At 37.0% G+C, this 60,948-nt stretch overlaps 2 protein-coding genes across 2 annotated transcripts in view; both read right to left on the bottom strand.

Moving 5' to 3' along the window:
- Nucleotides 1-3,938: 3,938 nt before the first annotated feature.
- On the bottom strand, nt 3,939-21,184 carry LOC134482878 (vomeronasal type-2 receptor 116-like). Its single transcript, NM_001432999.1, has 6 exons — nt 20,836-21,184; nt 18,645-18,936; nt 17,507-18,319; nt 15,531-15,758; nt 8,393-8,516; nt 3,939-6,576 (listed from the first exon to the last, which is right to left on the bottom strand). The coding sequence occupies exons 1-6, from the start codon at nt 21,057-21,059 to the stop codon at nt 5,657-5,659; spliced, it is 2,601 nt and encodes an 866-aa protein (NP_001419928.1). The 5' UTR covers nt 21,060-21,184; the 3' UTR covers nt 3,939-5,656.
- A 35,166-nt stretch (nt 21,185-56,350) lies between these two features.
- Nucleotides 56,351-60,948, bottom strand: part of LOC147996757 (vomeronasal type-2 receptor 116-like) — a 13,548-nt gene continuing 8,950 nt past the window's right edge. Inside the window, exons 5-6 of the mRNA XM_087609992.1 lie at nt 58,997-59,120; nt 56,351-57,324 (exon numbers count right to left, since the gene is read on the bottom strand). Coding sequence (XP_087466118.1) covers nt 56,405-57,324; nt 58,997-59,120 — 1,044 coding nt within the window. The 3' untranslated portion in view covers nt 56,351-56,404. The remainder of the gene's footprint in view (nt 57,325-58,996; nt 59,121-60,948) is intronic.

The raw sequence follows: 60,948 nt of genomic DNA, 5'->3' as shown, positions 1-60,948 counted from the left end.
TCATTAAAAGGGAACAAATGGTTTATTATAGGCGTTAGGACAGAAGATTAAATACTGAATGGGTATATCTTTCAGCCCCTCAGTAGGCTGTATCTCTAGCACTCACAGAAATAATACATGATCTTTTCCAGTTATTGCAGCTAGAGCAGATTAATGATTCAATCACAATTCCAGGAAAGAACTTAGAGATGTAGAATTTCAGTACTGACCATCAACCTCAGAACGCATTTGGAGAAATAAGAAATACTTTGATTACTTTAGCTAGTGACTCTTTAAGGTCAGGGAACAAAAAAATTGACAGCACTGCCTGAGGTGACTCTAACTGAGGCAGACTGGTGATGATTGATTTCTTATACTCATTATTTCCCACAGCTTCCTAATATAATTTAAGAAGAATTTCTGATTAGTATATATGTATTTAGTAAACTGAAAGTGAATGTGATTGAACTTTATAGAGAAGTATAGTTCTGTGATTCTTTTAAGATTCCTATAAGGTTCACTGTTTGGGTGCACATAAGCTACCAACCCCTGTTGTTGACTTAGGGAAAAGCTGGTAGAAGCTGAGAAGTTCGTCAACCCTGTCTCAGTGAGCAGTCTCAATTAAACTGGACTCCAGAGACCTCTCAGACACTGGATCACCAACAAGGCAGATTACACTAGCAGAGATCAGGCCGTTAACACTTATACAGCAGAGCACTCCATTTATGGGTTTAGTTAGAGAAGATACACCTAACCCTCAAGAGACTGGAGGCCCCAGGAAGTTTAGAGGTCTGGTGGTGTCAGTGTGGTACAGACATCCTTTTGGAGACTGGGGAGTTCAGGGAGGAGGTATGGGATGTAGAACAGCCAGAGGAGGTGGACTGGGAGGGGAATAAAATCAGAAGTGTAAAAATAAATAAACAAAAGATTTAAAAAGCTTAAAATTATAAGAATACATTTAAATGGAACTAATAGTTTTAAAACCTATATGAAAAATACTCTATAACACATAAAGACTATAATTTCTGACCACAGGGAAAAAGGTTATTTATAGATAAGTATTATAATAATTTCTATGGATTGAGAAAAGATCTTTACCAAACGTACATTCCATAGAGGACTAATATCCGATATATACAAAATACTCAAGATATTACACTCCAGAGAATCAAACAACCCTATTGAAACTGCGGTACAGAGCTAAAGAAAAAATTCTCATCTGAGTAATATATAATGGCAGAGAAGTACCTAACAAATGTTCAACATCCTTAGTCATCAGGAAAATGCAAATCAAAACAACACTGAGATTCCACCTCACAACAGTCACAATGGCTAAGACCAAAAACTCAGGTGACAATAGATCCTGGTGAAGATGTGGAAAAAGAGGAACACTCTTCCATTGTTTGTGGGATTAAAAGCTGGTACAATAAATCTGAAAACCAGTCTGGAGGTTCCTCAGAAAATAGACATAGTACTACATGAGGACCCACCTATTCCACTCCTGGACGTATACCCAAAGATGCCCCAACATATAACAAGCATACATATTCCACTATGTTCATAGCAGCCTTATATATATAATAGCCCAAAGCTGAACAGAGCCTAGATGTACTTCAACAGCAGATGGATACAGAAAATGTGGCACATTTCAACAATGGAATTCTGCTCAACTATTCCAAACAATGATTTCATGGAATTCACAGGCAAATGAATGGAACTAGAAAATATCAATGTGAGGTGAGGTAACCCTATCACCAGAAAAACACACATTAGATGGACTCACTGATAAGTGGATATGAGCCCAAAAGCTCAAAAAACCCAAAGTACAATCCACAGACCACATGAAGCTCAAAAAGGATGAAAAAAATTCAGATGCTTCAATCCTTCTTAGAAGGAGGAACAACAATGTTCGTAGGAGGATAGAAGGAAAACGAAGACAAAGTTTGGAACAGAGACTGAAGGATAGCCATCCAGAGACTTCCCCATTTGGGGATTGAGCCCATGCACATACAGCCACCAAACCCAAATATTATTGCTTATATCAAGAAGTGCATGCTGACAAGAATCTGACATAGTTGTTTCCTGAGAGGCTCTGCCAGGGCATGACAAATACAGAGGCAGTTGCTCTCAGTCAACCACTGAACTAAAAATAGGGTCCCTGTGAAAAGTACCCTTATTCTTGGTTGAGAGATTTTGAATCCCGGGAAACCCTAATAGGGATGGCAGGCACATTCCTAGCCTCTATTCAAGACATCACTAGCTACAGCTCTCCACAAACCCCTGTAGAGAGGTTTGAGAGACACCAGTCACATAGAGCAATGCCCCAAGCCTCTCTTCCAAAGGTGACGACAGGTTACCTAGGCTCAAGACAGATCAGTCATAGAGGACAACACCCTAAACCCCTCCTCCACAGGTGAAGACATGACCATAGGTCAAGTTGGCTCAAGACAGTTCAGTCAAAGAAAGAGGACCACAGCTCTGAATATGTAGATGAGTTCTTCCTAAGCTCTCAGGCCAAACCAATAGGTAGTACCTGCTGTCAGATACTGACCCATCAAAAAACAAAAAAAAACAAAAACAAAAAACAAAAAAAACAAAAGTAAAAAACAAAACAAACAAACAAAAAAGCATTTAGGAATCCTGTTCAAAATTAAAAGGGTACAAGGATTATTCCATCTTCTGAGAGATTCTTTCATAAGAGCTGTAATACCCCTGCTTGGGGAAGAGATCTGCTCTCCTGAAATCATCACTGCCAGAAGCTCCCCTCCACCCCTCCCCAGCTCTGCCCATTGTGAGCAACCAAAATGAAGCTTCATGGCAGAAACAGAACCAGCAGTGGAGGAAGCAAAAGCTGGTCCCTCTACCTGCCTGAGTTCTCTCCTTCTTGCTGGAACTCACGCACCTAGCTGAACCACCCCAGCACCAGAGCCCCACAGGTCCTCAGTGGAATAATTACAGAAATGATTGAAGGAGCTGAAGGGGTTTTCAACCCCATAAGAAGAACAATATCAGCCAACCAGAACTCCCAGAGACTAAACAACTATCCAAAGAGTACACATGGACAGACCCATGGATCCAGCTGCATATGGAGTCAAGGATGGCCTTGATGGACACCAATGGCAGGAGAAGCCCCTGGTCCTACCAAGACTGGATACTCCAGTGTAGGGGAATGTCAGTGCAGGCAGGCAGGAATGTGTAGGTGAGTAGGGGAACACCCTAATAGAAGAAGCAGGAAAAGGGATGGAATCGGGAGTTTATAGATGGGAAACTGGGAAAGAGGATAATATTTGAAATGTAAATAAAATATTTCCAATAAAAATAATATCAGAAAAAATAGATTTCTTCTTTTTTTAGTATATGTGCTGCCGAAGTGAGCACAGATTTCTTCCTTTTTTAAACCTCAGATTGGTGTTTGCAAGAAAGAGAAACTTGCTGAAAAACTTTTCTTGTTTGTCTTGTTTGTATCTTGTTAATCAATAACAAGTTCTTTCTTTACCTTACCTGTATTATGTAATATTACCTACTGTCAAGGTATTGGGAACATAGTGTTTTTTCATGAGGGACGTAGGGCAGCCCCGGGACACAGCTCCTGAGGTGGGGAAGCATGGTCTGTGGCAGAGGACACAGGTGCAGCTGGCTCGGAGTCCCTGGGCCTACAAGGAGGTTGGAACCCTCAGGTTCTCATACTCTCACTGAATGCCTTAGAATTACTGAGAACAGAGTGGGAGTCCACAAGCTGGATCTAGCCCAGGGCCAAGGGGTAAAAGAGGGATAGCACTCTGGTTGGTCCTATGGGGGAGAGGTTTTGGCTTCAAGGCAGCACTGTGGAGGGCTGTAGGCTGGGTGGAAGGGAAGACTGGCAGTGCAGGAGGACTTCTAAGCGAGATTAGCCAGTGGCTTTGTAGACCAAGGCCTTCTGTGTGCCTCCCCAGGTTGGATCACAATGAAAAGAAAGAGTCCATTGTTTTAAGTCATTTATTGTCATGGCTGAAAGCAGATGAGTAAAACCATACCCCTCTTTTCAAGGTTGGCCTGCAGGGAGGAGTTTCAGGGAAGGAAAGTTCATTGGCTAAGTCTCCAAGTCTTTGACTATGTCACATAATGGAAATGTGTTCTGAGTCCCTGTGACCTGTAATCACTTCCTTTAATCTGTGGAGGGTGTTGGGCTTAAGTGACTGATGGCCAAAATTCTATGGAGGGCTGTGGCTAGTGACTTGCCTGGTTTACTGGGAATCAGGCTAAATGGCTACCATCTTTTTTAGGGTCACTGGGCTTTCAAACCTCTGATCAACTGGGAACCAGGCTGCCTTTCATGTATATACATATATAAAGTTCATGTGAGAATTTGTTGGAACTTTGTTCCATCCATCAAATCTATATGTATGTATATGCAATGCTTCCCTGAATATGTTGGAGCTTGTTCTTCCACCAATAGTGTTATATATGTCTGTACATTATGTGTAAAATTCCTGGGGCCTGTTTTTTGGAACTTTATTCCACCTACCCACCAGTACATGTGAATATGTGTATATCTGAATATTTATTTACATGCATATATGTACATATGTGAAATACATGGAGCCTGCTGGCTGACATTGCTCCAGCCATTTAACATGTGGATATGTATGTGTTTGTCTGTGTCTGTCTATATGTACACATTTGTATGTTTCAAGTGGCTGGACCTTGCCTTTGCTTCAAGTAGTCTGTGTGGGTTTGCATGCATGCACTTGCTTGTGCATGTGAGTGTACGTGTGTGTGTGTGTGTGTGTGTGAATATTTGATTTCCCTGTTTTTTATCTTCTCTAACTGCTCATTGCCAGAATCAACCTCAATTGATTTCTGAAGCAACCTCCATTAGCTGCTGTCAGTGCTGACAACTAATGGTTGCCTGCTTCAGTTTACTCTCTGATATCAGAACTGATCTTTGTCACAAAACCCTATAAATTCCACAGATGGAGATTATTTCAACAAGTAGTGCTGTCCTTGAAAATTTCACAACTGTGTCTTTTATGATACACTTAAAATTGAGGGTTCTTATTTAAAATGACTTAACATAAACCCAGTCATCTCTACCTATGTCCCATATTTTCCTGTAAGTTCCTGTAATTATGAACATTGAAGAGCAGATTGCCAGTGTTAAGTCTTTGTAATATTCTATATTTTTAAAATTTTATGGAATTTGTATTTGTGTGTGTGTTTGTGTGTGTGTGTGTGTGTGTCTCATTATGTGCATAAATAAGTTCAGGCAAATTTGGAGACAATAAGAAACCATCTGATCCTTTTTAACATTTGTTACATGTGGTTGTTAATGGTAGTTGGTGGGATTGAGTATTCATAAGTTCCTATACAAGAGCAGGGCTTTATTTATATTGTTGTGACTTCAACCCCTTTCCTGATATTCTATCAACCTGTTGAAAAAATAATTCTTTCTCTTCTCTGTTCCTAGAAGAACTCTAATTCTGAAAATGTTTAAAATTCTATTATCTCTTTCTCTAAAAGAGTAGGATTGATGTAGAAAATGTTGGAAGATTATAGGAGATAAGGTAGTCCTCAGTAGACATGATCTTGCTACGCAATATCATCAAAGGGAACAGTGACAGTCATTCTAAAAATAGATATGGCAATGTAATCGAATATTTGGTGATTATGAACCAACAATGCCTGTGTCAGTCAGACTTTATAAAATGTGAGTATGAGAAGATGACTTCTCCCTGATCATTTGAAGAGAATTTCTGTCTGGTCTAAACAGTATTGTGTAGCATTTTGGAGCAAAAATGCATCCCAACATTCCTGCACTAGAAGCCAAGGTGGAAAAGATCTCAACAGCCACCATAACCTTGCCTTTGGTGCCATGGTAAACAGGTAGGAAAGTGACCCAGACACTGCAGAACACCAGCATGCTGAATGTCATGGACTTGGCTTCATTGAAGGTGACAGGCAGGTTTCTGGAAAGGAAAGCCAGGGTGAAGCTCACAAAGGCCAGGCAGGCCAGATATCCCAGGACACAGTAAAAAGCAGTGACTGAACCCTTGTTGCAAGCAATGATGATGTGACCATGCTCAGACTGTGCATCAATATCAACAGAAGGAGGAGAAGCTCCTAGCCAGATGGCACATACAATAATTTGAATGAGAGTACAAATGGGAATGATGTAGTTAGATGCCCTTGAAACAAGAAAGTACTTCATCATTCTATGAGGGGCTGTGACTCTGAAAGCCAGAATGACAGTGGTTGTTTTGGCCAACACAGTGGAAATAGCCACAGTGAACACAACTCCAAATGTGATTTGCTGAAGGATGCAGGTAGCTGAGTTTGGATGGCCAATGAAGAACAAGGGGCAGAGGAAACAAAAGATGAGTGCGATGAGCAAGATGTAGGTGAGAGTGCAGTTATTGGCCTTAACTATGGGAGTTCTGTGATGTTTCACAAAGACTCCAAGAACCACAACTGTGAGTGCAGCGAGGCATAAGGCCATTAAGGAAAGAGCCATCCCCAAGGGTTCATCATAAGAGAGAAAGATACGAGCTTTGTGAATGCAGTGATTCTGCTCTTGGTTAGCATATTGGTCCTCTGGACACTGGACACACAATTCCACATCTGATGGAGAAATGAAGCTATTAGTGCAGCTTCAACAATTCTACTGTCAGGATATTTCATTTAAGTACATAGAAGTGTTTCAATATGTGAATCTGGTTGCTGACAATAAATTGAAGATCAGTTAAGGGCAATAACATAATTGATTTCAGTAACAAATGTTTATTGTTATTATCGAGAAAGTAAGCTAGAAATTTTTTTGTCTATTTTGCTATATTGTTGTGATCATTTATCATGGGTGTGTATATTTTTAAATGTACTTATATGTAAAAATAAGAAATGTTGTCATGAACCTGAGTAATTGGAATTTTGAGGTTCAACTATGAGGTTGAGAATAAAAACTGACATTTACATGATATCAATTTTTGTACCAGCAAAAATAAATAAATCATATCTACTTTTGTCTCATTTTGACTGTAGTAATACAATATTTATGAGACTTTATCATAAAAGGTTGTAACCCTATCACTGAATGTAAGATGCTCTCTAAGACCCACCTGGGTATGTTTAGAAAATCTGATTGCAATTTGACTGAATGATTATATAATTGCAATAAGGGATAATATTTTTTTCAAGATTTGAAGTCTTTTATATGGAATAATGCTTTAGTTGTCAGCCAGTATTTAATTTGTTTCAGGGTATAGGAATTTTGCTTGGCTGTGAAGAGAATGTGTTAATCTTAGAGAGTATTTTTGTTTTGTTCCCAGCACCAATGTCAGGAGTATTCAAGAATCCTTCTTGAATTACTTATGCGTATGTTATGTGTAGTACTGCATGAATATCAGAAAAGAAATGGTTGGTTACCTCTTATTATATGGGTTTGGGGAATAAACTAACATCTTGATAATTAGTGGGAAAGGATTTAATTGCTAAACCATCTTACTGTTCATAAAATACTTTAAGGACTTCTATTCAATTATATAAGTTGACACACTAAAAAGGGGGAAAATGCATGGCTGTCAATTGAATTTAGTAAATCCTGACTAAATAGTTATTTGACTAATATGGGCTATGCATGTTCCAATACCATATGAAAAATTGTGGCTAAATCCTTTCAGGACTAAATCATTTTAATGTATTCTATTGTGGAAAATATTAACTAGGTGCTATTTATACTAATATGGAATAGAGAACTCCTAATATTTATACATAGTGTGTAAACAGTGATTCTCACTTTTCTACATTCGAATAACATTGAACATTTTTTAAAAGTTTCTACTATAATAAAGACATAAGTTTCTGTCAATTTTTTTAAAATAAATGGATTTGTTTCTTCAAAAATGTCTTTATTATACAAATCTCATATCTTATTCTTAACAGTTTCAAAGAAATTTACAAATTATTGTTTACGTTTTCATTAGTCTTACAAAGGAGTTTGATTTAATTCCCACTACTCACATGCCTTATTCTGTATTCCATGTCCTTCTGTACTTGATAGTTTTTCATACACTTATGTAAGTGTACATACATCAGGACAATATAATATAAATGTTTTAAAGATTCTTGAAATACATATATTTTTAGAGAGAATTATTCACAAGAAATGATCTTCTCTAGAACACACTAACACTAAATTTTTCTTATTAAAACTGTTTATTTGAGAATATCTCATCTACTATAAATTTTTGATGTTTCAAAGATATATGGCAAGTTCTACTTTTGTCTTAAAAAATATTTTCAGTTATTGTATTCATATAATGACTAACTTGGGAAAGTGATACATATTTTTACCATTCTATTTTAGAACACTTCAGCATTTCCTACATTGGTGCAGGTTAATAATCCATTTGAAGATCTTATCCCTGCAGGAAATACTCACTTGTCTCATTAGAAATTTCATTTTCTGGGCAGGGACTGCAGTCAAAACAACAGGCTGGCATTCCATTCTTCCAGACTTTCCTAAATCCAGGACCACAATCGGCACTGCACACAGAGGTTGGCATCTAAAGGAAAAAGAGATATAACCTGCTAACAAGTGTTTTAATTACCCCTTCTGTAATTGTGTTAAATAGGCATGTGATATTAATGAGTTTGTTTTAAACAAACCAACAAAGTTACCAGATTTTACATAGTACAGTATATGACAGTCATCAATATATGGAAAAAGTTGTGGGAAAGTTGAATTGTTTCTCATCAACATGAAATTCAGGAAGAAGAGGTAGTAGTGTCTTGTATGCAACCAGTGCAAATACTGCAGGCTGGTTATTCTATTTAATTCTCGTCTCCTTAACACAAAGTACATTATAAAAACACAAATAATCCTAATAGAGATATTATCTCCATCAGAATAGTCTCTCATCATATATGTGAATCATATTTTAAATTGGTAATTGATGTAGGAGTTCCCAGCTTAGTGAGAGCAATGTTCCTTGTAGGCAGTGGTACATTACACATCATGAAGAACAAGCCAGTAAGCAGAGTTCCTTGAGTGACTTTGTTTAAGTTGCATTATTCAGACCTTGTCTTCCCTTGATTGTAACTCATGAGCCAAATCTAACTTTTCTTCCTCACTTTCTTTATAGTTAGTGTTCAATTACATCACCTTAGTATTCAATTATGTGTAAAGGCGTACAAATCCAGGGAAATACGATCTCAAATATCAGATAACCAAAATAATGTCAACAACATTAGGAAAACAATCTTAGGAAACTAAGTGGAAACAGACAAAAACACCTGCATATGATCACCACTATTGCATTTTGGTGAGGAGATGCTGAGTTTCTGTATAGTGACCTGGAAGGTGGAGTGTTTCCTGAAGAGAAAACTCTTTATAAAGTGGTAAATATGGTGAAAATTTACATGGCTTAAAGTTAATTATTTCTTAAATTAAGAAAATGTTGTTATTACAATGACTCTGGTGATGGGTGTCTATATGCGGCATTTTAATTTTGCTGATTCTGCATGATGAATTTGCATCCTTTGTTTCATGTGCCATTTGATGTTGTGATCACAGAAATATACTCACAGGATCCTGTGATGGTTTCCAGGAATATGATTAAGCACAACTCTCCTTTTAATATTTTTTTTGTTGAAACAGGGTCTAAATATGTCATATTGATAGATTTCAACTTCTTATATAGATAAGGACAGAGTACTTTCCTTCTTTTTATACATTTAATTTTAATTATTTTATTTCATACCTAGATTTTAAGACTATTTTGAGACTGAGTTGAAAAAACACATTTTCTCATCTGGATTCTGCTAATTAAATTTAAGGCAGAATATCCATTTCTTCTCTGATTTCTGTAGATTCAATAGAAAAGGCAGACTAGCCATGAGTGGAAAGAGATTATCCTGACACTTAATTCAAAGAATATAGATTGAATACATGTACCACTAGAAAAACTTAACCACGTTTCTAGTTTTAATGGAAATTCTTTGATCCTCCTCTCCATACAGTATAATGTCATTAGTAAGTTTACTATAGAAAACTACTATGACAACATTTGTTCTCTTAGTTTGTCATGTTTTCGTTCTCCTTTTTAAAATTCTGAATGAACCCTATATTTTATTAAAAGTCTTTTCTGCATGCTTTTGGATAGTAATAGAGTTCTATCCTTGTATTTAGGTTTGTGATGCTTCACACTTAACTGATATGCATATGTTGAACAATGGAATAAAGTCATTTTTTTGCAGCTGTAGGTTTTTGTATTATGAATGCTACTTATGTTTCCAAAAAACCTGCTTGTACTACAGTGTCTTCAAGTAGCTTCTTGGAATCTGTCCTCAGTTGGATTTCATTTGTAAATTAAGACAACAAGAGCCAATAGCTGGGAAGGACCGAAAGAGTCTAGTTTTAGCCTTCCTAGGGCTTGGAACCAAGAGGAGGAAGAGAGAGGTCTACATGCTGGATACTTGGAGTGCCAACAGAGGAAAGACAGACTCCCATGTGGAAAAAAATACAAGGAGAGTGCCCCAGACTCTGTGCCAAGAAAACATGCCCCAGAATTATAACTAATTGGAGTTACACGCAGCTTAAAGGAACATAGAATTAATAAGCAATAAGTAGGAATTAACAGCAAGGAGTTTGGGCAGTGACCCAGCATTTGTGCTCTTTAATTCATAAGAAGATATAAAGTCTATAAGTGTGTTTCATTGGCTAACATAAATCATTGAGGCAGGTAGCAAACCAGATGCAGGATTAATTAATACATATTACAACACACAAGACCTGATCCTTCAGTTGTGATGTTGAAGTCTGCTGAAGATCTTAATCAAGATTCTTGAATGTCCACAAAAGATAAAAGCAGGAAGATGATAGTCTTAAAACCCATACCCAATGTGACACACCTAATCCAAAAAGACCACTATTCCAAAGAGTGTCAATACATGGGTGAAGCATATACAAACCCTCACATTCTGTGAGTGCATAAATAACAGAAATTGGACTTTTAACCACAATTTTTTTAAAAAAAATATTTGTGCGGTGCTATCATGGAGAAGCAAAATGAGACACCTGGAAATTTAATATGATCTTGGTACATGATTTGAAATTTCGAATGAATCAATAAAAATTATGTTAAAAATAAATTAGACTCATTACTTATGATTTTTGAGTACAGGTGACCACAAACATTCAAATATCACTAAAATATTCTGTATATTATATTTTAATTGTTATTTCAATATTGAATATTTTTCTAAAGTGTATTTCTGTCACTCGAGTGGTGTTTATACATTATTTTGATCGCTTGTGTTCATCTTAGTATTAAATATGATAGAGTTTTTATAATGACTTTCATAGTGCTCATTGTTGAGTTATGATTTTTGTAATTGTGTTCGTCCTGAAAGTTTTTTTGTCTCCTTTTATTATAAGGAGTAAATTCACTGCATATAGTAACTGAGTTGGCAGTTATGTCTCTAAATGTCTTAAATATATATTTTTAAGTTCTCCTCCTTTAAAACTATCCACGGTATGCTACATCGAACAAAACCTAAGAAGCTAAGTAACAAGAATGGCACAACGTGGGACACATATATCTCCCTGAGAAGGGGAAATAGTGTAGACATAGTATGTGAGTGGGTTTAGGGACTGAATGGGAGTGTGATGGGATGAGAAAAGAAGGGGAGGGCAAATAAACAGGTTGTTTGGAGAGAGCACTAAAATGGGGGTGGCAACTCTGAGTCATGCTAGAATATTAGAGCAATAGAAACTCCCAGAAATTTATGAGGATAACTATGGCTAACTCTCCTATAAAAATGGGATATGGAGTCTGTAATGGCCATCTCCAAAAACCAAGAAGATTTTCAGTGTTGGGATTGAGACTATATCCTAACCACAGATCCATTAAACTATACTTTACCCTGCCTAAAGACGTGCAGTAATAAAGACAGCAGAGGATGAGGAGATAACTAACCAATGACTGGCACAGCTTGAAAATGTTGCCAAGAGAGAAAGCTCACCCCTGATGCTGGTAAAAAAAAATTCTGAAATATTTACAGGCAAGAATCTAGCATAATTGTCATATGAGAGCATTCAACCAGCCATTGATGAAACCAATTCAGAAATCAACGCCCCCAAAATAGGCAAAGTGTGGGGAATCTTGGATAAGAGGACAAAGAACTGTAAGAGCAAGAGGGATCAAGGATACAAGAAATCCTACATATCAACTGACCTGGAACCCAAAGTCACAAGAGTCTGAACCACATACCACAAAAATTCACAGGACTAAACTACATACTCTAAACATGTGTAAACTTGTGAAGCTTGGTCATTATATGGGGACACCTAAAAGCAGTAGCAGGTCCTGTGTCTGATTTTGTTTTCTGCCCTTGTGATTTTTTTCTTTTACATTTTGTCTTTTATAGGATTTTTTAATTTACATTTTTAATGTTATCCCCTTTCCCAGTTTCCCCTCCAGAAACCTGCTATTCCATCCATTCTTTTCCTGCTTCTGTGGGAGTGCTCCTTTACTGACACTACCCTCTCTCAACTTCTAGCCCTGACATTACCCTACACTGGTGCCTTGACCCTTGACTGTACCAAGGGTCTCTTCTCCCACCAAAGCCCAACAAGTCCATCCTCTTCTATTCATGCAGATGGAGCCATAGGTCCATCGGTGTGTATTCTTGGGATGGTAGCTTAGTCCCTGGTAACTCTGGGATGTTTGTTTGGTTGTTATTATTGTTCTTCTTATAGGGTTCCAAACCCTTTCAGCTACTTCATTCCTTTCTTTGACTAGTTCACTGGGGACCTCATTCTCAGTTCAATGGTTGCCTGTGAGCTTCCACCTTATATTCACCTTATATTTCAGGCTGTGGTACAGCCTCTCAGGAGACATTTGTATCAGGCTCCTGTCAGCATGCACTTCTTGGCATCCGCAATATTGTCTGTGTTTGGTGTTTGTATATGTGATGGATTCCCCCAGGTGGGGCAGTTTCTGGATGTCCTTTGGTATGCACTCATTGATAAGCAAATATAAGCCCAAAAGTTCAAGCTAGCAATACCCAAGATACAATTTAAAAACCAAATGAACTCAAGGAGAAGGAAGACCAAAGTGTTGATGCTTCAAACCTTCTGAGAAGGGGAAACAAAAATATCCAGAGGAAACAATATGAAGACAAAGGGTTGAACCCTTGTGAATCTTACCACCTTCTCTGCTGCCTCCCCTGGTCCCATTAGGAGAACCTGAAACTGTGCCTAGTTGTTGTGCAATATGATATGCCATACTAAATTGATGTATGATCGTGGGCTCCCCTTTTCTGAAGAAGGAAGGAATATTGGATGGGAAAGAGGGGAAGAATAGGAGAAGGACTAGGAGTAGGAGTAGAGTAGGCAGTGTAAATTGGTGTCCAGATATAAAGATAATATATCAATGAATTCATTAACTACTTTCATTTAAAAATGAGTTTTGCTGGTGGAACCTGCTGTCATGCATGGAAGGACTTCCTTTGGAGTTCTCTCTTGCAGCTTTCATATCCTCCCTTTGTTACAAAAAAAAAGTTAAATATGCCAAAAATATTTCATTTTTAACATTGATCATTTGCTATTTAAATGCTGATACTAGACAGGTATCCAACTCCATATTGGTTTGAAAATGTAGGTCTACAATATAATGAATTTACTATTGATACCTATAGTGTTTCCTTCCTTGTATTGTTTCCTTAGGTTTTACATTTGATCTTTTAATCATGCTCCCTTAGTCACTGTGATTTTCATTTTTTCCTTGTTTTATTCTGTGTCATCTTTTGAGGTTTTAATTCTTATGTCTTCTCCTCATGTATTTCATGCTATGTTGAACGTGGAGTATTCATTTTGTGTGTCCTTTCACTAAGGTATTTATTTGTTTTATTTTCTTTTTCCATTTCTTATTTTAGTTTGAAATTTGCTCATTATTTTATAACTCTCTGGATGTTCTTTGTCATATACTCATAGAGTGTTTAATAAAGTTTTTATTTTCATTGTATTCTCTAAGAGTTAGGTACTTCAGTCTTTGATTTTTTTTTTTTTTTTTTTTTTTTTTTTTTTGGAGCTGGGGACCAAACCCAAACCCAGGGCCTTGCGCTTGCTAGGCAAGTGCTCTACCACTGAGCTAAATCCCCAACCCCATTCTTTGATTTTTTTAAACATTCTTATAATCATTTTTGATTATTTGTTTAGTATAACCTTGATTATATTCTAAATTAGGTCTGTGACTCTAAGGTTTGAATCATATTTCTCTGATGTTTTTCTGTTTTTATTTACTAGTTTCCACAATGAAATTATGATATATATGAATAAAACACTAGTTGGATTTAAAAAAAAAATCTATAGTTTTTCATTGAATGCGTTAGTAAGAGTCAAGTAGGGTCTGGTGGAAAACACAAGAGATTTGAATGCTCTCTTTTTTATGTATATCTAGCTCTGTAACTATACTTTATCCTTCTATGTTCTTTTTCCTAAGAATGATATTCTTAATTGCACTGGGAAAAACATCAACAATAAATTCCATACAATACAAGCAAACACTTCATTTCAAGCATGAAGACTTTTAACCAACTTTGAGGCATTTTCAATAATACACATTAAAATCAACACAACAGAATTCATCCCTATACTATATTTAGTATGTATATGACAAATTTAAGTTTAAAATTCCTCAAAAGCAAACTTTATTATTACCAATTCCTCCCCATATTGAGAAGGAAACTATGCATGTCCTTGTTTGTTTGAATGATTTATGCCAGAATTAATGAGGCTGAAAATTTTACTTTAGTCACCTTTATCTTTCACAAGGTATGAATAAGGGCTATCAACATACCTTAGCTCTCTAAAACAACTGTTAGTAGCGTAGAGTATCCAAACTTGATTTCTAACCCCCTCTGAGTAGTACTGAGCTCTTGCAAATGCTCTGAGATTCGAATACTCTTCAGTCATCCATATATACCAAACATGCAGGTGTAGCACAGATATACATTCATTAAAACAACACCCATATTCATATTTTAAATAAACCAGGAAAAATAAGATACAGTTCATAAAATAAAATTGTCATAACATGTTTATGTACGGTTAGCTAGAGGTATTGGGAATTTAGGAATAGTTAGTAAACAGACTTTAAAATTACATAATAAAAATTGGTGACTTGATTATGTCGAATTTACAATAAGCCAGAGATTTAAACATATTTTGAAGAGTTTCATTATACGACTAGAAGTCACTCTGTAGTAGTAAAAGTAGCACTAATAGAATAGTGCTCACTTTACTGGAAATAATGTCAAATTGTTTTGTAAAACTATTTTATGTTAATGGTAAAGACAGGAAGCATGTTCTGATATGATGCAACTACATGATATGCATGTTAGAAACTCTCAGTGAATTATTAAAAACTCATCTGAAAAAATAAAAAGGAACATAGTTTAGGAGGGTAGAAATTGGTCTCTTGCATGACAATCATTACATTTTACCAGACTCAAGGAAGGTAGGATGCACATTCTTAACAGTGTAATTTAAATCAGTACAGTTAGATATAACCTACCTGTATACGTCCTGTGGACCACTCTATCAGATTTTCAGATAAATGAAGCTGTTGACCTTTTGGAAAATATGGACTAAATATTCCTATTTTCACTTTAAATCCAAGTCCCTGTGGAAAATTCCAATTGTAGAAAATGTCGTACTCTTCCTTCAGTTTGTTTCTTTGATTCATATTCACAGTGTCTCCAACAGGATTTGTGAATTGAGTCTTGCTCAGAAAGGAATAAACCTGAAAGACAGGCACCATACTGTAAAATATACTATATTCCTTAATGTATAAAATGCATTCTTGTTTCATCTTAAAGGCAACTTTATTCAGAGTATGCAGGTGAAAAACCTCAGTGAAAACTAAGGGATAAACAAATGTATAATGTTCCTGTAATTTCAATTCTCTAAAAGGAATTTAGCAAAGAAGCACAAACTTCATCCAGACACCAAACATGTATTTGTAGTATAAAACATGCGAACATATGAAAAATAGACAGCCTGGATTTCTTATAGAGTTATATACAAGGAAGAAGCTCACACTTATTACACAAACATACACACATATGCACAAACACACATATGAAAATACAGATAGCCACAGAGCCAGAATTTGCGTCAAGAAAGTCAAACCAACACAGAAACACAAAACGTAATTATACAGGTACACACATAAAAATGCATGCAAAAACATGCACAAAAATATACATAGGTAGACAAAAACAAATACTAACACCTTCACTGAATGACGTTGGCACACAGACAAGTTGATGCTCTCATAAAAAGATATACAGGCTAGGCAAAAGAGAAATGATTAAATGAAAGAAGTATACAGAAAACACACAGGAAAATGTGTTTTTGCCCTGATAAATATATGTAAGAATAAACACTTAGAAAAATCAACCATACAGAAAGTAAGTGAAACATAGCCAAATTTTATGTTCACTGACCCTGACAAAAAATATAGGTAGATATACAAAAGGTACACACACACACACACACACACACACACAAACACACACACGTGAATCTTCTATTACAATGTTTCTCTATCTACTTCTATCTCCATCTCTCTCTATCTCTACATCACCTATATGTTTACATAAACATAGATATAGATATGAACACAGATATACAGAAACAAAGAATATACAGTATAATACATCTACACACATAAACACACATAAATGTAGTAAACTGAATTCTAGCACTGTTTCCTATGTACTCTCAGAGTATCAATAAAAGAACATACACAAAACCACACAAACCAAACAGTCAAATGTAGACACATGCATTGATAAATATAAACAGGAATATAAATATAGACAAAGTCAACCATATAGAAAGTAATTGAAACACAGACAAATGTATGTTAACTGTCATAGACTGACATAGAGGAAGATAAAGAAATACATATATGAGTCACCTAATGCTAACTCTCTCTGGATCAGGTTTATGTGTATAAACACAAATATACAGAATCAGAAAAATACAAATATACCGTGAGCAATATGCACCCACGTACAGGAGCACACAGGCATGTAGTAAACTGAATTTAAGCAGTGTTTTCCCTGTAAATAGTCTCAGAGCACCAAGTGATGTCCCTAAACTACAATGGGAACAACAAAAGTTGCAATCTCTAGCTAAAAAATCCCCTATAGTGATTAGAATATATTTGAAAATTAATGAATAAGGTTCAACATTGAGTGGATTCATAAGGAAGGATTGAATATGTTTTCAGTATTAAAATATGTGATTAAATTCAGGTGATCTGAAACAAAATTACAGTTATACATTCACAAATTATAACTTCTACTACATTCCCATTACAATAGAGTTTCAGACTAATAATAGAATTAAATGAACAGTAGGAAAAGGGTTCATAAATCATTCTATTTTATAACATATATTCTAGTACATTTGGTTTAGGCATCTAAGAGAGTCTTAAAGACATTGGTAACATGAAACATCATATAATGGAAGAAGTATTACCATCTTGCAATTATAATTTTGTTCTTCATAATTGGGAAGGAGAACATTATCAACATTTTGAAGAGTCATCTCATGGAGTGCATGGGCAAAAGCATACACAGCATTGTATATTTCATAACTCCCTTCAATAATGGCCATGTCAAAAGTATGTGTCATTAGCCATTCCAATGAGTGATTAAAGGAGCAGTTCTTCAGTGACTTACAGTTATATTCTAAGATTTTACAATTAACATACATCCATTCCAGCTTTACCAAATATTCATCTGAGTATTTGAAAGGGTTCAATGTCTGAACAAAATATTTAAAACCAGAAATCTCACTGTGGCGGTGTCCAAAACCAAAAGTTCCATATCCATTATCAAATGTGAAGTCTTTCTTAAAAGGAGTGACATCCCACTGTGAGGTGGTGACCCATAGTCTCTGTATACCTAGAGAGTCCCACATTCTAAAGCTCACAGCTAACGTATTCCCTGTATCACCATAAATGATAACAACATTTGCGGATGATGTCATAACTTGGCTGTAATACACTTCAGCTCTTGACATGTATAAATTCATATTGACTGGAATAATGTTGACAAAGGCAAAGCAGACTGTATTTTTTTCCATCTCTCTTCTCAAATAAGAGAGAAAATGTATGCCTTGATCATTGTCTGAGATGGCCAACCCTATCCAGTTCCAACTGAAATGAATTATGAAGGAGACGAGAGCAAGGGCTAGAGATGTATCATCAGAGGCCATCTGATATAGATGAGGAAAATTTTCATGATCACACAGAGCAGGATGAAAGTGTCCATAAGTAAGCTGACGGAACTAGAAGACAGGAAAGTATCATGAGGTAGAATGAAATCCTGAAAAAGTATAAACACATTTTTGTAGAGTTCTAGAAATCTGAGCTATCTATCACTTCCCTCATCTCAATTTCATATGAGGACATGCAGAAGCCCCTACAGAGCCTCTGAAAAGTACCCTTGAAGTACACAGATTGGCTCAGGCCAAATAAGGCACCAAGAAATATCTGATTTCATGAATTTCCACCATGCCCCTAATACGGACACATGTACACATTCACACAAACACAGGCACACATGCACGCATGCAAGCACACATGCATGCATGCATGAAAACACACACTTACCTGCTGAAATATGAAATTGTTTAGGATTATATGAAGTGTCACAGTTGTTACCAAACTAAGTCCGGTAAGTACCACTCCACACTTGATGTCTTTTGTACAGATAAAATTAGGGAGAATTTCATGATTTTTTAAAGAAAAATTAAATAATCTTTTGTGGTGGGATTCCAAATAACAACTATATTCTGAGAATGTAAATGCTAAAGACATATTTGGCAAAAGATCAGGGTTGTTGTTGATTTCATTCATGGAAAAAGCCAAGGTGAGAGGATACTTTTGGTTTTCAGTAGGTGTTCTGCAAAAGGTTACAGTGTTTATAAGGACAGGAATTTACAGATTTCATTTGCAGTCAACAGAAGGACAATCCTGTACTGGATTTTATTGCTCTTACCCTGAAAAATTGAAGTGACCAGTGTAGTGTGTTTGACATAACTATAGAAGCTGGAAGCTCATAAAGCCTTGAAATGTTTATGGGAGGTGATCTTCCATAAGTGAGATGTACAACTCTCATGTTCTCACAGAGACATTTTTTGCTTCTCTTGTTTTAGAATATTTGCTAATAAGATAAATAAGTCACACTTCACTTTGACCAACTGGAAAAAATGGTCACATATTCTTCTGAAATTAGTGAGAAATATGAAAAATACATGGTATATCTGAGCTATTGAGTATATGGTCTTTTTTATGAAATTTCCTATATTGGCAAAGGCAGTAACAGAATGACAATTGAGTTTACAGCAGTCTGTTGAGGCCATACTTGGCTCACGTAGCTAAAATTCATTTTCTTTAGGAGGAAATACATTTATTATATCCCCACATAATCATCCTTATCTAAAATGCTCGTTTTTTTAAAATGCAGTTGCAATGGAGTTATACTGTTTTGTTTATGTTTTTAAAAAGCATAATAATTTGTGTCAGAATTATTTAAAACATCTGACTAATCAACATTACATATATTCCTTCTTTAGTACTTTTCACTAACAGCTAAATATATGTATTCCAGTTAGAAACTGTACATCTGTGGTGTTTTTATATATTAAAAACAAGCCCTTTAAAATGTTGATTATAAATACATAGAAAAATATCTTTAAAAATTTTAGTAACATACTACAGAAGTTTGAGACTAGTACTTGTAAAAATCAAACACTAACTCCTACATATTAAACACTAAGAAACACACAGTAATTGAGTCATCACAGTGACTTTGTGGTCTGAAGTACTTTGTCTGAAAAAAACTATCAGAAGTCCACAAAATCAAAATGGAAATAGTGCCCACACTGCTAAAATATGCAACTATACTTTGTAAAATTACTAAAAAAAGACATAGGTGCTAAATATTAAAAATTTCTGATTTAATAACAGAGAGGTAGGATTAATAATGAGGTAAAAATAATAAAGCAAATATGAGCTAAAACGCAACTTCTATATCCTTATTTTATAGCATTGCCAACTATAGTATGTCAAATTGTCACCTAGGTAAGTGATAAGGGAAGTAACTAGTCACTACTACTAGTAATATATCACTTTTCAAAGAATGAAAACATGTTCTTTATAATCAGTACATTTCCTCTTTTGTATAGAGAGAACTAGACTTTGTAAGACATAAAACCCAGTGAAGTTATACAGATCAAAACATGAAGGTCTCAGAAAACAGGTTTCTTACATCAATTCTTGATGCAGCTTTAGTTCATAAATGGGGACCAAATGGAGAAAATTTAAGAAAGTAACTAAAAGCTATATGAAAGCTCTTCACAGGAATGGGTGTTTTCAACATTATGGCCTCTAGCATATGCACTAGAAATTATACTCTGAAAAGAGGACTCTATGGCCATTTTTCTAAACGAATGTAGGATAAACTTATAAAAAATTGATAGTGTTTCTTTTTAAAGAAACCATTGACATCTGTGCTATGGAAACTGTTTAGAGGAGGATACATAGGGTAAATAATCGTTGGAGTTTTTTTATTGCCCAGTTTCCATCCCTGTATGTGGGAAGGCTGATGGAAAAAAATATATCCCAGGTTAATTTAAAGTGGTAATAGAGCATTACATTTCTAAAAGAATTTGTAGTTCTTTCTTGTTTGCAAGTTGATAACATAGTACAAAATATTTTTGGCATTGCTTTTCTCCTGACCCTCAGCAGTCTAAGGAAATATTAATGATGTCATTTATATGGAAAATACAAAAGTACTTACTGTATATTCGAAATATGACTGAAATACTCTTTTTCCATAGGCTGTTGCACTGCTAGAATAAAGAACATACAACCTGTTCCCAGGTTTCTATCCTGATATTCATTCTTCTTCATACTCCAAAAGCACCTGGGATAAATAAAACTAGGCACAAAAAGTGGAATGTTCAGGAGAAAGAAGAGTAAAATGAAGGTGAGCATATTTTTTCCTGCTCTGAGCCTGGACATTATTGGTAGTTAATTGCTGCACAGATCAGCAAACAGGTAGCAATTATCCCCATCTTCTACACTGGCCAAGAAGATGCTATACCTGTATTCAGGTTTCCTTTTCTACAGGTGTTTCCTCATCCCTGAAGAATTTTGACAATCTCTCGTGAGGAGCTTCATTTGATATCCACAGTGCATGTGATACACTTCTTTGATATATATATATAGATGACGATGGTGTAACTTGAGGGCTGACATCACATGTTTGTGGAAATTAAGGTCCCTGGAAAGAATCCACTTTAAGGGAATTTGGTCCCACTTCTACCAAAAAAATTCTGTTTATGTGAACACTTTAAATAATTTTAATGGATTTGGTTAATTAATCTACTGTTTGACAGGTATTAAGTGTTAAGAAAGAACTCACAAATTCTGATGTCATGGTTATAAACTGGCCATTGCGTCACATATCCTCAGGGAAGGATAAGCATGTTTAAAGCATTCAATATCCACTGAGAATTAAGTATGGGCAATCCTACAGCAGTGATAGGTACAGAATATCTAAACAAATCTGTGCTATGTAAGCACATTTATGTCTTCAGAATAAAAAATGACAAACAAATCCAAAAGTGTCTTGAATCCTGCTGTACCTAAAAATATACAAAGTCCATCATAGAACCACAATTTAATTATATATTAAATGTTGCTTTTTTAAAAATGTTTTCTTGAATATTTGATGTATTTCTTTTTCAAATATTATCCCCTTCCCCCCTGCTGCCATGCTTCCTCTCCCTGCTTCCTCTCCCTGCTTCTATGGGGATGCTACCACTCCTACCCACCCACTCAAACCTTCACATCATAGCATTATCCCAAATGGGGAAATGAGCAGTCAGAAGACCAAGGACTTTTTCCCTCTTGATGCTGAAAAATGGCATCCTCTGCCACATATGTGGCTGTAGTCATGGGTTCCTCCATGTGTACTCATTGGTTGGTGGTGTAGTTCCTGGGAGCTCTGGTGGGGTTTGGTTGGTTGATATTTTTGTTTCATGATGCAAAACCCTTCAGCTCCTTCAGTTTTTTCTCTATCTCCTACTTTGGAGGTCCCCTGTTTAGTCCAGTGATTAACTGTAAACATCCTCAATCTGTATCAGTAGGGCTCTGGCAAAGGTTCTCAGGAGACACCAATATCTAGCTCCTATCAGTAAGTAATTCTTGGTATCAGAAATAGAGACTGGGTTTGGTGGCTGCATGTGGTAGGATCCCCAGATGGGGCAGTTTCTACACTTGATCTTAACCAAAAGGCCGAGAAGCGATGATGGGGCAGTTTCTAGATGACCTTTTCTTCAGTCCCTATTCCATTCTTTGTCTCTGTATTTCCTCCCGTGAGTATTTTTTCTCCTTTCTAAGAAGGAATGAAGCATCCCATTTTGGTCTTTATTCTTCTGGTGATTTCATATGATCTGTGATTTTTTTCTTATGTTTTCCAAACTTTTGAGCTAATATCCACTTATAACTGACTGCATACCATCTGTGATGTTTTGTGACTATGTTACTTCACTCAGGATGATATTTCCTAGTTCCATTAATTTGCCTATGAATGTCATGAAGTCATTGTTTTTAATAGCCAAGTAGTACTCCATTGTGGAAATGTACCATATTTTTTGTATACATTTGTCTATTGAAGGACATTTAGGTTCTTTCCAGATTCTAGTTATATAAATAAGGCTGAGATGAACACAGTTCTGCAAGTGTCATTGTTATATATTGGAGCATCTAAGGGTGTATGCACAGGAGTGGTATAGCTGGGTCCTCATATAGTACTGTGTCCAGTTTTCTTAGGAGCCACCAGACTGGTTTCCAGAGTGGTTATACCAGCTTGCAATCCAACCAACTATTGAGGACTCTTGCTCTTTCTCTACATATTCGCCAGCATCTACTGTCACTTGAGTTTTTGATCTTAGCCATTCTGACTGGTGTGTGAGGTGGTATCTCAGAGTTGATTTGATTTGCATTTCCCTGATAAATAAGGATCTTGAACATTTCTTTAAGTGCTTCTAAGACATTTGGTATGCGTCAGTTGAGAATTCTTTTTTTAACTCTGTGCCCCATGTAATAAGATTATTTAAATCTGTGGAGTCTAACCTCTTCAGTTATTGAATAGGTTCGATATTAGCTCTCTATCCGATGTAGGATTGGTAAAGAACTTTTTCCAATCTGTGAGTTGCTGTTTTATCCTATTGACAGCCTTTTCCTACAGAAGCTTTGAATTTTTATGAGGTCTCATTTGCCAACACTTGATCATACACCATGAGACATTGGTGTTGCATTCAGTAAATTTTCCCCTGTGTCTATATGTTTGAGAGTCTTCTCCATTTTCTCTTCTATCAGTGTGTCTGGTTTTAGTTGGAGGTCTTTTGATCCACCTGCACTTGACTGTTGAACAAGGTATTGAGAATGGTTCAATTTCCAATCTTCTCCACAATTTCCTCCAGTTGAACCAGCACCAAGTGTTGACAATGTTGTCTCTTTTCCATTGGATAGTTTTAGCATCTTTTTCATAAATCAAAGGACTATATGTTTGTGGGTTCACTTTTGCATCTTCAGTTCTATTCCATTCATCTACCTGCCTGTCTCTGTTCCAATACCATGCAGTTTCTATTATGACTGCTCTGTAATGCACCTTGAGGTCAGAGATGGTGATTCCCCCATTTTTAGTACTGAGAATTGTTTTTGTTATTCTGGTTTTTCTTTTCAAAAGGAATCTGCAAATTGCTCTTTCTAGTTCTGTGAAGAATTGAGTTGGAATTTTGATGGGGATTGCATTAAATCTGTAGATTGCTTTTGGCAAGATGACCATTTTCAAAATATAGTCCTGTCAATCATTGAATGTTGGAGATCTTTCCACCTTGTGAGCTTTACTTTGATTTCTTTCTTCAGAGATTTGAAGTTCTTGACATACAGATCTTTCACTTTCCTGTTTAGAGTCAGACCAATGTATTTTATATTACTTGTGGTTATTGTGGAGGTTGTCATTTCCTTAATTTCTTTCTCAGCTGTTTATCATTTGAGTAGAGGAAGGCTACTGATTTGTTTGAGTTAATTTTATATTCTTCTACTCTGCTGAAGTTGTTTATCAGCTGTAGAAACTCTCTAGTGGAATTTTTGGTGTCACTTATGTACACTATCATATTATTTGCAAATAGCGATATTTTGGCTTTTTCCTTTCCAATTTGTATCCCTTTGACCTCTTTTTGTGTCTAATTGCTCTGGCTAAGACTTCTAGTACTATATTGACTAGGTAGGGAAAGAGTGGGCAGCATTATCTAGTCCCTAATTTTTGTGGGATTGCTTCAAGTTCCTCTCCATTTAGTTGTATGTTGGCTACTAATGTGCTGTATATTGCTTTTTACTATGTTTAGGTATAGGTCTTGAATTCCTGATCTTTCCAAGACTTTTATCATGAAACTTTTGAATTTTGTCAAATGATTTCTCAACATCTAATGAAATGATCATGTGGTTGTTTTCTTTGAGTTTGTTTATATAGTGGATTATTTTTGGTTGATACATATTTCCATATATTGAAACATCCTTGCATCACTGTGTTGAACATTGTGAAGGATCATACTGACTTTTTCTTGAATTTGGTTTATGAGAATTTTATTGAGTATTTTTGCACCAATGTTCATGAGGTAAATTGGTCTGAAGTTCTCTTTCTACATAAGGTCTTTGTGTTTTTTACTTATAAACATATTTGTAGCTTCAAAGAAAGAGTTGGGTAGTGTTCCTTCTGTTTTATTTTATGGAATAGTTTTAAGGTATTATGTCTTCTTTGAAGGTCTGTTAGAATCCTGCACTAAACCCATCTGGTGTTAATTTTGTTGTTGTTGTTGTTGTTGTTGTTGTTTGGGGACGTTTTAATGGTTGCTTCTATTTCTTTAGGAGATATGTGACTGTTTATTTGGTTTATCTAACCGTGATTTCACTTGGGTGCCTGGTACCTGTCTAGAAAATAGGCCTTTTCCTTCATATTTTCCAGTTTTGCTGTGTATAGGCTTTTGTAGTAAAATCTGGAGATCTCTTGAACTTCCTCAGTTTTTAACTTATGTCTCCCTTTTAATTTCTGATTTTGTTGTTTTCGATACTCTCTCTGTGCCCTCCAATTAGTCTGGCTAAGAGTTTATCTATCTTGTTGATTTTTGCAAAGAACCAGCTCTTGATTTGTTAGTTCTTTGGATAGTTCTTCTTCTTCTTTATCTTCTCTTCCTCCTCCTCCTCTTCTCCTTTCTCCTTCTCCTTCTCCTTCTCCTTCCTTCTCCTTCTCCTTCTCCTTCTCCTTCCCCTTCTTCTTCTCCTCCTTCTTCTTCTTCTCCTTCTCCTTCTCCTTCCCCCTCTCCTTCTCCTTCTCCTTCCTTCTCCTTCTTCTTCTTCTTCTTCTTCTTCTTCTTCTTCTTCTTCTTCTTCTTCTTCTTCTTCTTCTTCTTCTTCATCTTCTCTTCCTTCTCCTCCTCTTCTCCTTTCTCCTTCTCCTTCTCCTTCTCCTTCTCTTTCTCCTTCTCTTTCTCCTTCTTCTTCTTCTTCTTCTTCTTCTTCTTCTTCTTCTTCTTCTTCTTCTTCTTCTTCTCCTTCTCCTTCTCCTTCTCCTTCTCCTTCTCCTTCTCCTTCTCCTCCTCCTCCTCCTCCTCCTCCTCCTCCTCCTCCTCCTCCTCCTCCTCCTCCTCCTCCTCCTCCTCTTCTTCTTCTTCTTCTTCTTCTTCTTCTTCTTCTTCTTCTTCTTCTTCTTCTTCTTCTTCTTCTTCTTCTTCTTCTTCTCTGTGTTTATTGTATCCTTCTGTCTACTCCTCTTGTGCAAATATCCTTCTTTTTGTTCTAGACCTTTCAGGTATGCTATCAAGCTATTAGTGTATACTCTTTCCAATTTCTTCTTTGGAGGCACTCAGAGCTATCAAAATTCCTCTTAGTTTTCCTTATGTACTATAATTTGGGTATATTGGGCCTTCGTTTTCATTAAATTCTAAAAAGTTTTTAATTACTTTCTGTCTTTCTTGACCAAGTCGTCATTGACTAGAGTATAGTTCAGTTTCCATTTCTATGTGTGCTTTTTGATGTTTTTGTTGTTACTGAAGACCAGCCTTAGTCTATGGTGATCTGATAGAATGTATAGGATTATGCAATGTCTTTGTATTTATTGAGACCTGTGTTGTGACTGATTAATTATATGGTCAATTTTTGAGAACGTGCCATGAGGTGCTGAGAAAAAGTTATAGTCTTTGTTTGTGGATGAAATGTTCTAAAGATGCCTTTTATATCCATTTGGTTCACAATTTATGTTAATTTCCCTGTGTCTACATCAAGTTTCCATTTCCATTATCTGTCCATTGATGAGAGTGGTGTTCTGAAGTCTCCTACTATTACTGTGTGTGGTGTGATGTATGCTTGGGCTTTAGTAAAATTTCTTATATGTGTGCCCTTGCATTTGGAATACAGATGTTCAGAATTCAAAGTTCATCTTGCTATATTTTTTTACTTTGATGAAAATGAAGGGTCTTTCCTTATCTTTTTTGATAACTTTGGTTTAAAGTCAATTTTACTCGGTAATAAATTTGCTACTCCAGTTTGATTCTTTGGACTGTGTACTTGGAAAAATGTTCCTAAATCTTTACTCTTCTGGAGTGTCTTTCTTTGTCACTGAGATGTGTTTCCTGTATGTTGTATAATTCTGGGTCCTGTTTACATAAACAGTCTGTTATTCTATGTCTTTTTCATTGGGAAATTGAGTCCATCGATGTTGGATATTAAGGAATAGTGACTTTTTTCTCTTATTTTTGATGTTCGAGGTAGAATTATGTTTACATGTTTATCTTATGTTGGGTTTGTTGCAAGATTAGTTTCTTTTTTTTCCCCAAGGTGTAGATTCTCTACTTGTGTTGGAGTTTTCTATTTATTATCCTTTGTAGGGCTAGATTAGTGGAAAGGTATTATGCAAATTTCTTTTCATCATAGACTAACTTGTTTTCTCTATCTATGCTAATTGAGAGTTTTGCTGGATATAGTAACCTGTGTTGGCATTTATGTTCTCTTAGGGTCTCTGTAACATCTGTCTAGGATCTTCTAACTTTCATAGTTTCTTTCGAGAGGTCTGCTAAAATTCTGATACGTTTGACTTTACATATCACTTAACCCTTTTTCCTTACTGCTTATAATATTCTTTTCTTTGTGTGTGTATTTGGTGATTTGACTATTATGTGACAGGAGGGAGGAGTTTCTTTTCTCGTTCAATCTGTTTGGAGTTCTGTAGACTTCTTGTATCTTCATGGGTATCTCTTTTTTAGGTTAGGGATATTTTCTTATATATTTTTGTTGAAGATACTTACTAGTACTTTAAGTTGGGAATCATCATTCTCTACTGTACCTATGATTCGTAGGTTTGGTCTTCTCATTGCGGCCTGGATTTCTTGGATATTTTCTGTAGGAGCTTTTTGCCTTTTGCATTTCCTTCAACTATTGTGTCAATGTTTTCAATGGAATCTTCTGCTCCTCATATTCTCTCTTCTATCTCTAGTATTCTATTGGTAGTGCGTGCATCTGTACCTCCTGATCCTTTTCCTAGGATTTTTATCTCTGGGTTCGTCTACTCTGTGATTTCTTTATTGTTTCTATTTTCATTTCAAAATCCTGGAATATTTGTTCAATTCTTTCACCTATTTGGTTGTGTTTTTCTGTAATTCTTTAACGAATTTTTATGTTTCCTCTTTAATGGCTTCTACGTGTTTAGCTCTTTTCTGCTATATTTCTTTAAGGGAGTTATTTATGTCATTCTTAAAGCCCTCTATGATCATCATGAGATGTAATTTTAAATACAAATCTCACTTTCGTGGTGTTTGGGGATATCCAGTATTTGTTCTCATAGGAGAACTGGGTTCTGATGATGCCAAATAGTCTCAGTTTCTGTTGCTTAGGTTCTGGTGCCTGCCTTTTGCCATCTGGTTATTTTTGATGCTAGTTGGTCTTGCTTGTTTCTCTTGTGGGCCTGTCAGCCTTGGATTGAGAGCACTCTTGGAAGTCTAGCTGTCTGTTGGCAGGCTTTTTGTCAAAGCACTTTGAAAGAGTCCTGGCTATGGGAGCAGATGGGTACCAAAAAGTCCCTGTGCCAGGATTCCCTGAGGCTTGACAGCCCTGTATACTCATGAAGTGTCTGTCTTTGGACAGTCAATGGGGAGATAGTGCAGTCTCACCAGTGGCTGAGGGTTTAGTAGGAAGAGTGCTCCTGGCAGATTTTGTGTCTGAGGGTTTTGGGAAAGTCCCAGCTCTGGGCTGAGATGGAGATCAAAGGGACCCCATAATCCTTGTTGTTTACCAGGAATCTGCATTAAGAATGTCAGGTAGATAACTAATTTAAAAAAGGTTTTCCTTAGTGGAATCAGCTGTTATGTAGGTGGAGCCTTTCTATGACAGGAGTTCCTATCCTGCAGTTTCATTTTCTCCCTTTGTTATAAAATAAAATTTAATTGAAATATGTCAAAGACTGTTTTGTTTCTAATGTTGAGTGTTTGGTAATTGTCTCTAGTCTACACAACTCACAATATTTTGGAAATTTATAGAGACATCATTCTTGATAACTCCAATGTACTCTTCATCTTGTGCCCATTTATTGTAAATTTCATATTTTAAATATCCTTTCTGGTATGATTTTCATTTTCCTCTTTGTTTTATCTTCATCACAGTTTTTCTAACTCCTTTGCCTAGTTTTCAACTTTGGATCTGAACTCAAAATATTTTTTTTTGAGACTTCTCACTGGGATGTTTATTTGATTCATCTCCCTTTACATAATTTAGTTTGAATTTCTTTCCTTATTTTCTACCCTTATTGAATTCTTTCGTCACTAAGAAACTCATTTATTTTTGTATGCAAGTTTTCATGAGTGATTTGTATTTTTCCCAAAGTAATTTGTAGTTTCTTCGAACTTTTGGAATATTCTTATAATCATTCTTTGATTTCTGTTTAGTATATTTTTGAAAATACTCTCATATGAGTCTATGACTATACCATTTGAATATAATGTTACTTTGATGTCTCCATGTTTTTCTTTGTCTATTTCTATATGTGGGAATAGAACACTGATTAGGTTGTTTTTAATCTTCCAGTATACTTCCAGTAAATATTTTTGTAATAGTCAAGTGAGACAAGGTTAGAACATATGTGAGATTTCTCCTCTACTTTTTGAATGCATATCTATCGCAGAAGCTACATTTTTAGCTCATATGTTCTTTTCCATGATAATGAATTTCCTTACCATTACAATGAAGAATATTAGCTACAAAAGTCATAACTGTACAACATGAGATATCTCTTCAAATCAAATCATGATTGAAGATTTTTTTTAAACTTATATAGTTAAAATAATCAGTGATGGTTTCAGTTGGGCAGCTTGAATTTGAAATTTGAAACCCATGCTCATCAGAATTCATATTTATAATGTATGAAGGAACCAAAATGGGATGTTTTATTTACACATTTTTCAAAGACAATTTATCATTTCAGCCAGTTTCCCTCCACAGAGTGAAGGAATATTAACATACCCTTCTTTGTTTGAGTGAACTATGCAAGAATTAAAGGGGTGAAAGCAAGATTCTTAATTGGCTAATTTATTTTACAAGGTGTGATTCATGTCAGAAGAGAATTCTCAGCTGTCAAGAAAAATTTCTAGTCATGAAGGCAATTGAAGTTTGATTTCCAGCAGCCATTGAGTTGCAATAAGTTCGTCCAAGTATCTGGAGTTATTAATTCCTCTTTAGACATTCATGAAGCACACAGGCAGGTATTACACAGACATACATGCTGAAAAAATCCATAACTATATTAAAATAAAGAAAAAGTTGAAAATTTAAAATTTATAGCATCTAAATGTATGATGAGAAGTGTTGCATATTTAGTACTTATTTGTATATGGCTTTAAAAAGTGTAAATTAAAAATAACAACTTGTATATTTTGACTTTTTACCATGGATAGGATGAGCTTGAGGTCTTTCAACGGACTAGTAGATCAATGGGACAGAATTAAAGACTCAGAATTAAACACACATAACTATGTTTATCTGATCTTTAACAAAGAAGCCAAAATCATCTAGTAGGGAAAAGACAACATATTCAACAAATGGTCTGGTTCTAGTGACACTCAGCATGTAAAAAATGTTAATTGATCCATTCTTTTCCTCCTTGTACAAAGCTCAAGTCCAAGTGGAACAAAGACTTCCACATAAAACCAGATATACTAAATCTAATAGAAGAGAAAGTGGGAAAGAACCTTGAATACCTCAGCACAGGGCTAAGTTTTCTGAACACAACACCAGTGGCTCCAGTTCTAAGATTAACCATAGATACATGAGATCTCCTAAAATTGAGAAGCTTCTGTAAGGCAAAGGACACTGTCAACAGGAGAAAAGGGCAACCTACAAATTAGGAAAAAATCTTTACCAACACTATATCCAATAGAGGGGTAATATTCAATATATGCAAAGAATGCAAGAAGTTAGATGCCAGAGAAAGAAACGGCCCTATTAAAAGTGGGGTACAGAGCTAAACTAATAAATCTCAACTGAGGACTCTCCAATGGCTAAGAAACACCTAAAGAGATGTTCAATATCCTTAGTCACCAGGGAAATTCACACCAAAAGGATCCTGAGATTCCACCTCACACCAGTCAGATTGGTTAAGATCAAAAGCTCAGCTGACTGCAGATGCTGGGGAGGGTGTCGAAAAAGAGGAAAATTCCTCCATTGCTGGTAGTAATTCAGCCTGGTACAACTACTCTGTTGAAATCAGTCTGGAAGTTCCTCAGAAACTTGAACATAGTTCTACCTTAAGACCCAGCTATACTATTCCTGAGCATAGACCCAAAAGATAGTCCAAAGAATACTAAGGACATATGCTCTACTATGTACATAGCAAACTCCTTTTTAATAGCCAGAAACTTGAAACAACCCAGATGTCCCTCAACAGAGGAATGGATAGAGAAAATGTGATACATTTTCACAATGGAGTACTACTCAATTATTGAAAAACAATGACTTCATAAAGTTCACAGGCAAATGATGTAACTAGAAAATATCCTGATGAAGAACACAGTTACAAATGAACGCACATGGTATGTACACATTGATATGTAGATGTCAGGCCTAAAGCACAGAATGATCCTTATAACACTTCACAGGTATTATGAAGCTTAAGAAAAAGAAAGACCAAAGTGTGACTGTTTCAGTCTTACTTATGAAACAAAATAATCATGGGATATATATAGAGAGAGGGATTTGGAAGGGAGAGAGGATGGTGAGGAAGAAAGGACTCAAGATCAGGTGTGGTAGGAAACTGGGAGAAGAAATGAGGGTCAGGAAATTGAAGAGAATTTGATAGCAGTGGGGCACAGGATACTGGGGATAGCTACTAGGAAGTCCAAAATGTCAGGAAAGCAAGAGGCTCCCAGGACCCAAAAGGGATGACATTTCCTGAAATACCCAACAAATAGGATATGTAGAAGCCACAACCAGAGTTTAGGCATGGCCCCTGGTTGACAGATCAGGTCACCCACCCATCTCAAAAATATTAAGTCAGAATTGCTCCGGTCTAAACAAAACTAAAGGACAAAGGATTGAGTGAAGAGAGAAGGAAAGACCATCCAGAAAATGTGTCACCTAACAATCCATTCCATCTGCAGGCATCAACTTCAGGCATTATAGCTGACACCATGAAACTCTTGTGGACAGGAGCCTGGTATAGTTGCTCCCTGAGAGGCTTTGGGAAAGCCTGATTAATACATATGTGGATGCTCATAGCCAACCAAGAGACTGAACATGGGGACCCCAAAGGAAGAATTAGGGGAAGGATCAATAGAGCTGATGGGTTTTACAATTCATAGGAAGAATAACAATATCAATGAACTAGACCATGCAGAGCTCCCACTGACTAAACCATCAACCAAAGAATAGAGGCAAGGACACATGGCTCTAGCTTGCACATGTAGCAGAAGACTGCCTTATGTGGCATCAATGAGAGGGAAGACCCTTGGTCCTATGGAAACTCAGTGACCCAGCATAGGGGAATGCTACGGCACTAAGAAAAAAGTGCATGTGAGGGTGAGTGTGGGAGGACTTTCATAGAAGCAGGGTAGAGGGTGATGTGATAGGAGTCATGAAGAGGGAAAATTTGGATAACATTTGAAATGTAAATAAATAAAATATCCAATAAAATATCACTGTGTAGAAGTAAGACTGGGACTAAGAGAATTTTCTTGACTTTACTAGATACACTAAAAACAGTTTTCAAAGAAAGTTTTATATAAAGAACAAGAAACATATTCTCATATAATCAAAACATACTGTATGCATGAATCTCACAACAAAATATTCAAAATGTCAAATCAAAAATGAAAACCAGACTTCTGGTTCCTGCCCTCATGGAGTGCTAAACCCATTCCCAAGAGCAATGTGAGGCCTGGGTCCAGAGGTAAAACCAACTTTTCTGCTCCAACTGGCCTGCCTGGTAATCTCAGGACACATGCACACAGGAAGAGCTAAAGACCAGTAGACAAGAATGACTACATGCCTGAAAGCAGAACACCCTGTTCCCATAACTGACTGAAAGAAAACAGATCTACAGCACTCCTGACACAATTCTATAGACGATCTGGCCACTGTCAGAAATAGCAAAACAAGGTAACACCAGAGACAACCTGATGGCAAGAGGCAAGCACAGGAACACAAGCAACAGAAACCAAGACTACATGGCATCCTTGGATTCCAATTCTCCCACCAAAGCAAACACTGAATATCCAAACACACCAGAAAAGCAAGATCTAGAGTTTAAATCACATTTGATCAGGATGATGGAGGACTTTAAGAAAGACATAAAGAACTCCCTTAGAGACATGAAGGAAAACACAAATAAACAACTAGAAGCCCATAGAGAGAAAACACATAAAGCCGTGAATGAATTACAGGAAAACACAATCAAACAGGTGAAGGAATTAAAAATGGAAATAGAAGCAATAAAGAAAGCACAATGGTAGACAACCTTGCATATAGAAAACCAAAGGAAGAGTCAAGGATCAGTAAATACAAGCCTCACAAACAGAATATGAAGATAGAAGAGAGAATCTCAGGAGCAGAAGATTCCATAGAAAATATTGAAACAACTGTCAAAGATAGTATAAAATGGAAAAAGCTACTGCCCCAAAACATGCAGGAAATACAGGATACAATGAGAAGATCAAACCTAAGCATAATAGGTATAGAAGAGAGTGAAGACTCCCAGCTCAAAGGACCAGTAAATATCTTCAACAAAATCATAGAAGAAAACTTCCCTAAAATAAAGTAAGAGATGCCCATAAACATACAAGAAGCCTACAGAACTCCAAATAGATTGGACCAGAAAAGAAATTCCTCCTGTCATATTATAGTAAAAAACACCAAATGCACAAAACAAAGAAAAAATATTAAAATCAGTAAGGAAAAAGGTCATGTAACATATAAAGGCAGACCTATCAGAATTATACCAGACTTCTCATTAGAGACTATTAAAGCATGAAGCTCTTGGACAGATGTCATACAGACCCTAAGAGAATAAAAATGCCAGCAGAGGTTTCTGTATCCAGCAACACTCTCAATTTACATAGGTGGAGAAACCAAGATATTCCATGACAAAACCAAACTAATACACTATCTTTCTACAAATGCAGCCCTACAAAGGATAATATATCGTAAAGCCCAATGAAAGGAGGAAAGCAACACCATAGAAAATGCAAGAATCTAATCATTTTGCAACAAAACAAAAGATGAAGACAAGCACACAAATATAATCTCACATCCAAATACGAATATACCAGGAAGCAACAATCACTATTCCTTAGTATCTCTCAACATCAATGGTCTCATGTCCCCAATAAAAAGACACAGATTAACAAACTTGATGCACAATGAAGACCCAGCTTTTTGCTGCCTAGAGGAAACACACCTCAGAGAAAAAGAAAGACACTACTTCAGAGTAAAAGCTTTGAAAACAAATTTCCAAGCAAATGGTCTGAAGAAGCAATGTGGAGTAGCCATTCTAATATCTAATAAAATCGATTTTCAACCAAAAGTCATAAAAAAGATAAAGAAGAACACTTCATATTCATCAAAGGAAAAATCCACCAAGATGAACTCTCCATCCTAAATATCTATGCTCTAAATACAAGGGCACCTACATACATAAAAGAAACCTTACTAAATCTCAAAGCACACATTGCACCTCACACAGTAATAGGAGATTTCAACACCCCACTCTCATCAATGGACAGATCATGGAAACAGAAATTAAACTGAGACAGAGACTGTCTAAGACAAGTAATGAACCAAATTGACTTAACAGATATTTGTAGAACATTCTACTGTAAAAAAAGGTATAGAGAAATAATCCCATATGACCTATCAGACCACCACAGGCTAAAAGCTGGTCTTCAATAACAATTAGGAAAGAACACCCACAAATACATGGAAGTTGAACAGTGCTCTTCTCAACGATGAACCTGTCAAGGAAGAAATAAAGAATTAAGACTTCTTAGTATTTAATGTAAAAGAAGGTACAGCAAAGCCAAACTTATGGGACACAATGAAAGCTGTGCTAAGAGTAAAACTCATAGCTCTGAGTGCCTGCAGAAAGAAATAGGAGAGAGCATATATAAGCAACTTGACAGGACTAGTAAAAGCTCTAGAACAAAAAGAAGCAAATACACACCAGAGGAGTAGAAGGCAGGAAATAATGAAACTGAAAGCTGAAATCAACCCAGTTGAAACAAAAAGGATTATGCAAAGAATCAACAGAACCAAAACCTAGTTCTTTGAGAAAATCAACAAGATAGATAAACCAGGGGACACAGAGAGTGTGTACAAATTAACAAAATCAGAAATGAAAAAGGAGACATAACAACAGAATCAAAGGATATTCAAAAATAATCAGATCTTAGTATAAAATCCTATGTTCAACAAAACCTGAAAATCTGGAGGAAATGAACAATTTCTTGACAGATATCAGGTAACAAAGTTAAATCAGGAACAGATAAACAATTTAAAAAACCTGATAACTCCTAAAGAAATAGTAGCAGTCATTAAAAGTCTCCCAAACAGAAAGAGCCCAAGTCCAGATGGATTCAGTTCAGAATTCTATCAGACCTTCATAGAAGCACTCATATCAATATTATCCAAACTATTCCAGAAAACTAAAACAGTTGAAGCTCTACCTAATTCCTTCTATGAAGCCACAATTACTCTTCTATCTAAACCACACAATGACCCAACAAAGAAAGAGAACTTTAGACCAATTTCCCTTATGAATGTTGATGCAAAAATAGTCAGTAAAATTCTTGCAAACTGAATCCAAGAGCACATCAAAACAATCATCCATTAGGATCAGGTAGGCTTCATTCCAGGTATTCAGGGATGGTTTAATATAGAGAAAACCAGCAATGTAGTCTACTATATAAACAAACTGAAAGATAAAAACCACATTATCATTTCATTAGATGCTGAGAAAGCATTTGACAAAATTCAACACACCTTCATGATAGAAGTCCTGGAAAGAATAGGATTTCAAGGCCCTGACCTGAACATAGTAAAAGCCATATACAGTAAACCAGTAACTAATATTAAACTAAAAGGAGAGAAACTTGAAGTAATTCCACTAAAGTCTTGAAATAGAAAAGGCTGCCTACTCTCTCCCTACTTATTCAAGATAGTTCTTGACGTTCTAGCTAGAAAAATCAGACAACAAAAGGAGATCAAAGGGATACAGATTGGAAAGGAAGAGGTCAAAATATCACTATTTACAGATGATATGATAGTATATTTAAGTGATCCCAAAAGTTCCACCAGAGAACTACTAAAGCTGATGAAGAACTTCAGCAAAATGTCTGGGTATAAAATGAACTAAAATAAATCAGTAACCGTTCTCTATTCAAAAAAAGAAACAAACTGAGAAAGGCATTAGGGAAATGACACCCTTCATTATAGTCCCAAATTATATAAATTACCTCGGTGTGACTTTATCCAAGCAAGTGAAAGACCTGTATGATAAGAACTTCATGCCTCTGAAGAAAGAAACTAAAGAAGATCTAAGAAGATGGAAAGAACTCCCAAGCTCACGGATAGGCAGGATTAATATAGTAAATATGGCCATTTTACCAAAAGCAATCTCCAGATTCAATACAATCCTCATCAAAATTCCAATCCAATTCTTCATAGCATTAGACAGAAAAATTTGCAAATTCATCTGGAATAACAAAAAACCCAGGATAGCTAAAAATGTCCTCAAGAATAAAACTACTTCCAGGGAAATCACCATCCTGAACTCAAGCAGTACTACAGAGCAATTGTGACTAAGAACTGTATGGTTTTGGTACAAAGACAGGAAGATCGACCAGTGGAATAGAATTGATGATACAGAAATGAACCCACACACCTATGGTCACTTGATTTTTGACAAAGGTGCCAAAACCATCCAAGTAAAAAAAAATCGGATTTTCATCAAATGGTGCTGGGTATACTGAAGGTCAGTATGTAAAAGAATGCAGATCAATCCATTTTTATCACCCTGTACAAAGCTTAAGTGTATCAGGGACCCTCACATCAAACTAGATACACTCAAACTAATAGAAGAAAAAATAGGGAAGAATCTCAAACACATGGGCACTGGAGAAAATTTCCTGAACAAAACACCAATGGCTTATGCTCTAAGATCAAGAATCGACAAATGGGATCTCATAAAACTTCAAAGCTTCTGTAAGGCAAAGGAAACTGTCGTTAGGACAAAACGGCAAACAACAGATTGGGAAAAGATCTACACCAATCCTACAACTGATAGAGGGCTTATATCCAAAATATACAAAGAACCCATGAAGTTAGACTGGAAGGAAAGAAATAACTCTATTATGAAATGGGGTTCAGATCTAAACAGAGAATTCACAGGTGAGTAATGCCCAATGGCTGAGGAGCACCTAAAGAATTGTTCAACATCTTTAGTCATAAGGGAAATATAAATCAAACCAACCCTGCAATTCCACCTCACACCAGTGAGAATGGCTAAGATCAAAAACTGTGGTGACAGCAGATTTTAGGGAGGATGTGGAGAAAGAGGAACACTCCTCCATTGTAGGTGGGATTGAAGAGTGGTACAACCATTCTGGAAATCAGTCTGGAGGTTCCTCAGAAAATTGCACATTGAACTGCCGGCAGACCCAGATATACCACTCTTGGGCATATACCCAAAAGATGTTCCCACAAATAACAAAGACACATATTCCACTATGGTCATAGCAGGCCCATTTTTAATACCCAGAAGCTGGAAAGAACCCAGATGCTCTTAAACAGAGGAATAGATACAGAAAATGTGTTACATCTACGCAATGGAATATTACTCCACTATCAAAAAAATGGCTTAATGAAATTCATAGACAAATGGATAGAACTGGAAAATATCATCCTGAGTGAGGTAACAAAATCACAGAAAAACACATATGGTATGCACACATTCTTAAGTGGATATTAGGACAAATTCTTGAATTACCCTAGATGCACAGAACACATGAAACTCAAGAAGGATGACCACAATGCAGATGCTTCAGTGCTTCTTTAAAAGGGGAACAAGAATACCCTTGGGAAGGATTAGGGAGGCAAAGATTAGAACAGAGGCAGAAGTAACACCCATTCAGGGCCTGCCCAACCTGTGGCCCATACATATACAGCCACCAAACTAGATAAGATGGATGAAGAAAAGAAGTGCAGACTGAGTGTAACCAGATGTACATCACTCCTGAGAGACACAGCCAGAATATGGCAAATACATAGGCGAAAGTCAGCAGTAATCTACTGAGCTGAGAAAGGGACCCCCGTTGAAGGAATCAGAGAAAGGACTGGAAGAACTTGACGGAGCTTGAGACCAAATATGAACAACAATGCCAACCAACCAGAGCTTCTAGGGACTAAGCCACTACCCAAAGACTATACCTGGACTGAAACTGGGCTCCAACTGCATAGCTAGAAATGAATAGCTTTGTAAGGGCAACAGTGGAAGGGGAAGACCTTGCTCCTGCCACGACTGAAATCCCAGTGAACAGGTTTGTTGGGGGGAGGTCAGTAATGTAGGGAGGATCAGGAGGGGAACACCCATATAGAAGGGGAGGGGCAGGGGTAGGGGGATGTTGGTCTGGAAACCAGGAAAGGGAATAACAATTGAAATGTAAAGAAGAAATACCCAATTTAATAAAGATGGAGAAAAAATGAAAACAATGTACATAATATAGGAGGCTAGTGATTGGTTCCTCATGAGACAATCTACTTCAATTTAACAAACAACATGGAAGCCAAAATGGGCCCATTGTATAGTATTAAATGCTGTGTAATTTAAGTTCAGTTAAAACCTACCTGACTATTTCCTGCAGCCAACTCTATCATGTCTTCAGATAACCAGAGCTGTTTCCCACTTGAAAAGGATGAAATAAAGTTTTCTATCTTTACCTTAGACCAGTCCCTTGTGGAAAATTCCAAATGTAAAAAATATAATAGTCTTCCTGCATTTTTTTTATCTCTGATTCATATGTACTCTGTCCCCAACAGGATTAGTGAAATGTGTGTTCTTGAGAACGAACTGCAGCTGAAAGATAGGCAGCATAATATAATGTATATGGCCTTCCTTGAAGTAATATATATATATATATATATACATTCTCATTTCAACATGCAGGCAACTGTAGTGAAGACAGGAACGGAAGATTTCATATTGAAACAAAAGAATAAATAAAATCATTTTAATATTTTTAATGTTTTTACTACTTTAGCTTTCTCAGAGACATGCATAGAGACACAAAATATGTGTTTAAAATATGTGTACATACTGATACACCTACTTACAGACAGACTTACAGTCCTACAGAGATATACACACATTAGAGGCTAAAGATATTTATACACACATACAGATATGTAACCAGTCATTCATATAAATATTCACGCACATATAGAGAGAGTTGTATTCACCCTAAATCACAAAAAGACACAGGGACACACAAATCACAAACACAGAAACACATATAAACAAATGCAGATCCACGCATCTATACACATGCACACTTGTACACGCACATATATCACAGAAATATATAGATAGGGAGATATACACAGGTTCAAACTCCCACAGAAAGAGACTTTGACACCTAAAAATGTTCATGCTCACATCCATGTACAGACATGCAGACAGGCAGAGTTACAAACAAAATGTGTGTGAGTGTGTGCATGCACGAACATAATAGAACACACAAAACACATGCATAGGCACATGCAGAGTCATGCACTGATAAACACAGGAAAATACACATAGGTAAAATCATCCATACAGAAAGATATTGACACACAGACAATTTTACTTTAATTTCCATAGGCAGTCAGATAAATAAAAGCGTGTACTTTTTTGGCAACACATATGACTATACACACATAAAGAAACAGAATATAAATGTGTATAATGAACAGAATCCTTGCACTCTTCTATGGCCAAATACTCTCTGAGTGCCCAGAGAGTTCTCCTGGCCTGCAGTGGGGACAAAAATAGTTGAGAATACTTGTAAATTCTATCTCATTGAGTACTACCACCTCTACAACCACCTTCCTCTAACATTCAGATTCATATAGGTTAGATTCAATTCACCCATCTACCTTTCCTGTTCACTGAGTCCCACAGGGTAGCTCCAAGTGCCCTGGACAGTCTACTATACCCTGGGGTCCTCTACTTTCCTGACTCATGTCTGTCCAAACTCATTAAACCTGTACATTCTGAGGAAAAAAAAAACAACACTGTACATTATGAACCACATGGGGTAGATGCCTTTCTCTCACTCATCTACAATGCTCATGGAGTCCTTTAGGGCACTCCATTCCTCTCTGAGTAGACTGCTATGCCAAGCATACCTCTGATCTCCCAACACTTCTCTGCCCACTTTTACAAGCCTGCAGATCTTTACTATATAGACCTGCTGACCTGGATCAATATCGACCATTAATACCCATCAGACGCCTGCCCCAACAGAACTTTTGCCCTTAAGCTCCTTGCTATTTTAAACCTCCATAATTCCTCCAGCTCTCTACCCACCTTTACAGGAGTTGAGGCTCTTGAACTATATAGAACTGTTCATTCAGAGTCACACAGCCCAATGATACTATTCAGAGGTCTGTAGCAACAGCACAATTGACCTTAAGTCTTCTCTAAATAACTACTACCATTAGAACATCCTGGAACCAAAGCTATCAGATGACTAAATACCCACAAAAAAATCAATAAAACTCAGGTCAATATTATAGCCGCAGAGCATAACTACAAAATTGAAACAAAGAAAACTTTTCTAAAATCAAATCTCATAAAGAAGATAGAGGTCTTCAAACAGGAAATGAATAAATTACTTAAAGATGTACTGGAAAATACAATTAAATATGTGAAGAAAGTAAGTAAAACTATTCTGGATCTGAGAATGAAATTAGGAGGAATGAAGAAACCAGAAACAGGAAAGTCTGGAGTTGGAAAATCTAAGGAAAAGAATAGTCACAAAAGATGCAAGCATCAACAATACAATAAAAGAAATAGAAAAGGTAACCTCAGTGTTAGAAGAAAGAGCATAAGAAATTGATACATCAGTCAAAGAAACTGTTGTCTAAAAAAATTTGTACACAAAAAAATCTAGGAATTCTAGGATACCACGAAAATACCTATGCTAAAAACAAAAGGAATGGAAGAATTTGAAGAGTTCTATCTTCAAGGACAAGAAAATACGTTCAACAAAATTATTAGAAAACTTTTTGAAAATGAAGTACGAGATGTTTATAAAAGTACAAGAAACTTAAAGAACACAAATTAGATTGGAAATAAAAGAAAATCCTCCTGCCACATAACTATCAAAACACAAAATTTACAGAATAAAGAATATTAAATGTAGCAAGCAAAAAAGGCCAGGTGCTATACAAAAGAAGACCTATCAGAATTACACCCAACATCTAAACAGAAACTTTACATGTAAGAAGGACCTTGTCAGATTGCTTGCAACCTCTAAAACACCACAAATGTCAAAGTCAACTAGTATACCCAACAAGAATCTCAATCATCCTTTGTGGAGAAAACAGGGTAGTTCCAGAAAAAATCCAAATTAAACAACATCTATCCAAAAATCCAGTGATACAGACAAAACTAATTGATAATTGCAACCAAAGAAGTGTAAGTACATTCAAGAAAACACAAAGAGACAAGTAATGTCATATAAGCAAAAACAAGGAAGCAAACACACTCACCACCACCACCATCACCATTACCACCACCCTACCACCACCACCACCACCACCACCCTACAACCACCACCACCTCAACCACCACCACCACCACCACCACCAACAACAACAACAAAAACCCTCATGATATATCAATAACATACCTCGATATAAACTAGCTTAATTCCACCCTTAAGAACACAGGCTAAGAGAATGGATGGAAAAACAGGATCTATCATATTGTTATATACAAGAAACATACCTCAGTAATAAAAGTAGACATTAGCTCAGATAAAGAAATGATGATTTTTTTTTTTACCTAAAGAATAGTCCCAAGATGAAAGCTGCTGTAGTCATTTCTCATGTCTAGCAAATAGACTTTCAACCAAAATTTATCAAAAGAGACAGTGAAGGACACATCATCACTTTCAGAAAAGAAATGTTGCTAAAGCTTAATTCACATATCTAATCCTGTTGTGGATTGCCCTGCTGATGTTTGTATTCTGATGTTAATTTTGCTTACTCAAGAAGAGCTGCCCTTGATGTGGAGTAGATCACATACTCAGTTGATTTCATGTGAACCTTCCCCTATTTTAAGTGGTCAAAAAAAAGGCTACAGCCTATGACTGGGCAGTTGAAGTGAAATTTTGGGCGGGAGTTTATAGAGTGCGGCAAGATAGGGAGTAAAAAGGAAAAAGCCTGAAGAAGGGGAGGTGGGAGGAACATGGAGCAGAACCACATGGTTCTGAGAAGCTACAAATAGCAAGGGATCCCATAGCTGGGAAAGACAGTAGTGTATTGACAAATGTGACTAATCTAGGTGTACAGTTTTAAATATTGTAACTGAGTTGTGTGTTTTTGTATGGGCTTATTTTGCTTGGAGATTTACTGCAACAAATTGGTGCCTATCATATTGATTAGAACCCAACTAACCTCAGAAAAAGGTCCAGTGCCCCTTCCAGCACCAAAAAGTTACATCTGGGTAGAAATCTAAAGCTTTCAGCAATGTGTGAATTGAAATCTGACTGGGTATCTGGGGTATACAGAGATCTGCATAGTGGTCTGCTCCCCATTCCCCAAGCTGACAGCTATAGGGAGGAGCATCACCTCAGGCTGGAGCTAGATTTGAACAGGGTGGTTGTCAGATTCCCTGGGAGGGCAAGGCTATTCTGTATTTCAACTTCCTGCAAGGTAGGAGGTACTTTCTGACAGACACAGTGAGTTGATTAGGCATCTACAGAAGAGGAAGTCTTTCCCTGCTAGCTCCTCTGTATCCCCCTTGTCTACACAGGACTAGAGGACAGCCAGACTTGCTCTTCTGAATGTTTCAGGCTACTTGAGATCAGCACACAGGCTGCTAGCTGCAACCCAAACAGAAGAAAGTGGTCCTGCTCAGAAGCACTGCAGTCTGTTGAATATCTATTGTCAGACACTCACTGCCAATAAAAAAAAAAATGGAGAGGACTGAGGTGTTCTGAATCTTATAGCAGAGGGGAAAAAAAACACACAAAGGCTTCGAGACCATTTAATAAGTATTATACCTTGATTATACATACATACATGAAATACGTATATACATACATACATATATATAGATGAGAAACGTAATAAATAACGTTATGTGATAATAATTCGAACAGTTTGACAGGAATAGATTTAAATAAATTAGACACTTTGGAATTTATTATTAATGCAATATTTATTCTCTTGATTTACTGTGTCTTCTCATAAAACAGTGTCCTAGGTAAAAAAGTATGTGCCTTAGAAAACAAATTAGAGCAAACACTTGAAAATTTCATAGATGAGATTGAGCAACAGATAGATAAACTTAAAACTTTGCAATATGGCCTAGAGAGAACACTAGAAAACAATGTCCAGGACAGTATAGTGTCCCGCGCGCGACTTTCCGCCGGCAAGAAGCACGCGAGACATAGAAATTCTTGCTATGAGTGATACTTTATTCCTATCTCATGGAGAAGCCCCGCGCGCCAGCCAGGCGTGCCTATTTAACCCTGGAGCACGCATCCACACCTGATTGGTTGCTTACTCATGATCTCATCAGGCACGCCCCGGAATGGGCAAAGACCTGGCAGGAAGGCACTCTTGCACATGAGCACAGTTAACTACCTGAAAGGGGGGGCCGGCTGGAGCGGCGAAGGTTGGAGCCATCTTTCATTGGCGGAGTCTATCCTGACCTACCACGTGGGGCGCAGTGGAAGACAGCGCCAACTAGTGGTGACGAACGTATTGCGGCCCTCTACATCTCACCCTTATAATTATAATTTTATAGCAGAAATGATCACCCTATCGCGTGCAATGAGGAAACCTCAGCGATGTGCAAGGGCTGATCAAAGGAACACTGAGTCTCTCTCAATCCAAGTGTAATGGATCCACAGATCCATGGGGTGTAGGAGCAGAGAACTCAGATACAGAGAGTATCCCTCTCCTCCCAGTGTAATGGACCCACAGATCCATGGGGTGCAGGAGCAGAGAACTCAGATATAGAGAGTATCCCTCTCCTCCCAGTGGATTGGACCCACAGACCCATGGGGTGCAGGAGCAGGGAACTCAGATACAGAGTAAATCCTGAACAAGATAACCAAATTCCAGGTGAGGCCCTTTGTACAATGGCCACAAGTGCTTGAGTGATAACGGCCTTGTCACGTTACTGTTGAGATCCGAGTTTGTAAACCAACCATGGTATGAATACTGATCTACAGCATAGGGCTGTATCAGACAGAGCCACTCCCGATAAGTAGGGGGCACCTCATATGGTCCTCCTCAGCTGTTGCCACCAAGGGCCGTGGTCAAGCCACTCCTATAATGAAATTTAGAATTTCCAATTGTTAGTAACTACTCCAGAAAGTTCACCCACTGTACTTGTCTAACAATAGATTGGGGGAGGATAACTCCAGACACTGCAGACACAATGTCTGCAGCAGTAATGGCTGCTACAATAGCAGCGAAAGTGTCAAGGTCTTTTCCAGGACAGTTCAGGATCAGTCATTTTTCTCTGGAACAACCAGCAGACAATGGAACCAATTTCTGAGATCTGTATGACCAGGACAGAGTTCTCTAGTCACTGTAGCTTTATATAGGTGGCTTTCTGTGAAGCTACAGTCTGTAAAATGACAACACCAGTTACCAGTTAAGGCAGCAAGAGTCACCAGGGAAATGAAAGGACAGGGGTAACAGCTGGAGTCCAGTCTTCTCCAGGAAGCAGCAGTGTACAGAGTCTGAGCGTAGGCCACAATGGGACGGGAACACACGCAGCGGTAACACTGACTGCAGCAATGGCAAAATCTCTGTGATGACAAAGGATGAAGGGGCATCTTCTATCTTCCTGTCAGGGCAGAGGAATGACTCCAGGGACCCGAACCACGAGAGCTGAATCTTCATGCTCCCAGGATCAGCATGTCTCACCAGACACTCAGGCAGCTGGCACACTCCTGCAGCATCCTGTAGAAAAAACACAAACATTCCCTCTTCCCCATATAAAATATCTGGACAGGAACATGTCAATAAGTGGATCTCTATTTCACCTAGGCAGAAGTATGTCTAGTTGTAGGGTGCCATAAACTTTGGCATCCAAAATTTTAAAACTGAAATAAAAGGAGCATTATTTAGCATACAGGGATAACTCCCCCTTTTTATTTATTAAGATATAGTAAAGATATTATTTATTAAGGTAAGTTCTCGAGGATTAAGTTGAGGACACTGAGCACTTGTATTTATAAATTGACTTGTATACCAAATTATCGTTTCTAGCATAATTGTATTGAATATATAAAGAATGAGATTTTTTTTTCACTAATTGTTCTTATGTAAGGCCTATAATCTGTCTGGTATCTTGTCCTCCCTTGTTAAGGAGCCCAGGCAATCCAGTTTGAGTTTTTAAATGTCCTATAAAGGAACAGTATTTAGTGCTCTTAACCACTAAGCCATTTTTCTAGCACCTCACAAACTTTATTTACCTAAACATAAGCATTAATTAGAAATGTCAAATCTTGTAAATATTGTCCAGATTCAGTCTTACTAGAAATCTCTGAGCTGGCAGGGTGAGGCTGGGAGTTGAAAGTAAACAAATGGAGTCTTCCTCTTTTCGTGAGGGTGTGTTATCAACTCTATTACCATTTGTAAAGAGCTGGGTCTATGGTTTTGTTTAGTTGTCTGAGCCAGAGCACTGAAAGGACAGTGAGTTGTCAGACAATTTACATTGAAATCACTCACTGATTTTAAGTAGAAAACCTGTCTCCAATAAAGCATTAAGTAATAGAAATCAATTGTAAACCACAAACCACACATTGGCTATCAGTATATGAATAGAAAACTTGATCTTTTAACATTTTAAAAACAGCGGCTAAAGCATGGAATTAAATAATCTGTATTGAAGCAATAGAAACTCAAAGGAATAAATAAGTGATCCAATCATACCTGTAGCCTTTTCATTAGATGAACCACCTATAAATGTACTAAGCGCATTTCCTATGGGTTGTACACACAAATATGTAGGAAGTACAAAAGCATGTAAAGAGGAAAATTATCAATTTTGTCTGAAAATTTTGTATTTGTAATAGGCCAAATATCAGTATTTAGTAATAACCAATTAACTGTTGTTTGGAAATAAGATATGTTTTACCAGTTTTCTTTTCAAACTACTTCTATGACTCCAGTCCACAACTCTTTACTAACACAGCTGAAGCTTTATCTCTTTGTGCATAACAAAGACCTAAGTCCTCTGGTAAGGTGAGGTACTTAGCCAATTAACATATCTTTAGAAGCTTAGAATTAGCTTTAAATATTCTTATCCAGAGTAGTGTAACAGCTACTCCCCAAATATTAAAGCTCATTTTGAGAGCAAAGGTTTGTAATAAAAATTTCCATATACATTGAAAGATTTAAGTTCTAACTTCTTACACTGAAGAAGCAACAAAATTATATAATATAAGGCTTTTAGCCATTCTTAATGATATCACTTTATGGGCTCTCTAAAACTATAAGCAAGCTCACGAAATGAAAACTCACAATTGTTATGACGAAAACAAATTGTATAAAATCAATCCTCTAAATCTGTCTTGAAATGGCAGTTGGAGTAAGGAAACTGGCTGTAATGCTCTCACAAGTTCTAAAACCTCATCAATCCTTATAAATCCTGTAACAATCTCTACCTGTTTGATTTTTCCTTAATTAAAAATAAGTTTGAGTTAGTCAATGTAACACTGGCAATCCTAAATCACAATCTTTAAGTTCTCTTTGTAACACCAGAACACAGCCACGAGGTCACCTGAGTTCTGAGTATGTGACTAGGCAGCTGTTCTCTGGGCAGTGGAAATTAGCATTAAAATACAGATAACTTCTGGGCAAGCAACAGCTTTGGAAAGCAAAACTTGCTAGGCAGCTGTTTTTGGGGCAGTGGAATTAGCATTAAAATACAGATAACTTCTGGGCCAGCCATGGCTTTGGAAAGCAAAACTCAACCCCCAACAAACAATCTAGTCTCCAAGGCACCCCAGGTCTATCTATTATGTTACAAAGTTTGACTGTCAATTCTTACATTTGGACGCACAATGGTGTGGTCTCCAATACCTCAACAAGGGACAATGTCCTAAATTCTTTTAGAAGCCTGGTTTCTAGGATAAGAGTTCCATAAAAATATTACCTCAATTTAGACCTGTTTCCCTGGGTTGGCTCATGTCACATGTTATCTAGAATGACTCCATCCAGATTACCAGCTTTATGTCAACTTTCTGTTACCAATATTATACCCTTATAACCATATCTAATAACTTGAAAGCCAATAGTCCACAACCAAGGCAAGCAGAGCATATTTATACATTTAAAACCAATGAGAAACAAAATTGAAGTGGCTACACCTATCTTTAATATATAGACCAAACATCATTTTTACCCTTTTACCTATAATTTTAAGAGAAGCACCTTGTCACCTGTTGAGTCAAGTAATAAGTTAGGGATTTTTTTTAAGAGAAACAGCTATCAACTCTTGTATGAAGAAGCTGTTGGCGCTTTTAAGATCAGCTCGTGTAGACGCTTAGCTTCTGGTCAGCTTCTCCAGCTAATCTAGACACCTGGCTCCAGGCACAGGGCTTTAAAAACCTGATTGAAACTTTTTTATTCATTTGTTCCTTTTTGAAACGAGTTAAAACCAAGTCAAGGTGCGCACGACCGGCAGATAAAGTTTTTACCATTTTTTCTTTTGAACATGAAACATAAAACTTTTAGACAACGAGAAACAAAAACCACAGACATACACTGACAGACATGGGGACATCCTGGTGCACCAGAGACAAACAATAGACAAAGAGGGGAAAAAGCCAGATGGTGTTCACGGCGACTATCCATCGAGTGGAGCTGATATGGGCGATGGATTGTCTCAATTTCTGGACTAGTCCACCAACGTGTTGAAACCCAATTCTGTAAGACACTGAGAGATATCTGAGCAGTATGACCAACATTCGCCAATGGTATGGAAGTGAAACACAGCCCTGAGTATTTTTACTCACAACCCAATTACATTAACTCTATCAGGCTGTGCACGGGCACTGAGATGTCCTTTTGTTTGATTCTCCTGAATAAATTTTCAGGCGGTCTGCCTCTATCAAATCTGATCAGTATGGCTCTGCCAAGCTGTCGCGTCAGCGCCCGGACGCCGCAGCGTCCCCAGAGCCGGCGCGGGAGCTTAACTACACCTTTCATAAGCACTAAGACAAAGTTTTTCTCCCAAAATACTGTGTTCTGTTTATCTCCTCCCTTGTTCTCTCCCGGGGCGTTTTTTCCCCACTCTCTCTCTCCCTCGGATCTAAAGTCCTCGAGAGGGTCTCTTTTCTTAAGTGCACTTTTTCCCTTAAAAATCTTTAATTCGTTCTCTAACTCTGTTTCTGATGCACTGTCTCTCCCTTCCCCCAACGCTCTCCGCTTTGCTGTTATAGCTGAGCAGTTCCCACGCGACCTCCGAAGCCGTTTGGCGGTAGCTAGAAACTCAAAGGTCAATAGAAAAAGCCCGAGGGTTGCCAGAGCAACCACAGCGGCACCTGCCGCGTCCGGCAGGGGACTGAGCTGGAGCAGATCAAGGCTAGCCATGGTCTCTCAGAGTTTTTTACCTGTATTCCATAGCTTCTGAATTTCTTCCGTGAAACGGAGGCCTCTCGTAGCGCCGGCGATGTTTTTGTCCCGGTTTCTCGGCACCAAATGTCCCGCGCGCGACTTTCCGCCGGCAAGAAGCACGCGAGACATAGAAATTCTTGCTATGAGTGATACTTTATTCCTATCTCATGGAGAGGCCCCGCGCGCCGGCCAGGCGCGCCTATTTAACCCTGGAGTACGCATCCACACCTGATTGGTTGCTTACTCATGATCTCATCAGGCACGCCCCGGAATGGGCAAAGACCTGGCAGGAAGGCACTCTTGCACATGCGCACAGTTAACTACCTGAAAGGGGGGGCCGGCTGGCGCGGCGAAGGTTGGAGCCATCTTGCAATGGCGGAGTCTATCCTGACCTACCACGTGGGGCGCAGTGGAAGACAGCGCCAACTAGTGGTGGCGAACGTATTGCGGCCCTCTACAGTATAGGTCAAGATAAGAAGTTCAAGTTGGTGAAGAAGAAAATTAAAGAAGATACAAAAATGACAAGACCTTCATGCTCATGGATTTGTATCATTAACAGTGTAGAATAGGTCATCTTCTTAATAGCCATCTATAGATTCAAAAAATTTCCCATGAAAATTCCAACATGGTTCTTTAAAGCCTTTGACAGAGCAATTTTCAAGTGCTTACATAAAAACAGAATACCCAGGAAAATTAAATAATTAACAATTCTCAACAATAAAATAACTTCAGGTGAAATCATCATCACTGAAGTAATTTGTACTACAGAGCAATCTTAATAAAACCTTTATGGCATTGGTATAGGAACAGACAAGTTGATCAATGAAATAGAATCAAAGTCTGAAAAAAAAACACGCACTTATGGACACTTGAATTTTGGCAAATAATGCAAATCTATACAAGGGAGAAAATAAAGCATTTCAAGAAATGATGTTGATCTAACTGGATGTCTTCATGTAGAAAAATAGAAACATATCCATACTTAGCACCCTGCAAAAACTCAAGTTCACGTAGACCAATGACCATTAAAACCAGATACAGTAATTGTGATTGAGTAGAACAAAGAGAATAACCTTGAACTCATTGGTATAGGAGCCAGTTTTCTGAAAAGAACATTCATGTTAATGCTCTAAGATCACCAATTGATAAATTGGACCTCAGGAAACTGAAAAGCTTCTAGGACAAAATGATAGTCTATAGGTTGGGAAAGGATCTTTACCAGAAAATTCCAAAAATTATGAAGAAGTAAAGAAATTAGACAACAACAACCCAAATAAGCCAATTAGATAATGGGTTCAAGTATCAGGTCTGAAGAGGAATAACAGAGATGGGTAAATGGTCTTAAGGGTGAATATACATCTGCAATTGTTGGGGTGAGGATGTAGGTGACATCTTGAGGACATGTTAGAGACCAGGGTTAGAGAAGCACCAAGAATCAATCAGAGTGCTCTTAGCACACTAATTTGGAGATGTAGAACCTGAAAAGGCTACCTCCTATGCTAGGCAGGCATCTCAGAAGGACAGCAGGAACACCAACATACCCACAATTTTTTTCACCCAATATTTATCCTGTTTACATGAAAGAAAATGATGGTTGATGGTGCAGAGACAGAGGTAATGACCTAAATAATGATTCCAACTAAAGACCAGTACCATGGGCAAGCACAGATCCCTTACACTGTTATTCATATTTTGTAGTGCTTGTGGACAGGAATCTAGTGAGCTTGTCCTCTGAGAGGACCCACCCAGCTGTTGATTCAGATAGTGAGTGACCCTCTCACAGTCAAATTTTAAATGGACCTAGGGGACTCTCATAGAGTTGGGGAGATTGAGGGTCCCAAATGGATAAGGACCTCCATAGGAAGACTATCAGAATCAACTAACTTGGATTCATGAGGCCCCCAGAGACTTTAACAGCAAACAAAGAGCATATGGGGGCTGGAGTTAGGCCCTTCAATACGTAATTCACAGAAGTGAATCTGGGACTTCATATGGCTCCCAGACGTACAGAATGCAGGCTATTCCAAAATCTGTTGCTTGTCTGTGTGCAATATTCTTCCGTCTGGGCTGCCTTGTCTGGCCTCAGTTGGCACTAATATTTCTACTTCTGCAGAGACTTGATGTGCCAGAGAAGAAGGAGGGATAAGGGTGGGAGATAATTCTGGAAGGGAGTGACTTGAGTGGAGGCAGTGATCAGTGATCAGGGTCTAAAATTAATATAAAAAAAGTTCACCTGAAAGACTTTGTATGTGAAAAGAATCATTTTACTAAGTTTAAGGAAAAAATATGCTTAGGAAGTTTGTTTAAAGAAAGAAGAAACCAGGAAGTTGGCATTGAAAGTCATGAAAAATGAATAAGTAAACAAATAAAATTAAAATTTAAAACAGAAAACAATCTCATTTAATTACAAAATATTTGACAATTAATCAGCAAAGTGTTATCTTCTAGTCACTGAGTGCATTCATTAGGAAGACCTGATTAAGTTTTAAGTGTTAGAAAAGTTGGTATGATATTTAGGTATTCTTTCCAAAATCAATTTCTTCACTCACAAATCATGAACTCTACTAAAGTGACACTGCATTAGATATTTGTACTAATGTCTTGATTGATCCTTTTCAGAAAAATGTCTGGAAGTCGTTCTTTTTTTTTAATCCTTTGGGCATCTGACAGATATTAAGACTATGGCATTAAAAACTCAAAATATCAAAAAAGACTGCTCAAAATATCATCAAATAGCAGAAGCACTCCCTTAAAACACTGAGAAGTGGATCTTTTCCCACTGTGCATGAGCTGATTACCTCCCTGAAAAAAGGACCTAATGGAGGGGCATGACCTATAGTATATGAAACATTGTATGCCATGAGTGCCATCACTTAAGGTCATCTCAAAAATCTGTACCATTAGCCATTCCAAGGAAGCACTGAGTAAGTATTTCTTCAGTATCCTACAGTCAAGCTCTGAGACTTCACAGTTAAAATACCTCTACTCTAGCCTTACCATATATTCACTTTAGAATTTGAAAAGGTACATTGTCTGGACAAAAATTTTAAAACCAGAAATCTCACCATGATATTGTCCAAAAGCAAGAGTCCTGTGGAATTCATTAAATGTGAAGTCTCCATTAATAATAGTAACACCCCACTGTGAGGTGGTAAGCCATATTCTCTGTATACCTAGAGATTGTCACATTCTTTTTCTTTTTGTCCGTTTTTATTAACTTGGGTATTTCTTATTTACATTTCAATTTTTATTCCTTTTCCCGGTTTCCAGACTAACATTCCCCTAACTGGCCTTCCCGTTCTATATGGGTGTTCCCCTCACCATCCTCCCCACATTAACGCTCTCCTCCTAACAATCAGATACACTGGGGGTTCAGTCTTTGAAGGACCCAGGGCTTTTCCTTTCACTGGTGCTCTTACTAGGCTATTTATTGCTACTTATGCAATTGGAGCCCAGGGTCAGTCCATGTATATTCTTTGGGTAGTGGCTTTGTTCCTGGAAGTTCTGGTTGGTTGGCATTATTGTTCATATGGGGTCTCAAGCCACTTCAAGGTCTTTCAGTCCTTTCCTGATTCCTTCAACGGGGTCAGGGGGGTCGCATACTCAGTTCAGTGGTTTGCTGCTGGCATTCACCTAAGTATTTGCTGTATTCTGGCTGCGTCTGTCAGTAGAGATCTACATCTGGTTCCTGTCAGCCTGCACTTCTTTACTTCACCCATCTTATCTAGTTTGGTGGCGGTATATGTATGGGCCACATGTGGGGCAGGTTCTGAATGGGTGTTCCTTCAGCCTCTGTTCTAAACTTTGCCTCCTTAATCCCTCCCACTTGTATTCTTCTTCCCCTTTTCAAGAAGGAGTGATGCATTCATATTTTCGTCATCCTTCTTGAGTTTCATGTGTTCTGTGCGTCTGGGTTAATTCGAGCTTTTGGGCTAATATCCACTTATCAATGAGTGCATACCATGTGTGTTTTTCTATAATTGGCTTACCTCACACAGGATGATATTTTCCAGTTCCATCCCTTTGCCTATATATTTCATAAAGTCATTGTTGTTGATAGTGGAATAGTACACCATTGTGTTGATGTACCACATTTTCTGATCTAGCTATTATAAATAAGGCTGCTATGAACATAGTAGAGCATGTGTCTTTGTTATAGGTTTGGGCATCTTTTGGGTATATGCCCAAGAGAGGTATAGCTGGGTCCTCATGTAGTTCAATGTCCAATTTTCTGAGGAACCTCCAGATTGATTTCCAGAATGGTTGTACCAGTTGTAATTCCATCAACAATGGAGGAGTGTTCCTCCTTCTCCACATCCTCTCCAGCATTTTGATCTTAGCTATTCTCACTGGTATGAGGCAAAAACTCAGGGTTGTTTTGATTTGCATTTCCCTTATGACTAAAGATGTTGAACATTACTTTAGGTGTTTCTCAGCCATTCGGCATTCCTCAGCTGTGAATTATTTGTTTTGCTTTGAACCCCATTTTTAATAGGGTTATTTGTCTCCCAGCAGTCTAACTTCTTGACTTCTTTCTATATTTTGGGTATAAGACCTCTATCTGTAGTAGGATTGGTAAAGATCTTCTCCCAATCTGTTGGTTGTCGTTTTGTCCTAAAAACAGTGTCCTTTGCCTTACAGAAGCTTTGCAGTTTTATGAGATCCCATTTGTCGATTCTTGACCTTAGAGCATAAACCGTTGGTGTTTTTCTCAGGAAATTTTCTCCAGTGCCAATCTGTTCGAGATTCTTCCCCACTTTTTCTTCTATTAGTTTAGTATATCTGGTTTGATGTGGAGGTCCTTGATACAGGTGGATTTAAGATTTTTACAGGGTGATAAGAATGGATCGATCTGCCTTCTTCTACATGCTGACATTCAGTTGAACCAGCAGTATTTGCTGAAAATGCAATCTTTTTTTTTCGTTGGATGGTTTTGGCTCCTTTGTCAAAAATCATGTGACCATAGGTGTGTGGGTTCATTTCTGCATCTTCATTCTAATGCTCAAAGATAATGTATTCTCTCTGTCAGACTAAATGACAGTACCATTTGTGGACGATGTCATGATTTGTTTGTAATGCACTTCAGATTGCGTTATATATAAATGCATGTTGACTGGGACCATGTTCACAAAGGCAACGCAGACTGTATATTTTCCTATCTCTGTTCTCAAATGTGATAGAAAGTGGATGACCTGATCATTGAAATGGCCAGACCAATCCAGTTCCAACTGAAATGAATAATGAAGGGGACAAGGGCTAGGGCAAAACATGCTTCCTTAGGAGGCAGCTGATACAGATAGGGAAATTGTAAATTCAGGACATTATGGAAATTTCCATAAGTAAGGTAAAGAAACTCGAAGACAGACAGCAGCATGATGCTGAATATGTACAGAAGAATAGTTAAATATAATTTTCTAAAAAATATTCTAGAAAACCTCTCATATGTCACTTCTTCCTACATCTCTGTTTCAAACAAGGAAATGTGAAAGCCCCATCAATTCTTGGAATAGTGTCCTACAACTACATAGAATACATAATCCCAGAATCTGATATCTTTACATTGTTCTTAGAATTTGGGAATAGTACCAATGGAGACCTTATTCCATGAATTCTCACCCTACAATATCTTACTTGCTGAGATTTGCATAGGTCCAGGTATGTCAAAATTATAACACATGTATTTCAATTTGGTCCTGTCAACAACAATGTGCCTATGGTATCATAATCACAAACATAATTAGGCAAAATATTATGATTTTGTGCAGACCAATGAATAAGTCTGTTTAATTGTGTGTGACTCTTACAAATGCAAAGTCTGATCTCAAATACTAAAGAGTCATTTGGTTAAAAGATTAGGGTTTCTGTTCATTTCATCCATGGGAAAAGCAAAGGTCACAGTTATCTTTGATTTTCAATATTTCTGTAAAAGATTAGAAAATTTATTATGGACAGAGATCTACAGATATCATTTGTAGTCAATTTAACGAATATACTGAACAAGGTGGTATTGCTCCAATCCCTATGCTTTGAAACACATAAGAGATGGGAGAAAGAAGAAAGTGATTGGAATATATTTTTCCACCCATCAACTATGTGTATGTATGCATTTGTGTTATGTTTATGTTAGAGAATTTTGGAACTTTGTAATATGTATATATGTAAGTATTTTTGTATGAGATTAGACTCATATATGTGTTGTGTGTGTATTCACACACATACATGAATATATGTTTGGGTTTGTCTGTGTAAAGTGTGTGTAAATATGTGTTCCATTTTTCATATCTTCACACACATATTTATGTAAAGATGTCTGGGTGTGCTTTACAACTTACTCCTTCTACCAATTGTATATATATATATATATATATATATATGTATGCATTATATGTATGCATTATATGAAATAGTTGAGGCCTTTTTGTTGGAACTTTGTAACATCTACCCACTAGTGTGTGTGTGTGTGTGTGTGTGTGTGTGTGTGTGTATGTTTGTGTGTGTGTATGTGTGTATCTATGCACAAATATACATATATACAAAAGCTTGGATCCTGCCTGTGGGAAATTTGTTACATCCTCCAACTAGTATGTGTATGTGTATGAGTATGTTTGTACACGTGCACATGTGTATATGTACACATGTGTATATGTACATAGGTGTTTTTGTGAACTGTTTGGAAACTGCTTGCAGTAGCTGGGCTTCATCCATCAAGTGAGTGACTATGTATGTCTTTGACTGTATGTCTTTTTTCCTAAGTGTCTACATATATACATTTGTACTTGTTAAATTGCTGGAACTTATCTTAGCTTCAACCAGTAAGTGTGTGTGTGTATGTGTGTGTGTGTGTGTGTGTGTGTGTGTGTGTATTTGAATGTTTGATCTTTTTCTTTCTTTTCTCTTCTCTAAATTCAGCATGTCATAGCCAGTAGTCCCTGTGAGTTTCTGAGTAAACCCATGTCTACTGTTCTAAGTACTGACTTGCACAACCTGCCTGTCTTGGGTTACTCTGTGCTGTCAAAGCTGATTTATTGCATAGAGTAAGCTAAATTCCACACAGAGAAGAGATTATTTCAAGAGGCTGTTCTTTCTCTGACAATTTCACAAGGGTGTTGTTGATGATATACTTAAAGATGTGTGTTATAATGTAAAGTGTCTAAAAAATAAGCCCAGTCATCTCTACCCATTTGTGATCCTTTCTTTGTGGGTCCCTATATACTAACACCTTAGGGGAACATGGAGAAGCAAACTCCCAGTATAAAGTCTTTGTACCATTCTTCTATCCTCTATATCTTTTTTTAAACCTATGTAATTTTAGTTATTTGCATCTCTCTCTCTCTCTCTCTCTCTCTCTCTCTCTCTCTCTCTCTCTCTCTCTCTCTCCCTCTCTCCCTCTCTCTCTCTCCTGTGTGTGTGTGTGTGTGTGTGTGTGTGTGTGTGTGTGTGTATGTGTGTGTGTGCATGTGATTATGGGCTTAAATAGCTTCAGTTAATTATAGTACCCAGAAGAGAACATCTATTTCATTGTAGAAATTGGTACAAGTGTTTGGTAAGTTCTGTAGGTTGGACTAAGTATTGAATCAGTCCCCCTGTAAGAGCAGGCTGTAATTATGAATGAAATTACAACAATTCATCTTTGGAAATATTCTAACAACCTGTTGGTAAAAATATTCCTTTTCCCTCTGTGCTCCTAGAATAACTCTTCTAACTATTATATAGCATCAGGAATTCATTATCTCCTGTTAAAGAGGAAGACTGTTTTAAACATTGTAGAAGATTGTAAAAGACAATGGGAATGTCAGTAAACATGGTATTGCTAGGCAATATAGTCACAGGAAACGGTGAGAGCCATTCCAAACACAGATAGGTATGGCAATGTAATCCAATATTTGGTGATAATGAACCAAGTATATATTTTTAAGAATTTATGAAATATGAACATGGGAAGATGATTTCACCCTGACCATTTGAAGAGAATTTTGTTCTGGTCTGAACAATACTGTGTAACATTTGGGAACAAAGATGCATCCCAGCATCCCTGCACTGGAGGCCAAAGTGGAGAATATCTCCACCGCCACCATCATCTTGCCTTTGCTGCTATGGTAAACAGGAATGAAAGTGACCCAGACACTGCAGAACACCAGCATGCTGAATGTTATGGATTTGGCTTCATTGAAAGCACCAGGAAGATTTCTGGAAAAGAAAGCCAGAGTGAAGCTCCCAAAGGCCAGGGTACCCAAGTATCCCAATACACAGTAAAAGGCAGTGACTGAACCCTTATGACAAACAATGATTATATGGCCATGCTCAGATTGTGCATCAATATCCACAGAAGGAGGAGAAGCTCCCAACCAGACTGCACATAAAATGACTTGAATGAGAGTACACACGAGAATGATGTAGTTAGAAGCCCTTGAAACAAGAATATACTTCATCATTCTTTGTGAGGCTGTGATTTCGAATGCTAGAACGACAGTAATTGTTTTGGCCAACACAGTGGAAACAGAAACAGTGAATACCACTCCAAATGTGATTTGTTGCAGGATGCAGGTAGCTGAGTTTGGATGGCCAATGAAGAGCAAGGGGCAGAGGAAACAAAAGATGAGTGAGATGAGCAAGATGTAGGTGAGAGTGCAGTTATTGGCCTTGATAATAGGAGTGCTGTGATGCTTCATAAAAATTCCAAGAACCACAGTTGTGAATGCAGAGAAGCACAATGAGATTAAGGAAATTGCCATTCCCAGGGGTTCTTCATAGCTGAGAAATACAACAGCTTTGGGAATGCAGTGACTCTGCTCTGTGTTTGGATATTGGTCCTCTGGACATCGGGCACACAAATCAATATCTAATAGAGAAATGAAGGTATTGTTAGTTCAACTTCAGCAATTTGACTGATAGGATATTTCATGTAACCGTGTAGAAGAGGTGTTGCCGTGTATGAGTCTAGTTGCTGAGAATGCATTGAATGTCACTGCTACATGAAATAATGGAATCTATTTTGTAATCGATTTAATCATCGTTAGGGAAATGAAAGTAACAAATATTTTTGTCTATTTTACAGTATTGTTGTGATCTTTTATCATGGGTGCTTATATTTATTAGTGTCTTTGCAGGTAAAAGTAAGAGAAGTTCTCATTAACATGATAATTGTGTTTATATAGGGGAAGCATGACAGTGAGAGTGAGACTAGAAATTTATATGAATATAACATTGGTGTTTGTCCGTGAAAAACTAAAAGAAATTCATAATTTATCCAATTATGCAGTAGTAACACCACATTCCTAAACCTTTTCATAAGAAGAATGCAGCCTATTACTGAAGGTACAAATGTCAGTAATTTCCACCATTGTATGTGAAGGAATCTGATAGCCATGGCACTGAGTCATTGACTGATTGCAATAAGAGATAATGTACTTCCTAGTGTAGAAGTCTTTTACATGGAACAATGCATTTGTGGAGAGCCATTATCAATTTATTTTAAAAGAGAATACAAATTAAGCTTGCTTTTGAGCAGAATATGTTGGTCTTGGCGAATACTCGAGTTTGCTTCATAGCACCAAGGTTACCTATCTCCAAACAGTGTTGTTGAATTTCTTATGTCTATGTCTAATGTGAAACTGCATGAATATTACAAAGCAACAGGTAGAAGTTGGTTACCTCCTACGATTTGATGGGATCTGGAGGTAAACCTATACCATCATGCTTAGTGGGAAAGGATTTAACTGCTAAGCCATCTTACTGACAAATAAATGTCCCTATGAGATGTCACTTTAATTATATTGGTTCGTACAAAATAGACCAGAATAACAACATGCTTGTCATTTGTCTTTATTTTGTCTTGACTAAATAGTTATTTGATTAACTTGGGCTTTGGTAGTGTCAATGCCATTTGAAATCTGTGGCTAATTCCTTTCAGATCAAAACAATTTTATGTGTTTTACTGTGGAAAATTTTAACTAAACAATATGTAAAATTACTATTATGAATATGAATAGAGGAAGGAAATACTAACTTGAATATATAATAATTTTGTAAGTTATTATTTGCTGTCTTCACTCATCTTACAGAGAATAAGGATTATTTTTTTAACCATACTCAAATGGCTAACTTTGTCTTCCTTGTGTTTCTGTACATGTAATGTGTGCATAGAGTTATGTAAGGGTACAAGATCAAGACAACATAAGGAATACTTTAAAGATTCATGATCTATGTATGTTTTTTGAGAACATTAAATATTAGAAAATATCTTGTCTAGGGTACACTGGCACTGAAGTTTTCTTCTCACAACTATTCAGTTGATAATATGCCATCTACTATAACATTTGAAGGAGGCAAAATATAGAACAATATCTACTTTTATCTTAATGAGGACATTTTAAATTATTTTATTCCTATGATGACTAACTGGGAACAAGACATATTTTATTTTAACTTCCACTGTAGACCACTTAAGCATTCCAATAGAGAAACAAGATGATGATCTGTTTGAAGAACTTATTCCACCAGGAAACACTCACTTGTCTCATTCGAAATCTCATTTTCTGGGCAGGGTTTGCAATGAAAACAGCATGTTGCCATTCCATCCTTCCCGAATTTTCTATATCCAGGACCACAATCAGCACTGCATACAGAAGTTGGCATCTAATGAAAAGTAGACATATGCTGCTAACAGAAATTTTGCTTACTGCTTCTATAATTATACTACATTAGCATGTGATGTTAATGAGCTAATTTTATATATACCAACTGATTACCAGATTTTACTTAGTGCATTGTATGATGACAGACATCAATATATGGAAAAAATTGAGGAGACGTTGAATTGTTTCCCAACTCCTTGAAATTCATGAGCAAAAGCTGCTAGTGTCCTATGTGCAAACACTACAGAGATTTCAAGGTTGTTATTCTAGTTAATTTCTCTCCCCTAAACACATAACACAATATAAAGATATAGAGAATCCTATTTAAAAAATTAGCACCATCACTTTAGCCTGTCATCAAATATGTGAGGCATATATTAAATTGTTAATTGATGTAGGAGTGCTCAGCCTATTGGGAACAATGTTGTCTCTAGCCAGTGGAATATTAGAAATCATGCAGAACAAGCCAGTACGCAGATTTCAACGAGTTTCCCTTGCATTATCCAAATCCATGTCTTGTCTTTTCTTGAGTGTACTCCATGAGCCAAATTGACCTTTCCTCCTCACTTTGTAGTAACTGTATAATAGCAGCAACATAGTAGCAAATTAGGAGTAAAGGACATATAAAACAGGAAACAAGGCCTCAAATAAGGCATCACATAGAGCTTGCAAAGGGTGTGAAAACCTGAGGAAGATTTTGATTTCCTGAAGTTAATTCAAGTATTTCTTAAATTAAGAAAATCTTGGTTTTCCAATGAACCTCATGATGGGTATCTATATGCTGCATTGGAATTTTGCTGATATCTTCATTCTGAATTTCCACCCTTTTTTCTTAGTTTCCTATTGTCATCACAGAGTTGAATATCTACAGATTCAACTCATGATCTCTAGGAATCTGGTTAACCACAACTCTTCCTTTTTTGTGTGAAAAAAATATCTCCCTTTATAGTATTAGTAGTTCTCATCTTCCTTTATAGATCAAAGCACAAAATTTTTCTTCCTTTTACTGGTAGTATTTTTCATTATTCATTTTCTCACTAAGATTTTAAGACATTTAGGATGAGTTGAGAACATGCATTTCCTTGTCCAAATTCTTTTCATTTCACTTAAGGCAGAGTATCCATTTCAGCCCGGGTTAGAAAAGTGTAACTGCGAAAGTCTGAGTAGCCCCAAATGCTTAGAGATTCTCCTCACACATAATTCAAAGAATGCAGATTAAAGGCATGTACCACTACAAAAATTGGCCTCATTTCTGATTTTAATGGAAATTATATAATACTCCTGTTCATGTAATACAATTTGACATAGACAACTTCATTATTGCAGCATGTGTTCTCGTAGATTGCCAGATACTTATTTTTTCTCTTTTAAATTCTGAAATGATACTAGACTGCATTAAGAGCGTTTTCTGCACTTTTTTGTGTAAAATATAATTTTATCCTTTAGTTTATTTGTGTGATGTTTTAGACTTAACTGATATGCACATGATTGGTCATGCTTACAATCATGGAGTAAAGTTATTTGAGCATAGGGACTAGTATTTTAGCTCTGTTCTTTACGTCTATTAGGAGATGTTCAGTCAAGAATTATTTCAGGCATGTTGATCAATGGTCAATGAGGTAGTAATATAATTATATTTCTTCTGTTCAACTTTATTATATTGCTTCCCATCATCCCATTTTTATATGTGTTCTCCTTTCATGTATATAAAGGATATTTTATTATCCCCCAGGCAGGCCACAAAGGAATGTCCATTTTTTGTTAATCATTTTATTTGTTTCCATTTCAATTGATATACCCCTTCCTGGTCTCCTGTCTACCAAGCCTGC

The sequence above is a fragment of the Rattus norvegicus genome, chromosome 1 (genome assembly GCF_021556685.1).
Source record: "Rattus norvegicus strain SHRSP/BbbUtx chromosome 1, alternate assembly SHRSP_T2T, whole genome shotgun sequence".
In the NCBI taxonomy this organism is placed as follows: domain Eukaryota; kingdom Metazoa; phylum Chordata; class Mammalia; order Rodentia; family Muridae; genus Rattus; species Rattus norvegicus.
This window is presented reverse-complemented; position numbering and strand designations above follow the sequence as displayed.

Bases quoted from the DNA above. Each gene is read 5' to 3' on its own strand.
- LOC134482878 (NM_001432999.1), bottom strand. From the start codon at position 21,059: ATGTCCAGGCTCAGAGCAGGAAAAAATATGCTCACCTTCATTTTACTC. The intron at 18,937-20,835 runs GTAAGTACTTTT...AACCTTTTGCAG, and splicing joins AGTCATATTTCGAATATACA to AACACCTACTGAAAACCAAA. The intron at 15,759-17,506 runs GTAATACTTCTT...CCTGTCTTTCAG, and splicing joins AAAATTATAATTGCAAGATG to GTTTATTCCTTTCTGAGCAA.